This window comes from Mixophyes fleayi, chromosome 2, assembly GCF_038048845.1.
Source record: "Mixophyes fleayi isolate aMixFle1 chromosome 2, aMixFle1.hap1, whole genome shotgun sequence".
NCBI lineage: Eukaryota > Metazoa > Chordata > Amphibia > Anura > Limnodynastidae > Mixophyes > Mixophyes fleayi.
Window position 1 is genome coordinate 335,787,319 of NC_134403.1, and position 72,089 is coordinate 335,859,407.

A 72,089-nucleotide genomic window follows, 5' to 3' on the forward strand; every position below is an offset into this window, starting at 1 on the left:
CATCCTGGTTGTCGGACCCTCTGCAGTATTCTGCGTAGCACAACATCAGGAAATCTGCTGTTAGTTGAAGACGCTGCTTCCCAAGAGAATACCGAATGTTCAGTTCTGGTAATGTAATATAATATACATTTATGAAAGCTCTTAATAGCTTTTTCACATAAGGCAACTTGTATTGTACTTTTAGCTCTGGTTTACTTAATGAAGGTGGTTGTTCTCTGAAGTCAACCAGCAGTGGAAAGTTCTAAAATAGACTTTCAGAGATGCCAAAAATAGACTGCTACACTGAAAGCTTTTCAGCTGGAGACTTTGCTACAATGGAGACTAGTGCTATCCTTCTGGCCTTCACTAATATTTATGTTGCTATATTTGCCCTTTTCTGCTTTAAACTTTTAATCAAAGTGTCCTTGGCTCTGCTCACTCATTTTTACATTGTTCGAGGCAACCGAAAAGAAGCTGCCAGGATAGCAGAGGAGATCTATGGAATAGCTCAAGGTAAAATGTGTGTTTATATTTAGCACAATATATCAAGATGTTTTTTAAATTAACTGATTATTTGAAGCCTTGCAGTACACATCCCGATGTGTTTCCAAATTCAGTCTAGACGTGTATATATTGATAATATTGAGCACTATATCATACAGAATATGTTAATAACTGAAAGCAACACTAGCTGTTTTTCTTAGGGGTTCACTCTCAATTCATCAACAATATGTGACGTAGCCCTGGGCTGTGGTAGTGGCACGTACACCAAGATGTCACATCCCGGGTGATCTTGTTTCATAATAGAATCTTTGAAACAAGTCACCATTCCATGGCTTCTGCTGTAAACAGACCCTTTTTAATGATACTCCTGCATTTACTATTGCAGAAAGTGCAGTTCCCCTTTAAATAAATATACCAGTCAACAACATACTGCCTCCATTGCTTCTGGCTGGAAGAAACTAAAAATGTTACTATAACCACAGTTTTCCTGACTGGAAAAAAAGTGACAATTGGGTGACATCCTGGATACACTCATACTACACCACATCTGGTAATGACGCTAGTATTATTCCCAGGCGGCACCTTGGACCTATGTACACCATTTTGTAAGTCCTGTATGTTTGTATGTTGGAATGTATGCTACATTAACACCACAAAAGTCATTTTTATAGTATAGATTTACAGTTTGAGTTAATCACTTAATAAACAGAGAGTTCTTGTCCATTTATGACCACTTTTTATGTTTTGGAGGTGTCATTGTCAGTAGGAATAACATCTCTTTTAAGAGAGGGATGGGATTTAGTTTTGGTAACATGTTTGAATTAATATCATTTGTATGAGTTTTATATAGGGAAAAATGGGTTCGAATAAATATACTTTTCCTTGGTCCTCCACAAAACTACTTTTAGACCATTAGTGGCGCATTGCACTAATTGGCTTGTACACCCACATGTAATCAGCTAGTGTAAGTATACCACAGATGTGTAGGTTGCGCAAGCTTTGATGGAGTTATTGGGCCAGAAACCAAGGTATACATTCTTATTTTTGGATTGGATTTTCTCTTTTTAAACTACAGGGTGGTCCATAAGTGTAGAAAGACCCTTTTAAAATGGAAATGTGTAAGGAAATATAAATCTAGTGTCTGCACATATGATCTGGGTGTGGTGGAAAACTTTTTAGGCTATGGGGCCAGTATGGCGGCCATCTTGGATACAACTCTAATTTTTTATTTTTTTATTAAAAGGATGTTTCCACACTTATGAACCACCCTGTACGTTGTGACTACATGTGGATTAAATTTATCACTTAGTAAGAGTAAGGGGGTAGTAAAGGCAGGAGAGGGAGGGGAAAAACTGGGATGAATTTGCCTTTCTAGTAGGTGTGGGACCATATGCATTCTGTGTGTATGACACTCATGCAAAATATGTAATTGTTACACAGATTAGGTGGCATAATTTTTGTAGGCTGAAAAACTTTTTTTTTTTTATGTTACTTTAATAATTTTTTGTGGCGGTGGGAAGATTTTAGACCAGCGAGACCTGTTCCATGCTGGCTTTGCATCTGGCAGTCACATAGGGAAATGCTTATGTTGGAAACGTAAATGCACTTATTTCTGCTATTAAGTTTGCACTTTTGACCACTCCTTAATTAGTTACAACCTTTGAATTTTTCTACTAAAATACCGAATAACTGTGTAAAAGTAAGAGGGTATCAGGCTGAGATATGTTTTTTTCTGATAAGCTTCTGATAATGTACATACAATATATATTCGCGAAAGTTATTAATACCTATTTTATGTAAGCCCAGTTTGTATATACAGGTGTGCTGTTCCTTTAAGTAGAGCTGCTTCTGGTGGTGCTGAGGAACATGTGATGTTGTGTTGCTGTCAGTCTGAGCCTCCAGTTGCTCTATTAATGTCCACACACCGACCTGGCTCTCCATGTAAACACAGAAGCCTCAAAAAGGCAGGAATTGTCCGGAATAACGTCGTTATCCTGGGCATTAAGATATGCTCTTTATGGTAATCACATCTGTCACACGTTCCAGGGAGGTATGACCTTAAATCTTCTATTTATGCTTCTGTATAGCAGTTTAACAGCAACTCAGGCTGGGTGTTTCATTTTTTTTTATATATATATTTATGATCAGACTTTTTTGTCCCAGATCAGTAATATTTTTTTCACCAAAACAGTGAAACATTCTGTCTTGCAGTTTCAGATTTACTCCTTGCAATATTAACTATTTTAGCATTTTTCACAATATTCACTTTAGCTCTGTATAACATTTGTTTCAAGCTTTTTTGAAGTTTTAGAAAATACATTGACAGTTACATAACAAAAAGTTATTTTGAGCCTCTGTATATGTTACATAAATCCACTAGCATTACACACAAGGTACCGCTCTGTTCCAATGCAAATATGTTATAGGTGATTTAATTTTATTACAATTATTATCTTTGTATTTATAAAGTTTTGGCATGTTACACAATGATGGACTTGTATGCTGAGTTGATCTTGACATGATTCAAACAATTTACATACAATCATACTTGCCAACTCTCCCTGAATGTCAGGCAGACTCCCTGCAGTAGGGGTGATCTCCCTCACTTCCTGAAGAGTCTAGCATTCTCCCTGATGCTGAGCCAGTACAAGACATGATTGGTTTTGCCATCTGTGGCATGATGACACAGTTCGAAAATTGTGTCCTATGTCCATGTATTGATGCTTATGGAGGTGGCCATTTTCATGGAGACCAAGATTTAATCAAAAAATGACGGGTAAGTCAATATGACTTCAGTAATGGAGACAGAAATGTAAAAGACACTTCAGTCTCTAGAGATTCATTAGCTGCTTTTCTTTAACGCATAGTTGCCTACTCTCCCGGAATGTCTAGGACACTCCCGCATTTCTGGGAGGGCTCCCGGGAGAGCAGGGCAACCTCCCGGTTCTCACCCCTGCAATAGATAAGTGGCCGGGGAGGAGGCTTAATGACGCAAATATTCTCATCTTAGCCCTGCCCCCTGCTGTAATTGGCCAAAATTGTGACAATCGTTTAGGGGGCGGGGCCAAAATAATGCAAATCATCAAGCCCCGCCCACCTCCCCCGGAATCTCCCTGAAGTCAACAAGGAAAAGTTGGCAAGTATGCATACAATGACATGAAACAAAGTCCTGATGAGCTTATATCTTACAGGTGTGGGGAACATGGAAGTTAGTAGAATAACAGTTTGTGGGGAAAATGGCTATTTTATGGGCACCATTATCAACTTCCAGTAATAATTATGCCCACAGAAAGAGTTTGGACAATGTAACCTTATTTGCTCCATGTAGACCTGTTCATGGCTTTTCATTTTATTAAATAATTGTACAATTAATAGACCAAATAGCTTGCATTATACAAACTTGCAGATTGGTTTTTAAAATTGATGCAAAATAAGTTTCAGGCACCATTTCTTGGACTACAAATAGTCAACACAGGTGAGCAGAAAACAGGATGAAAACATTTTTAATTGTTCAATGTTTTGAATGTCAAATAACCTCTGACCTTTCCTGTATTATCCTGGTAGACAAAGCATTGCGAGTTGTGTGATCAATAAAGACACTCTTCTAAGTAGATCTATTTTCTTTGTAAAACTTATCGCAAAGTAACCCCAAGGTCTTCTGTCCATATGAGCAATGTGTAATCTGCATGATGAAACACTTGTTCTGAAAACAATAGCGCTTTGACTCCAGGACATTAGTCGGCCTTGTAGTCTTCACATAGAGGTAAATGTCTTTGGTTTTCGGGGAATGGTTGCAACTTTTGCAGAAAGTCCTCTAGGATCTCATAGTATAATAATAAAAATAGATGGTGTTTGACCAGCAGTCCAGGAGCCATGTCCCAGAGGGCAAAGTGTGTCTTACGTTACAAACTTAAATGGATTCATAACAAATTTATTCAGGCCGTTGTGAGTTTTTTGAAAATAATGATACAATGACTGTATACATAACTCAGAATAATGCACTAGATTGCGACGAATACAATTAGTACTCTATTGGATTCTGACCCGCAGGGAGCTGAAAACCTGGTGGGCATGACTTTATGACAGTGCATAGAGGGTCACGTCACTATTTTGCTATGGGCCTGGACATTTATATTTATATTCCTGTCTCCAACACTGTATTTCACCATGGTCCAAGCAGACACTGCATCGCGTGTTTAAATACCACGTAAATGGAACTAATGTTGCTTATATTAGTTTTTGTAGTAAAAAAAAACCCATTGCGTACCAAGTGAGCAGAGTGCACCCTGCATACAAGGTGCACTCTGCTCCACATGCCACACATGCTCCTGGGCATAGATGGCCAGACCCGGGCATAGATGGCACACTCCCAGAACCACTTTCATCCATTATACACACTAATGTAAGTATTTGTATATGATTTGTTTGCACATATAAGACACATGATGCCATATTAAGCACAAGGATGTTATTACTACTATTGTATATATTTATTTGTAAAAAAAAATGTTTTCATTTTGCTGCCCTCAACGCTTGCTGCTTCATTATTGTCATTCTGCCCAACTTACCTGTGTTTCAGAGTGTAATGTAGTGTTTATCTATTGTTCGTGGTTTGCAGGCTCTTGGGCAGACCGGTCTCCACTACATGATGCCGCATTTCACGGACGACTTCTTTCTCTAAAAACTCTAATTGCTCAGGTACGACTGATCAGATATATGGGCTGAAGGAATAACCACTGACCTGGGCTATGCAGGTCACATCTATAAGCCCAGCTACAAATGCCAACTGTACAGTCAAAAGTGATATGTTATATAGCACACATAGTACAATATTCTTGTACATATATAGTTAAAGATTGTGTGGTACCAGAGGGCATTCTCACATGATACCACATCAGAATTTTGGTTATAAATGAACACAAAGCACAACTTAAAAGCTCAACAAAACACTAACACACATACTCATATACTGGTGCAGCATATTAATCTTCCCAATGACGGAGGATAACATCATTTTCATTTACAAGGAGAGTAGAAACTGGATTCAAAAATATAAAAAGTTTATTTCGCCAATCGGCAAGAACAAGGAATTGCACCATTCATGTGGTCAGATTTGCTCTGACGTTTTCACAAAGAACATAGACTTTTGTCACAGTAACTCTGTGTCGTTCATACGTCATGAATATATCAAAAGACTAAAAACAGGTATGGCTTTCACTGTAGATGGCAGTAGAGCCATATCTAACATATACTGTAGATATTGTAATATGGAAAATATGTAGAGATGGAAGGTCATGGCTTCATTATAATGAGAAAAGCAACAATTATCAAGAAGAGTTTCAGTGCTAGCCACCGCCAAGCAATTAAAAATAAACCAGACACCTGCAAGCTGACTGATATCTCAAATCATTGAGACCATCTGTTACTCAGAACAGAAGCATATACAGCATTTTGGTAAGAGAACAAATTCACAATGTACAAATATTTCTATATTATGTAAAAATGAAAAGTATCTAACGCTGGTGAGTGGTATTATATAGTGATACAAAACAGGGAACATGTTGTACCAGTGCTGATCCTCTGCGTACAATACTCTCCATACTTTGATTTGGGTGCCAAATAAAGTAAAATGTTATTAGGCACCAGTTGCCATATGTGTTGTTCATTTGAGTGTATCAGGATACTCCATTATGGGGATATATCTAGTAGGAAATTGTGTTAAGAATACCAAGAACAGATAGGAACTGTAAGAATTTGTGACTGGAATGTAGAACACATTTTTTGTTATTCTATATTATGTTTGTCTGGATAGGAAATAGAACTAACAATATTTTTGTATTTTCACTGTAGGGATTTAATGTGAACATTTTGACAATAGACAGAATATCTCCTCTTCATGAAGCATGCCTAGGCGGGCATGTGTCTTGTGCCAAGGTTTTACTGGAAAACAGAGCTCATGTGAGTGTGGTCATCATGTCGTTAGTCTTACTAAGGTAACACACCTCAGGCATTTATAAGTGTGTAATACCAACAATCCTCAGTAGATGGCAGCAAAGCAAATATTTAACTTACCTGTGATTAGAGATGGGCAGGTCTGGTTCCCCGAGAACCGAACCCGCCCGAACTTTGGATATCCGAGTACCGAGCTGAGCAGCTCGGTACTCTCCCGCCCGTTCCGAATCCAAATCGATGCCGAACGTCATCGTGACATCGGCGGATCTCGTGGCTCGGTTCTCGCGATACTTCAACATTATAAATACACGCCTCCACAGCAATCCATCGCCATTTGACAGAGGGAGAGAGCAGGGTGTAGTCACAGGCTGATTAGAGCAGGGACAGAGAATACAATATTCTTATTCCAATTGCTGTAACAAAAATCGCTAGAGAAGAGAGGAGGATAGAGGTTTATTTTATTTTTGTAATATTTGGCACTCCCCAGTGCTTTTGGGGTGTCCTCCATAATTGTGCATAAATATTTCTGGATGTCAAAAGTCATATCTGTCAGCAGTATCTACCAAGTAATTGTTAGCACTCCTCAGTGCTTTTGGGGTGTCCTTCCTAATTGTGCATAAATATTTCTGGATGTCAAAAGTCATATCTGTCAGCAGTATCTACCAAATAATTTTTAGCACTCCCCAGTGCTTTGCGCTCAGAATGGATTCAAAGCAGTCCACATATGATCAGAATGAGCAACCAGGTTCTGTCACCAGTCCTGATGTTAGTGTTCCCAGTACGTCATCTGGCCTAGGCGATGTCAAACAACAGAGTGTTTCCAAATCAGTGCAAAAAACAAAAACCCCCAAAAAATTTACTGTGTTGAAGCGAAAAAAAAGTGTTACTGAGCAAAAGTTAAGTGGCGATAAAATTTTTTTTGCCAACATGCCATTCTACACACGCAGTGGCAAAGAGAGAATGAGGCCTTCACCTTTGGCTATTAGTGGCAGATCCAAAAATGTTACCGACCCTACAAGTGGTGCACAACTACTGTTACGCGTCAAAGCCGAGCTGCAAGATAACAGTAAGGCATTGGAGAATGTTTGCTCTGAATCAGAAATGACACCGATCCCTGTGGAGAGTCCATCCAACAGTGGTATGTCTAATTGTGAGCATTCTGTTAGTGTACCCATAAAGAAGGGCCCTTTCAGCAGTTCTGCTGATGTGTACCTGAACAGCCCGAGTGTAGCCGCTGATACACAAATTGAGGATGCCACTTTGGAAATAGAAGAGAATGAGGGGGAGATTTATGGAGGTGACGAGGGCGCTAATGAGGATGTTGATGATTATGATGCAGACAGATACCAAATTGCCTTTCTCAATTTCTATTTATATTCTAGATTATACAACGGCTGAATAGTTTTCTATTTTATTCCTAGTGGAGAGGGGATCTGATGCAGACAGATACCAAACTGCCTTTGTCCATTTCTTTGTATATTCATATTTCTAGTTCTACAATCTATGCAGGCTGCTTTTTTTTATATTCAACTACAAGTGGAGGGCGGGGGGGGGGGGGGCTTAGATAGCCACCAAAGTACCGTGGTCCATTTAATTCTACTTTCTAGCTCCACAGTCTGTGCAGGCTGCTTTTTTAATATTCAACTACAAGTGTAGGGTCTAATATACACCCAAAGATGATGGCTACATTGCCAATAATCAAAGATGGAGGAGGTAGACAACCAGGTTTGACTGTATAATTTGCAGACAAGTGTTCGCATTAAGGACGGCCTACCAGGGATTCAACTGTTTTTTCATAATTTATTAGCTTTAGAATTACCTCACTTATCTAAGAAACTGGTGGAGCACTAAATTAGGTTATTTTAGACCCCAAAAATTGTATTTTTTTCAAAAATAGCAAAACAAAACCAAAACACGCAAGGGCGGTTTTGCAAAACCAAAACACAAAGGTAATCCAGATCCAAAACCGAATACAAAACCAAAACACGGGGGTCAGTGACCATCTCTACCTGTGATAGACAATGTCATGGCACATCTCCAGGTTTTGTACATTTCCTTGATTTGTCAGAGATTATGATGGATACAGAAAGAGCTCAGCCTGTTACCAGTCCTTATGGCCTGAACTAATATGTGGTGTACAGACTTTAGCAGCACTTCCTCCTGTACTCACCTCTGCATCTGTCATTTAACAGTCCATTCTCCAGTCATTAACAACCAGGAAAACACAATGGGCCTGAGTCATTAAGGAAAGTAAGGCAAAATAAAAGAGTAAATGTTCTCCGGGACAAACCATGTTACAATGCAAGGGGTGCAAATTAGTTTATTGTTTTGCACATAAGAAAAATACAGGACGTTTTTTTCATATAGCACACAAATACTTTATAGCTTTATTTTTATACTGAAATTTAAAGTTGATTTAGTACTAACTATTAATCTACCATCATATTTTAAATTTACTTCCCCCTCCAATGCAACATGGTTTTGCCCAAGTGCATAGTTACTCCTTTTTGATGATTTGCTCTCCTTAATGAGTACAGAGAGTGGGGAAGTGTAATGATAATGCTGATTGAAGGGACTGTAATGAGCTTTCTTAGTACAGTTCACCGCTTGCTGTAATGATTTAGCTTTCTGAAGGGTGTTGATTTCAGTACAGCAGGAATTGTGGGTTTTGCTTCTCAGGTAGAGGATTGTTTTATTAAACACATTTGCCTCCTGTCCTTCATTAAATAAAATGAATATAAAAAAAAGTAGTTTCTATGTAGCCCCCAAGGACTGTGCTGTTCTACATATGAGCCGTTTCCCACATAGAAAACATGGAGCGCACCTTGCAACCTCAGGCAGCTGTAGTTAGATCCACTCCTTCTATACATAACCCTGATTCCACATTTTTCCTCTCCAGGTGAATATTGTGACCGTTAATGGAATTACTCCCCTGTGTAATGCCTGCAGCAGTGGGAGTGTTGCCTGTGTTAGTATGTTATTGGATTATGGCGCTAACCCAGAACTGGAAAATCAACTTGTCTTTCCTCTGCATGAAGCAGTTGTAAGAGGTAACATAATCTTCTTCTCAGGTATTGACAAAGAGCAAGTACAATTGCTTACCTTGTTAAAATATCAGGTTACCATTATACTTTACAGTAATGTGGTCTCGTATTAAGGTAATTATGTCCTTGTTTTCCATAATGGATATGAATATACCAGGCTGCATTATTGATCTAAATCATATACCCAAAATAACTGAACTGTTTATAGGCAACTAATATTATCCTGCATGCAATCGGTACCAACCTTTTACCTGTAAACCAACATATTTAAAATATTTTTAAATGGCATAAAGGCGAATTTATGAAGCTGTAACTTTTCAGTCCCACAGTGCAAATTATTTTTTTATGCCAGTGTCCTAATTTTCGGTGAACAATCCCTTTTTTCCAGGATCTGCTTGACAAGTTGGTCGTGTCTGTGGGGCAAGTTTAAATGATCTGATTGGAGCATCCGGATGCGGACTAGCTACACGTATACTCTTGGAGGTAAATGTATCAAGCTGTGAGTTTCCAGTGGGTTTGAGAAGTGGAGATGTTGCCTATAGCAACCAATCACATTTATTTAGTACATTCTACAAGATGATAGCTAGAATCTTATTGGTTGCTAAAGACAACATCCCCACTTTTTAAACCCGCCAGAAACTCACTGCTTGATACATTTACCGCTTGGCTTCCATACTCCTCAGATTACACCCACATGAGAAAACATTTTTATTATGCTGAACAAGATATTTAAATGAAGGAGTAGAAAGGGGATAGGTTGTTATATGTAACGTCCACAAATACTCTATATGGGAAAAGTTTGTAAATGTACATTTCCAGCTGGACCCACAATCCCCTAAAAGTAGGAGCAGACTGATTCAGTTTCAGTTTTTAAACCCACCACTATACAGATCGCCATCCCGGTTTTTACAATGATCAAAATACAAACAGCCAGATTTACTAAGCTACGGTTTCCCAAAACAGAGGAAAACTGTCAGCAAAACAGTCAAAGCAAATGAGGTGGTTGTGAGAGGTGAGATATCTCAAACCAGTGGGGTTTCAGCTATCTTGTCTGGCAGCGTGAAAAATAAATAAATAATGCAAGACAGCTTAACTTGCTTTGTGACTGTATCATACAGCCCACTAAGCACATTTTACCTTTACACTCTGGTTGGACCAATATGCAGTGTGTTCCACGTAACCTCATGTATCAAACTCCTATTGTCCTTTAGATTGTAAGCTTGCAAGCAGTGCCTCCTTACCTCGCTGTCTGTATTACCCAGTATTGCTTTATTAATGTGTTTCTTCCCAATTGTAAAGCGCTACGGAATATGCTGGCACAATATAAATAAATGTTTATATTGATGATGATGAACAGTCCTCCCTTCCCTTACAGCACAAGGCCGTGCAACTTAACATATGTCCCGGTCTTCTGGGGATGCACAGTAGCATTGGCCCCCTCCTGGTACCCCTTACCGGGGGGTAACAAGGAAAATGCTGGAAAAAAAAGTGCCCCCTTTTTCTTGAATATTACATCTACTGTGCCCCGTTCCAAGTCATGTCGTAAATGAGTTAGGCCCATCTACTGAGTAAACAGACAGCCAATCAGGAATAGTCTCTCATTGTGAATAATGAGAGGGGTCAGTAGGTGTTTATCAAGTTGTAGAGGACACAGAGATTCATGATAGTGGTCCTAGCTATCAGATTTTGTGATTGCACTGACAGGCCAATATTGGATCTGTCCTAATACAGCCAGTCCTTGCTAAATGGCCAGGTCTGTCAAATTTGTATGGATCTATTGGAAAGTGATCCTGTTGCTTGGCATTGGGGTTGATCGGAAGGGTCAGTCTGTGCATGGCCAGTTGTACAGGGTGTGCTGTTGAGCTACTTTCTACAATATTATTGTTCCATTATATTATGATAATCATGTCTTTATTACACTGTTTCAACTTCTGTCCAATGAGTGTGAATTTTGAAGTTTAGCCCCAAGTGTATTTGGTAAGTATGTACCCCACAGTTCCTATTGAATTGATAGGCTGCCTTCTCATGATTATTGGTCCATCCCACAAAATGGCTGCCTCCACTATGTGTAAGTGGTGAGTGCACTTTACATTTTATTTTGGATAAAAGGTCCCTCTATGACACGTATTAGCCCTATATTGTTGGTAGAGATTTTGTACAGTTTTCTTCTCTTTCAGTGTGGAGCGATGTGACCATTGTCTTCTATCTCCCAGGTCACAGGGAATGTGCAGAAATGTTAATAGCATTCGGAGCAGAGATTGACAAAGAGCTTCAGAACACCGGTACACCGCTTTATTTAGCCTGTGCTCACCAAAGAACAGATTGCGTCAAGAGACTCCTTGAATTAGGTAATCTTAAAGTTGTGTCCATGAGCAAAACATAGACCATCATTGTCACCATCTAAATCGTACTTTGTATTAGGTACATTTATATATTATTTATATCTTACATTTAATCTGTTGGTGATAGCGCTAATTTTATATAAACCAGGGTTTTTTCAGCGTGGTAGTTAACAAGAATAATTAGCCATTTATTTTGTTCTTCAAGAATGTCCTGAATTTCTTTCTCTGTGAGCTGTAACAACCAATCAGATGCTGCCGTTGAGGCACAAAGTGCTCCTCTTCAACTCACTCCTTGATGAAAGCTGTTAACACCACTTAGGTGTTCTATTTTTATGCGATTTTGCTCCATAGGGCGGTGATTGCTAACGAATTCCATACTTATTTCAGAATAATTATATTGGTGGGGGTCAGTCCACTGGGACCCTCGACTGCGGATAATGCTGCTGAAGAGTTGAAGCAGAGGAGTGATCTAATACATTGGCTGAAGAGACAATTGTCGTCTGATTGAATGACTATGCACTGTCCAGTAAGGAGCCAGCTGTCATTTTGAACAAGTGCAACCAATATCTCCTCTCCTTCGGCCTTTCAGTATCAAGCCCAGTATCTCTCCAACCCAAGGACCCTAGTAAAACTGAGTAGAAGGACAGCGATTTTGGCGATACAATGACGTGTCCATGGGAGAGATCCCCACCAAAGTACTATGGGCTACATCACATCACAGGAAGGGGTTCTTTACAGTAAGGGCAGTCAAGATATGGAATTCACTGCCAGGGAAGGTTGTAATGGCAGATTCAATAGATATGTTTAAGAAAGGGTTAGACAAATTTTTAGCGGAAAAGTGTATCCAGGGATACGACCGTTAATTAAAATGAAGGATAGTAGTGGATATAGGGTAAAAATAGAACTGCAATATTGAGTCTGGGGGTATTTTCACAATTGAAACAGATTGGCGGTTGCTTACTCTGGATCAATTTCAAATATAAGTGCAGGATCTCAGGAGATCCAAAATAGGTTGAACTTGATGGACAGGTGTCATTTTTCAACCTCATCAACTATGTTACTATATTACTATGTTACTATATTACTATGTTACTATATTACTATGTTACTATATTACTATGTTACATTTTTGCTCTCTGCACCACATTATTAAATAAACATTATTGTTTTTATTGTAGGTGCAAATGTAAATCATGGTAAACACCGGGACACTCCCCTCCATGCCGCAGCTAGGAAATCAAGTGAGGACATTGTCAAGCTGCTAATTGATTATGGGGCCATTGTCAAGTATAAAAACATGGAAGGCAAATACCCCATTGACCTCTCACCACCCAGGAGTGCCGTGGAGCGAGCCCTTCTGGTTGCAGAAGGTATTGACTTATAATAAAACAATGGACATTGTTGCATGGGCCCTGTGTTTACAAAATGTATCGCATCAATACATTTCTCCGTTATGTTTGTGTACTTGCATTAAGTCAACTTTTTAACATTGTAATTTATTACTTTGTTATAATTTATAGAGTAATCTAACAGAATTACAGCAGGTATTTAATGTGGATTCTTTACAGAAAAGGTCTTGCATGTCTACCCAGAAATATATCCTGATATAAACTCCATTAATCCAGTGATGTTATTCAAAGAACAGATTTGTTGGACAACAATTTTTTTTAAAACCATATATTATAACAAAACTGTCTCTCTGTTTGCACCAATTCAGGCGCCCATTTGCCATGCTCCCATGCGCACCTGTACCTATACAAATGCACCCAGATAGTTGCTTAATTTATAGATGCTTCTACTAAGGCGCATGTCATAAGGCAGGGACACACGTTCGGGTGTGTGTCTGTGATGTGCTCAGCTCCTTAATCATGCTCTGCTTGTCCTCCCCTGTGCAACAGGTTCTGTGTTGCTAGTAGTTTCAGCATTATTCTGTTATATATATCCTGACTCACATACGGTGTCCTGACCTTGCATGTTCTGACGATGTTTCCCTGTTTGTGACCCCGACCTCGGTCTCGTTTACTGTTTATCAACATGTGCTCTTTGGCGCGTTACCGACTTTTGTCTCTGTACCTGCCAACCTCAACCACAACCTTTTTTTTACCATCCTTTGGTTAGTCAGTTTCTGCCTAGGGAAATTATGCTGGGGGCCGTGACCTGTGGTTTCTCATTGCAAACTCTTATTTCTTTGTGGGGGTTCCCATTAGATTCCATGCTCCAGGTAGCTAGTGGCATGGCATGTCTGTACAGCCCCCTGCCAGTCCTATGTCACCCTCTGTGTTGTTGAAAGCCCACTTCCTTTTTAAAGCTCTGTGCTGACCATACCACTTAGATAAATGGTGTACAACCCCTTTAATCGGCCTGCGTCATTTTGCAATCTGTGGGCAATTCATTTAAATTACATCAACAGAGCAAATAGTATAACAGCAGCTAAATTTATTCATGCAGTAAAATAAGCATAGAAATAAAGTTCTTAGAAATAAAAGTGGAAAAAAAATCTTCTATGTTAAGATTATGTTACCTATTAGAAAAGTATTTCCTTAACTTTGTGTTGTTTCTTTTATAGGTCCTGCTACTTTGGCTCAGTTATGTCGCCTTAGTATTCGAAAGTCGTTGGGATCTTCCTGTCTTCAAGTGGTGCCCAGGCTCCAATTACCGAACAGATTAATACAGTTTCTGTTGTACCGATAGATTTTCCTAACAGATCATACACCAGTATGAACTTATTTGTGATCAAGGCACACTCAGAAACTAATGTTATGTTTGAAGCCATTGAAATTCATTTTAGAATTCGAGTGAATATAAAAAAACAGCTTTAACAGTGTGTTATACAAAAGTTTTTCCATTTTTATTTTTTTTATTAAAATAACATATTTGAACGGACATGTCAGTACAAAGCAATCTATACAAAATATTTATTTTTACATGCCCTTAGAGGTATCAGGCAATTACCAAAATAATTAAAATATTAAAAACCTTACTCACATTTTTACTTTTGCCAATGTGTGTTCGTGTATCGCCCCAATACTGCAAAATACTGCCTAAAGCATTTGTGCGGAAGAGCTTCCAAAATCAGAGTGAGGGCATGCACTTGAGTGAGGGCATGCACTTGAGTGAGGGCATGCACTTGAGTGAGGGCATGCACTTGAGTGAGGGCATGCACTTGAGTGAGGGCATGCACTTGAGTGAGGGCATGCACTTGTGTATGTGCACAGCGACCCAAACAGGCACATTTATGTAAACATTAGATGCTTTGACCTAAAGATAAACGTTTGACTTCAGTGCCAACTGTTTCTAAAAAGCTTGTGCAAGTTGCCAAAGTGTAACGATGATACAGCAGTAGATTACTATGAAAGATGGGCCAGGAAGGAATAGGGTTGCGCTCAATATGTACCAGTCCTTTGTAGTCAATTATTCATACTGATAATTATGATTTCCGCAGTGCTCTTCTGACGTGGATGTGGAATAGGTGCACAGCTCAGCTCACACTTTCTTGTTTCTGGCTTCATATCCTTTACCTTCTTCTATTTCACTACATATTTCAAAATTCCCGTAGCTGCTGGAAAAATGAGGGTCAGAACCCACAAAGTGCTGCCCATAGCAGCATTCTCAGATCTCCATGTGATAACATGGCAGAACACATGTACACACATGGAGGGCTGGCTGCCAAGAAGAATTTCAGGCCCTGGTATGGCATATTCTTGGGACCCCTTCCATAGCTGCATGGCAACACCAGGTTGGTGGTGCCTCCCACTACAGAGGCAGGCCCCCAGGCTGGCATGGATCCTGGTACTATGTATCTGCCCCCCCCCCCCTCACCCTATAGGCGACCTGGTACACGTGCTGTGCCTAAGCTCTATGTTTTCACTATTCCGACTAGCAACAGGGATGACCTGGAATCCATGGTTCCGGTAGAGATGATGGCAGAGATGAACACTAAGGTCTCCGGCACACGGAGGCAGGGGGGGGCATATGTACCGTGAGCCAGTCCATAGTGGGCTACCGTGGTCTGGGTAACTGTGCTACAGGCATTTATTTTCCTTTAAAATGTTCCTAAAGGGCTGCTGAGCTGAGTCCCGCCCCCCCAGGCTAAAGTTTGCCAGCCCTTCCCTGCCAGCACACCATACTTCCTACCATCTCTGGCTGTAAATTTAGGCAAAATTAGATCACACCCAGACCCAGTCCCCAAATGCCTTCCTAATTAACAAATGACACTTCCATTTCTGGTCAGGCCATGCCGATTTTACAATAAACCAACCTTTTTTTGACCAGTGGAAAATCAGGACTGCTGGTAGGCATGGCACCCTAGGTGAGAAACAATTACCAAATTTAGCGTGTGATAAAAAAGTAGGGATAACAACAAACCTTTTTTGCACGTTTTGTATAAAATCCACCATACCATCCTTGGCCCTTTTAATAAAGGGAATGCATTAATATGTAACAACAGAAAAAAAATAAGTTATGGAATATTGCAACATTTACCAAAAGCTTTATAGTAATACAAATTATGGTAATAGACAACATTTCAAGGGAGAATTCCATCTTGGATCAAGCAATATTTCATAGTTTGGTCTCAACTAATGGTCACCACTGTCAGAAACCCGTCTACTATATAGAACTGCTGACACACAACTATACAAATATCATATTGTGAAGGTACATTTGGTGGAAAAATGTATTTAAAATCTAACTTCACGTAAAAAATGTAGATTTATCGCACCATTTTTTTTAAAAAAAATTGCAACATGTTTCTGGATTTGGAGTTTTTTTTTTTTTTTTTTACAATAAAATTGTGAAAAAACAATCAAGTTTACTGTTCCATTTCTATATTAGCTGTCAGTTTACTAACATAGACTCTAGTCCATAGTTGTGTAATTATACGCAATGTTTCCTGTTGCATATACAGAATGCCCTGAGCTAAAACCACAACTGCATTTTGTAATATTGTTAAAACAGATTGCATTTAAATAAACATTTTAACAATAAATGTTAAATATTTTTCATAATAGCACATTTCTTTGTTTCATTTCAAACTGTAAAATAAAAAATATTGTCATCTCTATAATACAAACGGTCGACACTAAGTCCGGCTTTTACCAGTCAGTTTGGTGGATAAAAATCAGAGCAATGAAAATTATAGCAGATGAAGACAGAGATAGCCAGGAAAACAAACACAAAGACAGGTGAGGCTTTAATTTCCTTTGGTCTCTCGTTGTGTAGCAGCTGCCTCCTGTACCGTCCTTAGGGCCCAAGCTGTACAGAGGTCACAAGAGAATATGGGGGTATAAATTACTAAAGTATATAAGGTGGAGGTAACTGAGGAGTTAAACTAGAACCTCCTTACAGAGACGTCATTTATCATTGCCTCTAAAAACTTATCAGAAAGTGAGAAATGAGAAGTTAGCATAGAGCACGGTTTCCCAAACCCAGTCCTCAGGGCTCCCTAACAGTGCAGGTTTTCCGGATCACATGTGACATAATTAGGACCACCTGTGGATCTGTTACAATGTATCACTCAGTAATGAATACACCTGTGCTCCAGCAAGGAGATATGGAAAACATTCACTGTTAGGGAGCCCTAAGGACTGGGTTTGGGAAACCCTGGCATAGAGTATTACAGACCAGTATGCTGTATATTGGCATAGGAACAATACAGCTTTGCATTGAAAGGCATTGTATAATGACACATGGAACACCAAGAACTTTGGTCAGGAATGTGTTTACCACGTAGGAAAACTAGACATATTCCAAGGTAGCGCTATGCTTAGGGTGCCATAACATGTGTTTATATCGGGTTTATTAATATTCTTCCCTTTCCTATTTTTTACTACTACTTTATGAACAAGCTATTTTTTTCAGTAAAAATAATGGAGGATGACATGTTTTAATGAATTCTTAGACACAAACCGTTACAGAAGTCCATGTGGTAATGATCCAGGGAAGCAGATTCTCAGCTAGTTTGGATGTTTTGTGTAAGTTTTATAATAATGATCGGTTGCACTGAGTTAACAAACCCCCCCTCCCCCCCCCCCAATAACTGATCAAATATTGTAAACGCTGTGACTGCACTGTAAAACCCAGCCAGATTCTAGAACGTATTTAAAGATTAGGAAAGTCATTATAAGCAGCATCTGTAAATATAGCGGGTTCTCTCATTTTACTGTAAAGCTAGTACATAAATCCACATGTAATTGCTGCTAGGTAATGAGCGCTGACATTGGCATCCTGAACCAAATCTATTGATGTTCGTGTAATTGGGTGTGTGCAGTTGTCATACAGTCATGGTATATAATGTAGGGCTTGTAACATTACCTGTGTTAATCTGCTACAGGGTGGGGACTTCACTAAAACACTGCACTGTTCTCTATTTATTTTATATATTAAAAAGAGATCAATGAGTTGTATATTTATCATGCAATAGTAATGGAGCACATGTTTATTTTGCATTCCCATCGCGGACAACTAGCTGCAGGAATAAGTAGAAGGGAAATCCTTATAATCCATCTTCCTTTCCTGCTTTATGGTCCACTCTTATCAGCATCTTTTATAATTAGCATTTGTCATACATAGGCAAACCGAGGAGGGGGGGTCCTAGTGCCTGGAAACCCCCATCCAAGCCTGAGGCACTGTATAATTGAGGTGGCTGGACCCTGCTCCAGCTTCACATGGCTCTGCTGGAAAAGGGAGAGCTGCGTTCACCTAACAGTAGTGCATGCAACATTGCACATGTATATTATGGGGATAGGAAGAGTTGGAGAGCAGCCAAGCACTGTCTAAATTTTTTTTAGCCACACCCCTATGCATGCTGGTCACGCCCACTGGCGGCGTGGTGTGGAAACCCCCTCTACAAATCCTGCGTTTGCCTCTGTCATAATATTACAGATTAAATTCAGTAGCTGCCAACATTACTCAATACACACACAGGCGATAATTAAGAGTCGCATAGGTCTACAAAACTGAACCCACACAAATATGCATGGAAGCAAGATAAATATATCCGCCTATATTTAGAGTTATGCCATGTTTAGACGCATCTCAACTGTTAATATGGACTTAAACAACCCTCTGGTTAGTACTTTGTGAGGACACAAAAATTATGACTACAAAATAGGAATTGGATGTAACTCTAATCCTCGGGGGGATGGGCAGGGGCGCACGCAGAGGAGAAACCCCCCCTCTGCTAAAAAGTGCCCTACATAGCGGCACTGTACTATACAGCAGCCGCGGCGCTGTCAGAGAAGCGTCCGCAGCGGTGCTGTATACAATACAGCACCGCCGCGGATGCTTCTTTGACAGCGCCGCGGCTGCTGTATAGTACAGTGCTGCCGAAACGGAGCTGCTGCGCCTGTGCGGGCACAGGGGCGTCAGCTCTCTTGCTTTTTTTCCTGTTTGGGGTGGAGGGGAAACCCTCCCTTACAAATCCTCTGTGCGCCCTTGATAGGGTTGAATTTTGTCCGCATTCACTTACTGTACTACATTTGCATGGGACCACCTCTGTACAACCTTTCAAAGTGCAGGGGGACATGTTAGGTATGTGCACTATATTACTAATGTAAGTGCAACACATTTTACGTAAAATGCTAAATTTATGCCTAATCCTGCTTTATATGATAGGCAAGCCTGTCCTTAGTGGAGAACAGCTCTAAAATGAATCCAAAAACCTATTGGTTGTAATATTTATCTATTGGCGGTATCAGTAATCACCAGTAGGATAAAGGAGATAATGCAGAGCGTCTGAGCATAGCACAGTGACAGTGTTTCCTTTGTGTGTACTACTGTTATAGTAGTGTCACAAGTTTTGCCTCTACATACCATGTATGCAGTAGCTGAAAATAGTCCAGCACTAAGGGGTCTATTTATAACCCATCGCATATTGCTTATGCTAATTATCATTTTTTTATCGCAATGATAAGAAATGAATAAATGTGTCAATTTCATAAAATATATTATTTGGGACAGCGTCTCAGATAGACAGTCCCGGGAATAAGCTATAGTACAGGTTCTTATGGCCCTGCACAATTTGTGCTGGGGAGGAGCATGAAGCCTGGGGGGAGGGGTGACAAAAGATCCCTCTCCTGCGATTCTCTCCCCATAGAATAGGTTGGGGTCAAGCCAGAACAGTAACTGGGCAAGAAACAAAAACTTTCAATTATAACCAGATTAGCTTAAAATATTTATAAACTGAGCCCCCCTTCAGTATTGTGCTTTAGGTAGTCCATCCTATCGCATAGTCCTATTTACAACTCTGGTCAAGCTCCAAATTTCAGAGTTTAATAAATAAGGTATTTTCGCAGTCCCCATATATACCTATGGGGACTACATTTGCAATTGAAGAAGGTGGGACCCTGCTGCGATCCTCTAATAATAAATAGTTTCTTTACTTAAAAATTTGATAACCCTGAAAAAGCAGTTTTTGGGGATTTAAACCTCTTCTTATGTTCATAATTAGGCTCCTATATGATCATGCTCATGTGGTTTGTTAATGATCGAGTGTGTTAAATCGTGATATACATTGACACAGAATATCGAGTACCGTGTGTCAACATTCAAAAACGGCACAGTTCAACTTTAATTGCTCTTTTTGCTATTTTTAGTTCTTGTTCTTATTCTGTATAAGTTTTATTAACACCTTTAGGGGTGTATTCAATTGTTAGCGAGATTTTATTTTTCCCCGCCATGTTAAAAAAAAAAAAAAAATCTCCCGTGGGGTTTTGCCGGCAATAGCGACCGTTTTGAATTAGCGCAGCGGGAAAACTCGTGCAATTCAATTGAAAAAGAGGGAATGCTGCCCCGCGCGTTAAAATTTGTGTTCGCGAGATTTTAGGGGAGTGAAGGGGAGTTTTAACGCTGTCATGTATAACACAAAAGAAAGGTTTTGCATACATTTCCATACATTAGATTGCATTACACATTGATACACATTGATAATATCTACATTACAGTATTACTTTATTTAGCATATTTTTTTATTGAACTATTATTTACCATACAATCATCTATATCATGTCAAAACACATTAATTTGTGCCAAATTAATGTGTGTACCAACACATTCATATTTGTACCAAAAACATACATAAATATAATTATTGATTTTATTTATTTATTTTTTTATGTTTTTTTTATTTCAATATTTTTTAACAAGAAAATCAACTTACACAAGTTAGGCGTTAGTGATAAACATAAGTTTAACTTTTTTTCAACATTTTTACATGATTTCAAATACTTTTCAGAGGTTTTTTATTTTTAACACACCCCAAGGAGGTGCGAGATGAAACAGCATATTTGCCTGTTTTACCCGCCGCGTTAAAATACAATTGAAAAGCTTTTAACGCGGCTGCCTCTCGCACACTCTATACTTTCATTAGACCTTTAACTGAACCGCGAGAGGACCGTTTGATGAAAAAAAAAGGTAGTGTTAAAAATGAAATTGAATTGCGGGTAAAGTTAACCCGCTCGAAAATGATAAAAAACAGCGTTAAAATTACTTAACACGGTCAAAAAAACCAACTCACTGACAATTGAATACCCCCCTTAGTTGTATTAAAGTCATATCCTGTTGGGAATTCTAGTATTCCATGTCCCCATGCGTATGATAGATGTCTAATGTGCTGCTTAGCAGACACATATAAAGGCCCATTAGCACAAATACTTCTATGAATAGTAGGCTCGTACAGGCATTCACTATGAATCCAAGTTGGAAGTGAACAGAAGCAAATTGTGCAAGGTCTGTCATCCGTTATCTGTAAACATCCATATATACTGGATCTGCTCTATATATCACTCATGGTTTTTTTTAGGTGCTTGTGGTACAATGGATCATGGGCGCATAAATATTGCCCATACTACCCACTTTTGAAGGCAGCTGTCCAGGAGGGGCGTCCGTCGAAGGGGCGTGGTCATGCGTGGTGCACCGTTAGGCTCAGCCGCTGTCAATCTTATGTCATTTCGGCCAATCGCAGCAGGGGGCGGATCCACAATGCCGTGTTTAGCCCCGCCCCTACCCCTCTTCAACAGCGGAGACTCACAAAAATTCGGGAGTCTGCCAGACATTCCGGGAGAGTAGGCAACTATGATAGCGCCCTATGTACCTACCCTAAACTGTAATTTAATATTGTCAATCTCAGGGATTTTTGTGCCTTCATTTAATATAATTAAGTGTCACACAAAAACTGCACTGCCGTTATTAGTGTTCATATATTTATATTAGATTTCAGAGCCAACATTTAGCATACATTTATTATGTATGTAAACAGTAATGTGCATTAAAATAAAATTGTACACCTTTATAAACACTTTATAATAACTTAAGTGCTGGTCTTCACATAGTATACATTGGTATGTCCTAATATGTAGATTTGTAACCAATCAACAAAATAATGGAGCTTTTCACAAATACATGAATGTCATTTTTGCACAGGAGTTACGCAGCTCTCTATAGCATTGCAGTTTAGTGTCTGTGTTGCTGAAGTGAGCACCAGTGTCTTCATTAGTATTTATATATTTATATGTAGATTAATATAAATTATTTATATTACCATATGAACATCCAAAGATATTCTATTATTCACACACATCAGACAATAAGTTGCTGGAAACTCATGCACAATTATTTTAAAACCTTCCAACGATTTGCCTATTCCTGTTTGTAACTCTATATTTCTGGGAGTTGCCCTGATGGCAGATAATTGCTATCTTTTGTTAAGCAGCAATGTGACACCAGCTTTCTTTAAACTTCCTGTATACCTCAGGCATGTTTCTGAAGTTAGAGTTCTGTGTTGTGTTCCCTCCCTGTCTTTCTCACACTTTTTTTTGGGCAAATATATTTTTTTATTTTGCATTGAAACCAAGTACATGCCTGTTGTATCCTCCAGATGATTGACAGTGGTTTTTAAAAGCACGTGACATCAGTGCAGATTTTTGTGTGTGTGAACTGGATAGTTTGCATTTCCATGAAGTTTGGGACTGATTGAAAGAGAGATGATCTTCTTATTGCTGAATGCACGGTCTCGGGTTACACAGGTATTACACAGCTCTGCACAGGTCTGTGATCTCCCCACAGAACTCCACGACTTCCCACTAGTTTAATACGTCACTTGTGTAACCAGGCACTCAGATTCTCTGTGGAATTTCTATGTTCTAATGCAGGATGGAGCCTGGTGGAGCAGATAGGAGCGGTGGGCATTTGCAGGACTTCAGTGGTCAGTCACCACTAACACACGCCTCAAATCCATTGATGAGTGGTGAGTATTGTATCTCTGCTGTGAACTATGGGGCTAAATGCAGATTTGTATCTCAGTGTCACATATGATGATACCACCAGCTTTATTTTTTTGAGCAAAGTGAATCAATCTTTTGTGTGATCTATTATTGCTCATTATTTATAAAACACCATCATTTAAAGACAACTGTAGTAACACTGAAAAACTAAAAGCAGCTTCATTAGAGCAAAATATTATTTTTGGGTCAGCGTTTAATATCTCAAGAGGAAAGAAGGTATTAATGAGTCTTATGTAAACTCCTTTAGCCTCACAGCATAGAATCTGAATAGAAAGTTTGCTGCTGTAAGATTTTGTAGTTATGTTTATTTTTATTTTAAAAATGATAAAGGACCCTTTATGGCACATACAGCGTTTTATATAGAAGTTTTTAAGACACAGCACTGATCATTTTATTTGGCCGCAGATTTGCTGAAGCGTTAAGAGTCGCTATGATTAAGATGACACGTTCACTAATGTGTCATGTTGAAGGCTGGGTAGTGTTTAAGTCACTGATACTGTACTATACACTAGACTGTAATCTCTTTATGGACTATGGCGCTCCCTTCCCTTTGTTTCACATCTGCATTTGTTGTCTTCTTTAATATAAATAATTATTATTAATAATAATAATATATCGCTGTTTGATTAATGCTATGTATTCCCCTCTGTCCGCACTGCGGTGTGTGAATATCCGTGGCAATAATAATTATACGCATACACCAAATTAAAGAAGTTTCTATAAACTAGTTAGTGCACAATAGTTTAAGCTTCCGGTTATTTGTTTATGTCTCTATGTAATTCTATATTTATAGGTGTTGGCATAATGGCAGATAAATGCACTAGTTTGTTTTTGTGATTGTTGCTTATACTTCCTGTTTATACACCTCAGGCATTTTTTTTACATTAAGTTGCCTGACTGGATTACTGTGTTCCAACCACTTGTTCCCTTTCTCACACTTTTCTCTCTAAATATATATCTTTTGTATTTTTTTTCTTGAAACACATTACATGCCCGTTATATTCTCCAATTGATTGGTCGTGGTGTTTAAATAAAAGCATATAATGTCGCTTAATGTGTGTAAACTGCTCAGTTTGACTGTATTTCTATGAAATTTGGGACTGATTGAAGAAGAGATTATTTTATTACCGCTGAAGTATATTCTGGGAGCATTTACCGATATGCAAATTCTCTTTAACTACAATAAATAAAATCTCACCTTGCATCATTTCAGAATCCGGGTTTGTCTCTGGTTGCTGTTCTACTCTATGGGCTAGATTTACTAAACTGCGGGTTTGAAAAAGAGAAGATGTTGCCTGTAGCAACCAATCAGATTCTAGCTGTCATTTATTTAGTACATTCTACAAAATGACAGCTAGCATCTGATTGGTTGCTATAGGCAACATCTCCACTTTTTCAAACCACAGTTTAGTAAATATACCCCTATGTTTGTGTGTTGAAAACCCTTTAAAAGAGGACCAAATAACTTTTCCATTGTCTTACATCCACACTTACTGTAATCTTCCTTTTGTGTCCAGGGATTATTCTCACAATGCATGCACCCTACATTTACCCACAATCTCAGAGACTGATTTCTTTAGTAACTGCCCACTGTGTATTCCATGTATCAGGCTAGATTGCAATATGATGTTTCTTATGAAAATAAGAAATGAATGTAGGAGATCATCATATATCAAATTTGGCCCAAATCTCAATTCCCATTAGGTTTTCAGATCTTTCTCTGTCTCTGCCTTGTTAGTTATGATGCTGGTGTGAACAGTATACATGTTTGGTGTTTTAGTATTTGCAGCTAAACCTACAGTATACAGTGGTGAACATTAATAGCCACAGGCTTTGTCATCTCTTGGCTCTGAGTGGAGATTTGGTTTTAGAAAACCTGTTTAAATCATACTTGGTGACTTTTCAAAACTCTCCTCCAGGAGATCCCGGAGGAGAGGTCATGTGACAGGAGGTTGGAGGGGGCATGGCAATGCTATGGCATCACCTTAGCCCCGCCCCATGCTAGAAAATGCGAAAATTCATGGCATTTCATAGCAGGGGCGGGACTTAATGATGCAAAATCGCATCATTAATCCTGCCTCCATCACTTCTGAGAAGGATGCCTACTCTTCCGATATTCTGGAAAGGTTCCCTGAAATTCGTGAGCTTCCAGGAAATTCCTGGAGAGTAGGCAAGTATTGTTATATCAACAAATGTACACTTACCTATTATATATGTGAGCACAGGAAGCCAACGCTACTAACCAGTGGTGGAACTGCAGTTAGATCATCCCATGCAGTGGCAATGGGGTCCAACGTCGAGGGGGCCCAGTGACGTAGGTCCAGCCACTACGGAGAACCTAACTCTGCTCTTCTTATTATGCACAAGGTCAGCACATGCGTGGTGATGTTTTGTTTGGCCTTTCTCAGGCCCCACACATGCTGGGAAGAGCAGAGTGGTTTGCCGGTCCCCCAACCCAAATTTTGCAATGGAGCCCAGCAATTGAGTGTTACACATATGCTACAAAATTTATTAAAACTTTACCTACTGCTATGTTACATTGAATTATTTTACTGCAAATGGGGATAGATTAGATCAGATATTAGACTTGTACAAATGCAGTAAGTAAATATATCCATGTATGACTTTATGGAAATTACCAACATTGGGGAACACATATAGTACATTGGAATAAAGAAGCCCAGTGTCAGGCGCCGTCCCCGTACTGGCAGGAAGTGCCAGGGACGAACGCCTTCATGCTCTGCCCCTTTGCTAGGCAACGAGAGGCGCCTATGCCCGGCGGTCGCCTACGCATGCGCTAAGTCGTGGCATCCTCGTCAACAGGACACTTGGCACTGCATCCTATCAGCGGTCAGCTGATTCTGACCGCCGACCCCACTGCCACCAATGAGAGGCTATCACTGTCTATTTATGGGAGGTTCTGGCACCCTCCTGGTGCCAGAGTATCAAGGTCCTCCTTCGCTCCAGCACCTATATCTATATTCCAGCATCCTGACTGTCCCTTTGGCTTTTGATCCAGTTCTCCTGACTTTGCTCTTGGAAACTCCTTTTGGCATACTTTAGAACTCCTGGTTTCACCTCGGCTATCCCAGCTGCGGCTGCTGTACAGTACAGTGCCGCTATGTAGGGGCACTGTTTAGCGCTCGTTCTTCGTGGAGGGGAGGGGTTTATGGAGAACCAGAAACCCCCCTGCCTGCGCCCCTGACAAGGGATTGCAAGTGATTGATACGTGCCGCTCAAAATACTGTTCCAATACTTAATACCTAACTTATAAATAAATAGAACTTTAGATACCAATTCAATTCTCAGTCATGTTCAGACGTTACGCCAATGAATGCAATTGCACGCGATTCATGTCTGTACACAAGTGACACGATGGTCTATGGCTTGAGAGGCATAACGGGAGAGGGAAGAGGCGGATGACCGTAGGCCATGCACAGTAAGGGCATATGGACACAGATGTGGGTGATTCAAGTCTTGGGTGTCTTGTAAGTACGTCTGGTTTCAGCCGTATCACTTGCACCAACTACAGGGCAGGTGATAAGTGGTGTAAGTGCTGACTGCTCGTGATTACTGATAGGACATTGTCTTTGTATGAAAAGCTACACATATGCATGCTATAAGCTAGCACAGAACATGTGAATGCAAAGAAGGTCGACTTTATAAACTCATTGTATGTACAGTATGTTTTAAAAGCATCTTGATTTTTGTATTAAATGTAAAAATATTTTTTTAAAAATCCATATTTTTATTAATGTTTATACTACTTTTTTTTATAATTACATTTTTTTATATGTGTGCTGATACTACAGTCTGTTGTGTGTATTTACATACGACAAGTAACGATTAGGCAGAGTGTGCCAACACCCACATTTAAATGGTAACGTATCTTTGGATACATTTTGGATTTGAATACCTTCGGAACTACTCACAAATTCCGCACTCTTTTTTTTTTTTAAAAACGCAACTTGCATGAATCCGTCCCTTAATAACAAAATTATGTTTCGGTTTTGGGATTACAGCTTTAATTAAAATAGGTTTAGTGTCAGAGTTGCAAACCCTTACAATATTTTTTTTATTAAACAATATTCTGCAAATTTACAGACATCCACCAGTTTCTGCAGATCTGTTTTAACGTAACATGTAAATTCATATCGAAATGTAGAATTTGTAATATATAATTTAATAATTGTACTAAAATGTGTTTTGTTTTGTTTTTTCTTACTATCTGACATCTTTGCTAGCCGTTGGTAAATTTACAAATGGTCTATAACCATGTTTTGTATGAGCATGTCTGTGAGCAATTTCACACTACTGTGAGCAATATAGATTCTCCCAAACATTTAGCAAATGCTAATAAACAAATAACTAATAACCCTTATGTGTAATAATGTATGATTGTACTGAATTGTGGAACTATTATATTAATATCCTTATGCTTTACAAGAACAACCCTTACTTTATGCTATTGGGTATATTCCACCTAGTATAGAAAGGAGAAAGGTTGCTTTCATAAAAGTATTAAAGCCAAATTCTGAGCAGTTTGTACTGTAACTTCTGGCCAAAAACACCTCTGGGACAGCAAACATTCTAGAACTTCTGCAGTGGCTCATCCAACAGGAAATCATCTGATCATCAAGCGTTCTATGAGTGACAGTAGAGAACAGTTATTTTAGCCAGAGCTCGGCACTTTGGACTCTGTTCTGGAGCCATCTGCACTTTTCATTAACTTGAAAACTGGAGTTATGACCAGATATTTTCAGGTCAGTGAACTGGATCAAAATAGTGCATGTGACCGTAATGTGACAAATGATTGCCTTTTTAACTTCTTCAGTTAAATTATTTTGTCAGTGTATTAAAATGCAAGAAGATGTTCTGAAAGAATTTATCCCTATAAGCTGCATTGATTTTTGGAATGTTGTGAAGTATAGATTATGCAGTTTTTGTATTGATAATGATTTTGTGTCGGTTATGAATCACCTAGTATCATTAACTGATAAGTGTTGTTATACACAATGCTCCTTCTGCAAAATAATGCCACTCCAACTCCTACTTTCACCAAGATCTATCTAGTACAATTCGCAGGAAGATCTAAACAAGTCAGAAAACAAACTAGGTCGGTACATAACAAGAAGGGAGGGCTGCGATATATAAGGAATCTTATAGTTCATATGGGATTGATCTTTAAGTATAATTTTGTTGTCTGGTTGATGGGGAGGGCAGGTATGAAAAGAAGAGGTGGACTTGACGCCAATCAGATTATCCAGTGAGCAGGGCAGTCATACTTGCCTACTTTTTGGGACCTGGGTGCAGTGATGCGAACAGGGCCATCTTTTCCATTGGCCACGGACAAGGGGGCCCCATAGGCAGGTCTCTTAATTAGAATAAATAATCCTGAAAAAAACAAAACCTGCAAAAAAACCCTTCAAGGGTCACTGAGCAAGTACATCTATCTATCTATCTATCTATATATATCTATATCTGTATCTCTATATATCTATATCTAAATATATATATATAGGGGCCCGGTGCACTGCTTTGCCCGGAGGCCCATAATGTTGTTAAGATGGCCCTGGATGCGAATGGTGTCATCTTGGCCCCACCCCCTGCAAATTGCAGCAGTGGAGGGTGTGACAATTCGCGTCATCCCTAGTGAAGTGTTTGGGAGCTGGAAGTCTGCCCCTCTCTTCAGGAGAGTGGGCAGTATGACAGCAATGTGTATGAGTACACAGATTGCATCATCACACTCCTGCCCACTTTGTTCACTGAAGTGGGCATGGCTTGATGACATTATATGTATCATCACAACATGTACCCTTATCCCCTGGCCGGCAGATAGTCTTGCAACATTGTGAGAGCCTCTGGGACATTGCGGGAGAGCAGACAACTATGATTTCAATAATGTCTGTAATAAAACATTTTTTTTTTTGAGAAAATAAGAATGCAATAAAACTAATAACAAGTGTGTTTTTATTATATTGATCCTCAAAAATATATTTTTAAGGACCTTTTGTTAATCACAGCAGCAGTTTTAGGAGGGCCAATTACTAATATGCTTCACATTGGGCCAAAATCAGTGGATGAAGTGGGCTAGTATAAGGTGGTATGCGCTACCGCCACCTCTTCTACTGCTTTGATTGTAAAGCTATAAAATTCCGTTCACCTACATTTTCCATACCGCCGCTTGTAAATTTCTACTTCGTCCACTGTCCAAAACTGCAAAATATTCTGTCTGTATAAGCGTTGACATGCTTATCCAGCAGTATTAGCCAGGGCAAAGAGCATGGCAGCATCACCCACAGTGAAAAGTATGTGACTAATGAGGTGGAAAAAATGTTTTTTCTTTCACAAAAAGCTTGTATTTTCTTTGCCACATTTTAACATAATTGTGCTGAAATCTATGTACACAAGAGTACTGATCTGTTGGCTCTTGGGCAGGCCTGAACATGTTACGCAACAGTAAGCTTAAAATAGCGGGCATTCTCTGACACAAAAAGCATGTCTTATATTCTACTACAATCATAGCAATTATGGGTTATCTTTACCAGTTTTACCTGCCAATGCCTTTGTTTGTAATAGTCTGCAAACTATTATTGAATAATACATCCAGTTTTAAACAGTTGTATAAATATGAAAACAAATCTTCCAAGTTGCATTCACTGAGAGTTTATTATGTCTTTAAGAGGTAATTTTAGTATGAAGCTGACTCCTGTGGCAGCATACTGCAATGGAAGGTAGGACTCTGACAACGGCGGACATGATTGGACATGAGCTGTGACTAACCAGTCTCTTTGACCTAGCATGTCCTGAAGGGACTGACTTAGTACTAGCAGGTGGTCTTACCCCTTTAATAGACATTCACTCTGTCCCTCTTTTTACCTGTGAGTAAACAATTACTCCTTCATTGCACTTCGAAAATGATTTAACCTCCAATGTATTTTGAAAGCATCATGGTGTTTGAATGGAAAGAGTCAGATAGAAATGTGCGGTCTGATGCTTGATACTAAACGTGCTGACAGCATGGCGGCTTAGTGGTTAGCACTTCTGCCTCACAGCGCTGGGGTCATGATTTCAATTCCCAACTATGGCCTTATCTGTGTGGAGTTTGTATGTTTTCCCCGTGTTTGCGTGGGTTTCCTCCGGGTGCTCCGGTTTCCTCTCGCACTCTAAAAACATACTTGTAGGTTAGTTGGCTGCTCTCAAAATTGACCCTAGTCTGCCTCTGCCCCTGTCTGTGTGTGTGTAGAGAATTTAGACTGTAAGCTCCAATGGGGCAGGGACTGATGTGAATGAGTTCTCTGTACAGTGCTGCGGAATCAGTGGCGCTATATAAATAAATGGTGATGATGATGATGATGCTGACTGTATCCAATCAATCACTTACAATATTTAAGCATCTGCCGATGATGCATTTACATCAGGGAAAGTGCTTGAAGAATGGCTGAAATAGGTATCTCTCATTCGTTACCATCACTTCCGCCTATTCACTTATAGATAACTGGGTAGAGCCCACGTGCTGCGCTCACTACATCCATTTTTAAATGTCCTCCCTTTCTACATGGGCATTGCCCTCTGCTATATTAATGGTGCAGATATTATATGTTTGCTTTTACATAGAACCCCACTGGCCTTAGGCAGGTGCTGACAACAAAGTATAGAAAAGAACACACAATGAAATATCAGTATTTCAGAGTAGAAAGCCTGGTGTAGGACGGTATTATTGTTATTGTTGTCCGCTCCTTGTAATTGTTCCTGGTAGATAACTGTGATCCATATGTGTGTTTGGTCATCAGCCAAATACACTCATTTGGGCACCATTGGATGCCATTGTTCAGAACGATTAACAAGTAACTGGATCTATCCAATTTTACTACATATTTACTAAACATTCAGTGAGCTGGCCAAACAACTTATCACCAGCTTTAGACTTGCACTAAAACTTGTTCTAACAGGTAAAAGCTTGGGTCTAGTGCAGGTTTGGAACTTGGAATAATGGTACAGTTAAGATTAGAATGTTAAGGTTGAGGTTAGTATTCTTTTTCATAAATTTATCCTCTTCATCACCATCATTAAGATTTATTTACATAGCGCCAGCAAATTGTGTAGCGCTTTATAATTGGGAACATGCAGTAATAAAACAATACTTGGTACTACATACAGTGAGGTAAGAAGGCCCTGCCCGCAAGCTTACAATTTAGAACTTGTATTTATGTTATGGCTATGTAAATGCATACTTGTCAACTCTCCCTGAAAGTCTGGGAGATTCCCGAAATTCGGGTCAGTCTCCCGGGTTCCCGCAAGAGTTGGCATTTCTCCCGCATCTCGGAATTCACAGAGAATCACGTCGGTCAGTGATGGGTAAACTTTTTCAGGAGCGGGCCAAATAAAAAAGAAAAACTTTAGGCGGGCCAATATAATTTATTAAAAAACTCATATATCGAAATATATAATGCAAATTTTTTGAATGGGACGGGAGGGTGTTATATAGCAGTGTTACCTCTATGAGTACAGCGATCGTACAGACATAGGACTTATTTCAGCAGGTTGTTGCAGATCCGTCTTTCTGGTGAGCCACTAACTGACAACACAGCGGCCAATCGAAATCCGCCTTAGTATATGGCCCAGCCCATCTCTTCTCACGTGACGTTCAGCCATTAGGGGGCGGGCAGGTGTTTGAGTGATTGACATACAAAGTGTCCTTTTAGGAAGGAGGATGAAGTGTAATGGAGGAAATGGCTGGGAAGGCATAAAAATGAAGGTTCTGACACACAGGGTCGGCCCTAATAATTTTATGCATATTTTAATGAAATTTTTTAAAATATTGGCGGGCCGGATAGAACCTCTAAGTGGGCCGGATCTGGCCCGCGGGCCGTAGTTTGCCCATCACTGCAGTAGGTTATTACATTATTTTCAGATGAACAATGGTATGAGCATGAATTAAATATTGCATGAAATCTGCAACATTTCAGTGGACTCTTCTGATACACAGATGTTTATTGAACCCCTTGTAGATGGTTTATCTTATGACAAACTATGAAAATACAACAAGCAAAAATGTTCTTTGCACACTACAAAGGAATTCTCACTGGGAATAACCTAATGTAGAGCACAAGCTTTAATAGGTAATATTAAATCATATAATCCCAAACTACCAGTCATGGATAGACCTGTACTGTTTCAACGTATTTGTAGTAAGGTGTATATTTTCAAAGACTAAATTTCAACATTATTTTAAGCAACCTGTGTATTATTTAGGGTGTAACTGAAATGTCCACTCGTTTGTTATTTAAATTAAATTCAATAATAAATAAGTTTTCTCCTGCTTTACAGCAAAATGGGTTAACTCTTTTGCAACATTTTGGCAGCGAATGTTCTTCCTGGTTGTCTGGCACTCTCTATTGTATTGAATAAGGAAGGATATGAGGGAATGTGAGATTTCAGTTTATTACAAGTTAATAACAATACATTGAAAAATGTATTTTCAATTAAGGGACAGAAATAAATCTAAAAGGTATGGACTTCCCTTGTAAGCACTTAAGCAGTGATTGTATCCCTGTCTATGTATGTACTTAGATCCAGGGTCTATTCTAAGCTGTATGCGACCCACTGTGAACAGAAGAATAAATGTTAATTTCCCTTTATATAAAACTAATGTAAGTAGTTAAGGAATATTAAGTCATTTAGGGGACCACCTGCTATAGTGGGAATGCCCTCTTAATGTGAATTTTCCACCTCTTAAAATAATTTTGATATTTTATTCTACAACATGAAAAGGGTAATTTACAAAAGTCCAAACAAAGCGCAAATTCTCTTTTGTGATGTCACACACATACTTTTTTACATCGTGGGTTTATGGACCAAGATGATGGTGTTGCAAAAGTTTCCCCTATCTGATTGGAAGAGTTTGGAGGGTCGGGGGTATTCCTTGTAAAGTGTTGATTAGGTGTGAGATTGCACCTAAATGTACATTAAAATGGAAAATCTAGATTTCATTTTGCGGAATTGGGATTGTAAATCAGATAAAGGGGTAAAGAGGGCATACTTACATTTAAACAGACTCAGTTGTTCCTTCTCAGGTAAAAATCAGCTTCATCTTGTACTTTCAATGCAATTTTCACCTTCTAGGTCCACTCTATGGCGCATATTTATGTAGCACCGCAAAATATGAAAAAGATAGTTTTCAATCCTTATCGCATAGATAAGAATTGAACTATCTTTCATATTTATCAAAAAAACGTCAGCAGGAACAGCAGTCACGTTAAACTGCTGTCCCTGTGAAGTTTATCACTTACCTTTTCTCTTCCACTTTGGTGCGAAGAGAATGGTCTCTGCGTCATTTCTATGAAAATCCTAGTGCGCATGCGCTGACCGATACTATCGGGCATGCGCACAGAGAGCTATGTCCCACTGCCAGTGTATCATGTGACAGGGAGGGATCACATGATCCCTCCACACATGCGCTGTTCAGCTCAGCTCTTCGGAGCAGAGCTGTCTTCAGTGAAAATTTTCAATGATGTTAATGTACGCCAGCTTCAGCTTAATTTCGGCTATTGATAAATAGCGTTACTGAGCACTCCCCCATACCCTGTTATGGGGACTGTTCAGTAAAAACAAAGACAGATGCAAAGTGATATCTGCTGCGATGCAGTGATCATAAATAAGAATTTTGCAGTTAATGCCCGAAAGATTTAAGTGACAATTTATGTTTGATAAATAGGCCCCTATATGGGAAAGCCAAATACTGCCAGGTAAATATGGCAGCAAGGAATCTATTCCTCATTGACAGCAATGAGATTCTGGAGCACAGAAGTGAACACAAGTCAATGGTGTCTCCTTCATATGGATCCATTGGCATATACAGAGTATTCTGGTCAAACCCTTATACTTATTTGCAATTAACCATTGTACATGCAGATAGCACTGGCCATTGGATTTACCATATCCTGTAGTGAGCCCTGAGTGTGCCCGTTGGCATCCCTGATACAAGGGAAAACAGGAAAGAAACTTTACTTTGACTGTTACAACTACACACATATCATGCTAGTGTGTATAACATATGTTAGATATATGTACTATATTCACCTTGATTCGGCAGTGGTTTTCTATGGGCCCGTTTCATTGATCCCTTCATGCTCCAGGTCTAATAATAATCTAATGATTTAATCTTTTACATATATAAACTAGCAGAGAGCCACAAATACTGAAAACATAATTTTTGGGTTCTAGACAATTGTTTGACTGTTGAAAGAAAACCGGTTATCGTGTTGTTATGTCGCGACAACGTGACAAAGCTTATTTTCTAAATAGCAGTTTTGGTCTATTTGCCAAATAATTTGATAATATATAAAAACTGCTACACATTACAAATCGGACCCACACAACGCCGGGTGACCCTGCTTGTAATCTATACAGTATGTATTGTATTTTCATGTTGTATCCTCCCATGTAAGGTGTACCAGGGTAGTACAGGGTCAGGTGGTGATGAATAATGCAGTATTTTGAACCTAGGTCTCACTCTGCATATTTTTCTATTTATACAGACTTTGTTTCGGACTGGACTCTAGTACACGAAGCATCGATACATGGACGCCAGGTTACCTTAAATAAATTAATTAACCAGGTAATCAGAGATAAGCCTAATTCTGTCATGTTTCACCATGTATCATTAGTAAAAAGAAGCATTTTGTGTTGTTGGTGTTTAGACAGTTTTTGCACATTGTGTACCTGATTCATGTTCAGACACAACTTGTACACAACTTTTGTTTTAAAAATAGAGCATGGAACGTGTGCGTAGTTCAATCCAAAAGTATCTTAAGACACGTTTCCATCTCAATCTTGGTGTAAGTACATTCTGCCTAAACGCTACTTGCTGTATAAGCATCTGTTCACTAAAGGTCACATCAGAATACAGAAAACAAAATTATTATACAACAAATGAACAACTCTTAAAAGTATAATCATTAATAAAAATATGTATATATATATATATATATATATATATATATATATATATATAAATCAAGATGATTTTAATGTGTACTGTACATACAACGCCTTTATATAGTCAGTCATCCTTGCATGCCCATGTTCTGTGCTATATAGTGACGCACATACGTATAGTTTGTAATACAAAGACTATGCTGTTACAGTCATCACTATCAGCCGCCACTTACACCTGCCCTGTAGCTGATACGGCGTTGTTACGAGAAGCCCAAGTCTTGAACGGTATCGGAGCGCCCTCACTGTACGTGGTCTACGTTCATGCATCCCATCCCTCTTCTGTTCTGTCTCTCAAGTCGTAGGCAGTCGGAAGTGTCACTTGCGTTCAGACAGGCATTGCATGAAATTGCGTTCATTGTTGTAAGGTCCATTTCTGAGCAAGCGTAGAGCTATTTCAAATAAGATACATCTGAACATGAATCGGGACCTGTATATTGTGTGTGTATATTGTTATGTAACACTTTTACGTTCCATTATATAAAAGGAAAAGCCTAAATATTTCCTTATGGTAACTCTTCAATAGAATTAGAATGTCTTGTATATTTTGGGGCAAATTCAATTCTTAAAATATCCGCGCGAGATGCCTCTGGAACGGCCGCAAGACACCTTTCGCGGACATTTGTTTTTAGATACGTAATGCTCATTTTTGCTTGTGCCCCATAGAGGTGGGAGCACAAATGAGCGTTACTTTTACCGTAGCATCTGTAAAAATGCGTGTCCGCGATGCTCTTAGGAACATTGCGGACAATTGAATCTGCCCCTTTAGCTTGAAGTTGTTAAAACATACGTATATTATATACGATATATTCATTGTGTATATATATATATATATATATATATATATATATATATTAAATTGTATTTATGTAAGAATATTTGATACTGTGTAAGAAATAGTTGAGATGGAAGCGCCAAGGTTGGCCTCCTGCTTTTTGAATGATTTTCAGCATTGTTAGCTAGATTACATTTTTCAGTCTCAGACAGACTGAGCTAATATTGGAGTGAGGGAAGTAAATAATATTTAACATATATTAAATGGTCTGATTGTATTAGTAGCTTATTTTTTAAATTGGTATAATTTTGTGTTGTGTCTGTTGCAGATGTCTATGCCTTGTAATACTTAATATTGTTTTTTTATAACTGTTTGTTTTTTGTACTTCTTGTTCCCAAGGGATATAGTGTAAATCTCATTACAGCGGATCAGGTGACTCCTCTCCATGAAGCGTGCCTGGGGGGTCATCCTGGCTGTGTCACAGAACTGTTGAAACATGGAGCTCAGGTACTAATTAATTCCACACACTTTTATATATTTTAACATTAGGTTGTGATACTTACAGTGGTACTATACTGCTTTGTGTTATAGGACCACACCTGACCCATTGTTGATGTGTGATAATAGTGTTTCTTTCCTGTTATTTGCCATTTAGAGTAACCTGAAGTTATAATAACAATGCCTTTAGCTCTAGTTACATATTTCAACCCCTGTTTATTTCATTTGGGAAATGTGAGAGAAGCTGAGATGATATATTAGGCTCGTCCTTTGGAGGGTTTCCTCTCCCCCTCTTGGGGCTCATGTGTGCATGTGCAGACATCTTGTTTTTCCGAGGCCAATCGGCTCAGTGCAGGTGCAGCTTACTCCTCCTACCCCCTAGGGGACACATCTGTAAAGATGGATCCATCACACATGATAGGAGGGGGGCGGGGGGGGGGCAGGTTGGAGCTATTTAAGCTTTCTGCCGACTGTTGACACTGCACAGGGGAGAATGGGTGGTACCTCCATGGGGCCCTTAACAGCTGCTGCCAATGCTACCCCAATAGTTACTGCCTTCCCACCAATCAGATACTTGGGAAAATGATTCCCGCTATTTCACACATATCCAATAGTTTTTTGGTTTCTAATACTTTGTCTGGTTCATACAGTTTCATAAACACATTGCATCATTCTCCACCACAGATATCACTCCGTTCTTCCTTAGCAAAGCTTGCTACACTGCAGGAAACAAGATCCACCAGACATTGTTTTGTTGTTTCAGTTTATATAGCTGTTAAGTATACTGATCCTGTGTGGTGTGCGGTTATTGATGAGTGGCAATATGTAATGGTTGTATGTACTGTACTGCTGGTAAGAGGTAGGTGGGTGGAGACTTCAAAGGTAAGTAGGGAGACTACACATTTAGGAAGAGATATATTGTGGGATAGAGGCTTATCAGTGGGTGATTGTACTCCGGTGCTCAGGAGTGTGCCTACATACAGGGTAACCTGGGGAGTTAGCTCAGAGAGGAAGCTTTTAGGGGGACAGCAGAATAAAGGGAATTAACTTATCAGGACAATTTCTTAAAGTAGAAATATGAATTATTGGTATTTAGATGTAACAATTCTTAAAAATTACATTCCTTTACTAGTTGTTCTCATTTATGTATAGTTCTCCATAGTGTACTTTGTAATTTGTGGTGTTTGCTCTATGCAGCATATCCTAAACCTCTTGCATATGATTGTCCTGAGATACCCGTTGTCAGTGTAAATATTAAAACTATATGATATGAGATGCAAACATATTGTGCTGTTATAGTGTAGGGACTTGTCTGTTAATCTATTACATATAGGAAACCTGATTTTCTACAAATCCTTTTGTACCAGTTCCAAGAAATGTACCGCTGCTAATTAAGCTACTCCCTGAAATCCCCTGAGTTTAATTTAACACAGATTCTACTTGCTCCTCTTTCAGGTCAATATTCCTAACATCGACTGGAAAACGCCAATATTTAATGCCTGTGTCAGTGGCAGTGTATCTTGTGTGAATTTGCTTTTACAGCATGGAGCCAGCCCGCATGCAGTATGTGATGTAGCTTCCCCCATACATGAGGCGTGTAAGAGAGGTAAATAGCACCCTACTCGCTCATTCAGAGCTAAACATTTGACATCCTTTATGTCTGACATGTGAACCCAGTGTTACGGGACAAAATAAAATGTAATGCGCAGAATAAGATGAGAGTACATACAAAAAAAATTGTTTGTGTGCTGTTCATTAAAAGAAGACAGTATACAAAGTCATATTTACCCTAGTGTGGTGTTACCAACATTTGTCACAACCTGATCTAGCATAAACCACACTAACAGATAAGTACCGCACTTGTCCTTCTACTAAGATGGGCATGGTGTATACAGGCCATCATTGTCTGTGACACTTATATATGTGTATATCATGCAGTCCCATACATGTATGTGCCCATTGAATGGATGTTTAAAAATAAAATGGTATTACCTCTATATTGGTATTCAGATTTAGTTCAAGGTACGTTCAAAACCATTTATGAGGATTTAAATAGTGCATTTAGTACATCTCTAATACGGTTGTATGCAAAGTCATATTGCCTAGTTCATTGAATTATCTAAGAAGTTAATACAACCTCTGCAGAGTATAAACCGCTCATCCACTCCAGTCACCAGGCACCATGTCTGTGTAGTTGGATGAAGCACACGGGGGGACAGGTTCAGCATGATGTCGGGTCAGTGGATACAAGTGGAGAAGCAGGTGGATAACCCCGGGGTCCCCTGGAGCTGCCTGTGAGAAGTTGGTCACGGCGCAGCGAGCGGAGGTTAACATATACCTTACATGGCGGAGCTTTTAAATTAATGAAACTCTGGTCTGTAAATTGGAATTATTACCATATCCACAGTAGCAAACGTTTCAAACTAGTACCTGTAGTTAGGGGACTACCAGTATACAATGTGAAAAATAATTGTTTATATGAAGAATTCTGCATACTGTAGAACTGAAAATACCATGATGCAGCTAGACAAGGTTGTCCTCATTCTGGGCACTGGTGACTTTGTTGAGAAGATTACAGGACATTTGCTACAAGTAAAAAAGAAAACTGTGTCAAAGTGAGGTGTAGTGAAAGCAGCAATTGGTATATGGCCATAGTACCTGTCCAATCAGGTGGGACCTTCACTGCATAAGTCACACTGATACACAGGTGTACATTGCCCTGCAGTCCCCTACCATTTGCTTTGTTTTTAAATCAAGCATTAGTCAAAGTATACCATGCTTGGATAAGTCAGTACATTTTTGGAGCAACTTTTGGAACAAAGTTCTGCAAGGAAGAGTAGGAGCAGGAATAGAAAGAATCTTAGCTGGCTGCAAGAAATGTTTGGAAGCTGTGATTTCTGCCAAAGGAGGTATAACTAAGAACTGACTGATAGGTGCCCACACGTTTACATACAACTGTAAATATACAGTATGTGCATATATATAGGGATCTGCACAGCGGTGTGTGATGAAGAGGACCCGAACACTATTATTGCACAGGGACATCTGCTGTCTATAAACAGTCGCCAACTGTCCCTAAATTCCAGGGATGACCCCAGGTTTAAAGATTCATTCCTGGAAGTGTCCCATGTGCCCTGTATATTTAATTCAATTCTTAGGGGAAAATTCAATTCAGCGAGAAGTGTCTTGCGGGCATTCCGGAGACACTTCATGTGTATATTTTTACTGAGCATGTAAAATGAAAACAAATGACATTATAGACAGATTTAGTAAAATGTTATGCTGGGCATTGTAGTGCATGAAGGTTTGTCGAGTCAGTACAGAATAGGATGTACTTAGATGAACCTGCTCAGCAGCAAATTATTTTAAAATGTTGGTAATTGCAGTCTATGTCTGACTCTGATAGGAATACATTCTGATTTAAGAAGACTATTAATGTAAATCATTAACAGTGGAAACAGTTTTTTTGCTCCTTTTAGCTCACTTGACCTTAAACGTAATAGTTGCTTTGTATGGATATCACAGCGGGGGTTTTCTTAATAAGTTAACTTTCTGTTGTAAATTATAAGTCCTAGAGGCGGTTACTGGTGATTTATATTTTTTCTCTTGTTCTACCTCTCATGAATATCTTAATTTATTTTGGCCAGTAGAGTGATAAGATGAGGTCAATGTCCCCAGCTGGACAGCTTGGATTGTGCCACCAGCGTATTCTTTGTTATTGCGACCTTGGCGATGCTGAGTCTCTTCTTTTATTAGAAATCATAACCTTGACATTGTATAAATTCCACACGTTGCTACATTACATGAGAAACCAGCAGCTCCGGCAATAATACTACATGTTCCACTGAACGGCTATGTTTCTATAATTGCACAGCTCCTTTACCAGAGACCTAGAACTAGGAAAGCGATAGAAGCGCGACAAAAAGGGCAACTAATTGCTGATACAGCCGATATTCGGAGGGATGGTATTAAAGCAATGTCTGTGCAGTCTCTGCATACAGTCAGTAATAATTTAAATTATAGTTCTCTTTCTGTTATCTTCTATATAAGAGTGCCAAATACGTGATGGCTTTCATAACTGATAAATAGAAAACCAGGACAGCTGTGGGGTGTAAACTGTGAGTTTCGAGCAGGTTTGAAAAGTGGAGATGTTGCCTATAGCAACCAATCAGATTCTAACTGTCATTTTGTAGAATGTACTAAATAAATGATCACTAGAATCTGATTGGTTGCTATAGGCAACATCTCCACTCTTTAAACCTGCTGGAAACTCACAGTTTGATAAATTTACCCCTAAATCTCCAACACCTAGGAATAGAGAGTTTCTGGTCTACACTAGCTCACATGACCTGATCCTTTCTCAGTGATCCATTGTTTAACCCTATTGATTGAAGTGTAAATCGTTCTTACTCAATTCCAAACAAGTATTTCTAAAGAGATCCCTGCTGTGTTTTCCATAGTGAAATGTTGAAAGTATTACCAAGATAGTAGCGAGAACCTAATTTTCATTATGTGACCAATTTTCTGAATTTGCTAAATCTGTAAATCCATGAATCAATTTGTCAGTTGTCTAGTAAAATTAACATTTTCTACAGAAGCTTTTCAGTGGGAAATTTATAAGACAAACATCTTTTTATCAAATTTAGAAAAACTATATTAAAATAATTTGAAACAGACACTTGATAAGTTACATAAAATTTTGCCTAATGTTTCTAAATTTTGTTGTAGGAACTGTAGCAAGGTTGTTTGATTTACTATACTGAACACTTAGGGGTATATTTACTAAACGGCGGGTTTGAAAAAGTGGAGATGTTGCCTATAGCAACCAATCATATTCTAGCTATCATTTATTTAGTGCATTCTACAAAATGAAAGCTAGAATCTGTTTGGTTGCTATAGGCAACATCTCCACTTCTTCAAACCCGCAGTTTAGTAAATCTAGCCCTTAGTCCCTTTACTTTCCACCTCTCCATTGTGACTGTACTATTGAGTTATTGTTATCGCCATGTGTATTCCATTGGTGCTCCCTGATGTACTTATACGATAACATGTAGCTCATTCCCCTCCAATTGTTGTCTCCCTTTCCTCCTTTCTTATCCATGTGCTTGTTTCCTGTTTTCGTTATTACCTTGCAAAACTATTCAATACAAATTTATAATTAAAAAAAACAATTTGAAGCCACGCATACTGCAGCATTTATTTGAGAGAAAAAGAGGTATTTATAAGACAGACGAATTAGGGGTATATGTTGCCTATAGCAACCAATCAGATTATAGCTGTCATTTTGTAGACTGTATTAAATAAATGATAGCTAGGATCTGATTGGTTGCTATAGGAAGCATCTCCATTTTTTCAAACCCGCAGTTTTAGTAAATATATCCTTTAGTGTTACAGTTAATATAATGTATATTAAAATAATATGAGCCACAGATGTTGCATTGAGTGCAAATTATGATTTTAGTAGACACTTTTATTTCCCAGTTCATAGAAAGATATTAAGATAATATGAACCACTCCCACTGTTTTATTTATTTGCGTGAAAAAGAGACATAACATTTTATAAAGTATTTTAAAAGAGTTTGAACCACAACTATGTGATGTTTATCTGAGAGAAAATAAGGTGTTTATAAGACAGGCCATTTTGCTGGACAAGTACTATAAACTTTATATGGATAAATTGAACCACACTTGCTGCAAAATTTATTTGCGTGAACAAAGATGTTTCATAGTCTGAGTAAACTAAAACTATATAAAATATACTCAGGCAACGTGTACTGAGTATATTGTGTTTGTTATTTAATACACATTATTCACAATTATTACGTATTAAGCTGGCAAATCTTGACCAGGAAGAGAACTTGGATTATTTTTTCAAAAACAGTAATAATGAGATTTTCAGTTGAGTATACAAGAATATAAACACTGAATAATTAGCTTGATGAGGTAAATTATGGGGCCGTCTATTTTTATTTGTTTTTAGAATTGTCAATAATTGTGAGTGTTCATTTACTTGTATATTTTGTATTTCCTCACCAGTTTTCTTTTTACCACAGTTGATTCTCCAATTATCCCTTTCTTGCTCTATTGTGATATTAAGAGTTTGTATAAGCACTATTTGACACCCCCACCCACACACGTTGTGGTAGATGCTTATTGAAGAACAAGGGTATATCTAAAATGCCCACTTTGCTGTAAGACTTGCAACTCGACTACAATGTTATTTTAGTGAGAAAACACAAATTTCTGTGGCAAGTAGAATACAGTTTAATAATCTACCTCCCCCATCCTACATTGTACTATTTCCAAAATGTCAAACTAGCAGTAAAGTGTAATATATGAATATTTTTCAGCTCGCAGACCACCGGGGGTATATTTACTAAACTGCAGGATTGAAAAAGTGGAGATGTTGCCTATAGCAACCAATCAGATTCTAGCTGCCATTTTGTAGAACGCACTAAATAAATGATAACTAGAATCTGATTGGTTGCTATAGACAACATCTCCAAACATCTCCAAACCCACAGTTTAGTAAATCTAGCCCCTTATTTTTTCAGCTCGCAGAACCACCTAGTGTTTACATACTGTGCAATCTGTTATGTATTGAAATAAATTTCGGACATCTGACTTTTTAGGCCATACAGAGTGTGTGGAGTCTCTTTCAAATGCCGGAGTCAGTGTACAGCAATCTATCAAGCACCTGGGTTCTCCGCTATATGTTGCCTGTGAGAATGATAAGATGGACACTGCTAAAAGACTGCTTGAACTAGGTGAGAGATTGAATTCTTATTTATTATAATATCAGTTAGTCTACTAGGCTCCACCAGTGATCGGGACTATTGATAGACGTGTACCTGAAGAAAACCCAGAAATGTTTATGTACACTTGTTATGTTTACACAACTCTAGCTAAATTGAGGAATCACAGTCATGCAGGAATATATTAGATATATTTATTGCTGCTTTAATAATCGTCTTGCAGTCTTGTTTAAAAATAGAAACGTATATTCCGTATATTTCATAGAGGGGGGAATCAATTGCCAGTGATGTGGCGAGCGGACATCGCACTGCGCACATTCCCGGTGTTTATGGTAAAAATGAGCAGAGATTTTACAGAAATCTCCGCCGCAAAGTTTCTCACGGACATTCCGGAGGCACTTTATGGCTAATTGAATTCCCCCCATAGCGTGAATGCATATAGCACTTATGGCACCGTGCCTAGTGATCCATAAGTGCTGCAAGTTTTTATTTTTGTTTTGTTTTTAAAATGAAGCATCTCTTGAAAAATATTTATTTTCTTGGAAATTCCAGGCACCATAACCCTCAGACCACCATGCTTTGTAAGTTGTTCCTTTCCTAACAAATGTGCTTTTAATACATCTGCTACCTACTGTAACCCAGTATAGATATTAGGGGTTTTAGAACAGTTAGAAACCAACTAGAGACAGGTAATGAAATTCCTGGTATCATGCTGTGCAAGCAATTTATGTCAATGTCTAGTTGTTTTTTTCTGTATTTTGTTCTGTAAACTCTGGTTTGTAGATTTATGGAAATAAATACTTAGGGGGGGGGGAATTCAATTCCCCACGTTGTTCTAAAGAACAATGCGGGGGGCGCATAATTACCGTTAGTATGGTTTCTGCTCGTGGCTCAGGGAGCAACGAGCAAAAATCAGCGTTGAATTTACTGCAGCAATTACCGTACGGTAATTGTGCACACCCCGCGTTGCTTTTTAGAATTGAATTCTCCCTTTTAATATTGAGCAAGTTGGCCAGCTAGACTAAATAATTTTATGGACAATTTAAATAAAATATAAATGTAACTAAGTTTTAGTTTTAAATGGAGTTAGCAGAGATCAATAAAATGACAAAATCTTAGGTATCCGACCAAACCCACCCGCCCCCAAAACCTCTGAGCCAGAGTGTCCACTGCAGCAGTTTGAGAAAAGCCTTTTTCCCAGCGGGAGAGAGGATCTCCTGCTCGGAGAGGTAGAGACATCGCGGGAAACGCTGCACCAGAGGGAGGGCAGGTAATAAGGTTTTGTTACTTGATTCATCTCTCCGGATTCTACCAAAAAACACTTTTTTTTTTTAGCCTGGGGTTATCCTTGAAGGTTGAGCCAGGGTCGGCGCTACCATTAGGTGAGCCTAGGGGGTTGTCTTGGGTGCCAATGGATAGGGAGTGCCCAAAACACATAATGTCATTCATTCAGTGTTTTTAATGCCTCCTCAGTGTCACCACATGGAACGCCGGCTACTGACATGACGGAGAAGCATCTTCTTACACGGGAGCCTGTGGTTGCTTCTCCTCCATGTCAGTGTTACGCTGGGAGTGTGGTGTTTGGCTATGATGTCGCAGAGTGAATTCTGCCCCCAACTTCCGGCTGCTAAGATAAGATAAGGGGGTGGGGTTCACAATGGGGTAGGGGATGAGGGTCCTAGGACGCAACCAAAATGTAACAATGAACCCCGAGGTAAACTCCCAGAATGTAATCTAGTTCCCAGCCCTAAAAAGGTTAAGAATGCCATCATTATAACATACCTTACTTGATCTCATTAGAGCAGGATGGTAGTGAAACTCGGAGTAAATAGGCTAAACTAAGTGAAGCCTCATCTCCAAAGGTGCTTTATAGGTGACAGGTCATTGTGTGATTAGCTTCTGTCAGGTTGCAATCTCAGGAATGTGCTCATTGACGACTTATTTTTATTTATTGCAGTGCGTAAATAAGGGATGCCATAATTTTTTCATTCTTTCAATATTTTTATGTATTGGAATGGTTAATTGGAGATAAAATTTCTATATTACTTACATTTCGCAGTAATTTGCTGGAAGCCACATGGAACTCGATTTAATGAGGCAGAATCAGACACCTTCTATCTTCATAGTACCAGGTTACTTCAAAAGACCCCAGTTTTAGGGCAACTAACATGAGCCTTAAATTTCTCTCTGCCAGGCAACTGAGCCCAGCATAGCAGTCCCCTGTCTAGGATTGGCTCTTGGCAGATATAACACACCGTTAGGCTCAGCCCAGTATATTAAACACTCTAGCCCAAGTCTATGAAAACCAGTGGCTGCTTGAGAAAATAGTAATTATTTAGCTATAGGCTGTCAGTACTCTCATAAGGAGTTCCCTGCTTACTAATATCAGAACATTAGCCTCATTGTGGGCGTCAACATAAATAAGGTGTGACAACATCTGCATTTAATATACATTAGTGCAGAGGTGTTCAAGTTCAGTCTTCAAGGGCTACCAACAGGTCATCTTTTCAGGATTTCTTTAATCATGCACAGGTGAGTTAATCTATTTGGCTGGTTCAGTTATTATCACACCTGTTTCTTTAGACAGAAATAGTCAGAAATCCTGAAAACATGAAGTGTTGGTAGCCCTTGAGGACTGAGTTTGGACACCTCTGCATTAGCGGACGAAGCGGAAACTTAGAAGTGGAGGTATGGAAAATGTAAGTGAATGGAGTGCTACAGTTGCAGTAGTAGGGGAGGTGGCGGTATGGCATACCAGAGTGTATCGGTTCACTTTGACTACTGATATACATTGAATGTAATGTTATAAATCCAATATTTTGAAAGCACTGGTGAAGAATCACAATTAATATGCTGTAGGCAGCACATGCTCTATATACTGTATAATAAAGGATGTTTGCAGAATGGTTTTTAAGTCATGTGGGGAAAAATAAGTGATTCTCCCTATATTTTTCCTTTATCAACAATGCCGACAATAACTCCCTATCCAACCTTCCCCTGTTCTATTATTAAAAATATTAATTATGTGAACAGTTTTAATCAACGTTTTAATATAATCTATATTTTTGTCACTAGGTGCTAGTGCAAATATTGGTAAAGATCTGGACTCCCCGTTACATGCTGCCACAAGAAATGGCAATATCGGGCTGGTGAACCTGCTTATTGACTATGGCGGAAGCACGCAGTCTAAGAACGCAGATGGAGAGCGGCCTTCAGAAATGGTACCATCTAATGGCGCATTGTACCAGCTCTTTCTAAAAAGAGAAGGTAGAAGTGAATCACAAAATTCACAAGAACTTTGCAGTTGGGTTGATATATTATATTATAGGCTATATCAGAGAATACATTTTCAAGAGAATAATCATTTTTGGGCCTACTAAATCACCCCTCTCTGTCCTTAAATATTTTCCATTTTGGAGCAGATCTGGGCCATATGTAATTTTTAGGTACCGCATATAACACAGCTCTATTCTGAGCAGAGCGGACCTGAGAGGTGAAGGAGGATTTCAGCACAGGGAGAAGAGGATCCAGTGGTACAACAGGCTGCATGGTAATGAGTATTATCATTACAATGTGTGTGTGCTCTTACATACGCACTGACTTCTCCACTGGCCTCTGCCGTAAGAGATCCATTTGTTTCTGTTAGTAAAACACACATTAATCTATGGGAACATTATAATGTACGTGCTACTATCATGGTGGTCTGTCCATAGGTATTCATGTTCATGGTCTAAACCATTGTCACAATACCCCAATATATTTTTCACTACTGGCCTCTTTAGTCCTTATGTATTATAGGAAAAATTTGAAACACCCAACTCTAAATGAGCCCCATAACGAGAGAATTATTCAAACCGTACCTCCCACTCCCCCATTTTTCACGTGACCTCACATAAATAAGTTACTGGCCTTTGTCAGTATCACATATCTATCTGACACTCTCTGCCAAAGGGTTAGGTGGTCAATAAAATCAGGGAGTGGATGGTTCTGGTGATTAAAGTCCACATTCAGATGATTCTATTGTTCAGGCAAATGTGCTTAAGCCAAAGTGGATGGATATATGTGGATGTATTATTCTTCCTATAATTGTTTTATATATTGTATTGGTGCATGGTAATTTCTTTATATAGGTGTTTATTTTACTCTCAGAATATCGAGCAGAGTAAATGTTCATTTTGAAAAAGATTGTCTTAGTAGCCCTGTAACAAAGTTTAGCATTGCTGAAGAAATGTAATACAGAATATGGGATTTTAGTGTATGGAAATATATGTGGAAAATATATATTGTAGGGATGTTTATGCAATGTGTGTATATTGGTAAACTACATTTATTATTATATTTCTATCTTGTTATCTTGGTACTTTAATATTTTTGGGTTATATTTAGTTATTTCTTTTGTTTGTGTTGAGTTTTACTTTATATAAAATAACATATTTTAACCTGGCTAAATACAGTCCAATACTTCCATTTGCTACAATCACCAGGTGACAGGGTCAATGTTTAATTTGGCCTCACATATAGTGGTCATATTGGACAATATGTGGCTATGACCGCACACACTGGCTAATAGCGTGATGTCCGGTCATCTTCTGACCAGATTTGTCAACGTGTACATTTGAGATCAATGAGATTATTTTCACACATCATAGTAATTTTCATGCCACATATGCTGCATTATTGCAACATGTGTGTTCAGCATTAGTCAAATAACTTTATAAAATAGGGATTTATTCCACATGCCCAATCTATCAAATGTATGGAAAGGTGCACTATTGCGGTAACTAAATTTACAAAACACAGGACAAGAATGCAGGAGCACACTTCAGATTCAAAAGACATTTGTTTATTGGCTGGGTAATATTGCTTTATATTATAATATCTGAAATAAAATAAAAAATAACACTCTGTGAATGCCCATCTACCACAAGAAGAAGACCTCATTCAGATGGGTACCTACACTAACATGTCTCTCTGTTGCATGTGGCCTACAGGTTTTAGATAATGATAGTAGGACGTAGCTAAAAGCTGTCGCAGCCTTTGAATTGTTAACAAAAAATAAAAACTGCATTAGATGACTATGAAACAATGCCATGCAATATACAGCCACAATCCCATACAAAGTAATGTAAACTGTAATAGATCAATATTTTTATTGCTGTGGTTGAAAATTTCATGCCAGATGCTTTTATGTTGGGTCAGAGTTCTTAGTAAGTTTACACCATTAATGTTTATGAAATTCTCTTCCCAGGGCCACTGACTTTGAAGCAGATGTGTCGCCTCTCTATTAGGAATTGTTTTGGACAAAAACAACATCACAGAATATGTCAACTGCTGCTTCCGGATACTTTAAAGCAATTTCTATTACATAGATAAAGCAATATCTATATTTAGTATGTGTGGGGGTTTTTAGTGCATAGATTGTATAATAAGAATTATGTCCTGGAAATTACTTGATCGATTTTATGAATTATTGAGCAATTGTATTTTAAATATACTTTGAAAACTACATGTGGTTAATGTGTGCCTTTATTGGCTGTTTATTTTAATGCAATTACTCTTTATTTTATTACTTACTTTTTCAAAATTATCTTGAGAAAACTAATGTATGCATTTGTCGTAATAAGATTACACATATAATGATAAAAAAGGCTTAACATAAATGAATAATATTAACTTGGTTGATCATAATAGCGAGTGGTTATCTGTTAGTAGTAAATACTATGGGCCTCATTAAGGATCTTAACTTAAGAAACTTCTTATTTCAGTCTCCTGGACAAAACCATGTTACAATGCAAGGCGTGCAAATTAGCATTCTGTTTTGCACATAAGTTAAATACTGAGTGTTTTTTCATGCAGCACACAAATACTTGATAACTTATTTGTACACTGAAATTTAAAGTTGATATTTGTGTGCTACATGAAAAAAAACCCAGTCAGTATTTAACTTATGTGCAAAACCGAATACTAATTTGCACGCCTTGCATTATAACATGGTTTTGTCCAGGAGACTGAAATAAGAAGTTTCTTCAGTTAAGATCCTTAATGAATCAGGCCCTATATGATTAATGGAACTATTTGACAGCTAGGTGCCCAGTATGTTTCTAAGCAATTTGTGAATACAAAGATTATAATTCAGTATTGTCAATTGTTAAATCCCTCTATTGAAAGTTGAAAGTTTGCATCGGCATGTTTGTGAATCTCCTCTATCTTCTCACATGTGAACTTTTTATGTATTCCTTTTATCTGTCTAACTACCTGAAATGTCTGTATCCCATATTAGAGCTTTAGAAATTGAGTGAACTATAATGCTTTCATCATTCTTAGCAATACTATTTTGTAGTATTATGTTCACCTTCAGGTCATATGTAAATACTTCAAAGACAGAAACTTTTCATTGACCAACTTCGATAATGAAACTGGTATATGTCATTCAAGTATTCAAGAAAGACCACATGGGTTGCTCGATCAATCTATCTATCTACAAAGCTATCAATCTAGCCATCTATATATCTATCAATCTAGCTATCGACATAGCAATATGGGTCTATAGCTAGGACACTACATGGATCCTTTCCCTTCACCACCTGTGACATATTCATGCCAACTGAACCATTTCATTCAGGGCGAGTAAGTTGCAGTGGAGTAGGGCATGCCACGTGTTTCCATCTTGAAGCTGAGCTCCTCCCAGATATTATTTTGTGAATAGTTGTGTCACGAACAAGAAAATCAGAAAGCCTCACCTGCTGGTATCTGCGCTGCTTCGTAAGGAGGCGCGGAGTCTAACCACGCCCCAGGTTTTCACCAGGGAACTCCGCAAGGAGTTTTGGACTGAGCCGCTGGGACATGTCGGTCGCGGCCCTCCCAGGAAGCTACCAGGTCTGGTGAACAATTGTAGTCGACAATCCGGGGTCAAAACCGAGCAGGCAACAAGGTACAGAGGAATCAGGCAGAAGAGTAGTCAGGGAGCCAGGGTCAACGCCAGGAGATCCAAACAGAAACCAAGGAGAATCCGGACAGTGTGGTCAGGCAGGCAGAGGTCAAAATCTAGAAAGACTAACTAATGTATATATAGCAAACAGCAGCCAAGAGACAGACTTGGAAGACTAGATACTCTGGCACCCTAGTGATGCCAGAGTCTAGTTTAAATAGTGGTGCACTCTGTATCATTGGTGGGAGTGGAGGTCGGCAGTCAGCTGGTCTGACTGCCGACGGGAAGTGCGGCTTAGCGTCTCCGTTGCCTAGTATGCGCCCGAACTTCCTGCCTTGGCCGGAAGTGACTTCCCGTTGCCAGGCAACAGGGAGAGCGGCTGGGGAGAGGGCGTCCGTCCACAGCACCAGGTGAGAATGCGGGACGGCGCCTGATAAGTTGAGAGCAGTGAGTTTTTCCAGTGTTGGGAAACTTTACGCAAAGCTCATTGTGAAATGAGTTAAATATATTGTTTAAGGTAGAAACACCCTTAGCCACCCAGTGGGAAAGATTACGGTTGGGGATTAACTTTACTACAGCATTGAGGGATACATTTCTGGTAGGAAACGACATGCACACATTTTTTTCAATAGTTCTATCCCAGAACACCACTGAGTCTGTTAGAGTGGAAAGGCTGTCAATGTATGGTCTCCAAGCTTTAGGGATCCATAATAAATCTGCAATGGGAAAACCAGCGTTAAGTGTCTTCTCTAGGTCTACCCATGGTTTCTGGTGAGGTGGGAGAGACCAGTCTCTCAGTTGTGATAAAAGACAGTCCTTGTGATATTTGACAAGGTTTAGTAGAGCAAGGCTTCCCAGGTTTTTGAGAAGAAGTAAGTGAGTTCTGTGTACAGTGCTGCGGAATTAGAGTCATTCGTATGTGCCATACATGGGGGTTTATTTTTCAAAATGTAGGTGCTCATGATGGCATGAAGCTTGTCTAAGAAATTTTTCGGGATAAGAGGGGGTAATGTACGGAAAAAATAAATCATCTTAGGTAGTAGCATTAGCTTGTAAGCTGCTATTCTACCCAACCAGAAGATCTCGTAGGAAATCCATGACTTGGAAAGGTTAGTGAGTTGTAAAAACAGTGCAGAAAAATTTACTTGCAGGATGTTATTCAGTTTGTAGGCGATTTTCATGCTTAGATAGGGTAAGGCAGAAGCCTTCCATGAGTAGGTAAACTTGTTTCTAACAAGCAAAGTAACACGTTTCCTCTGCGCTCCTATAGATTGGAGATAGGGTTGGGAATGCGGCCTAAATCCCGTGGGAAATACCTAAATAATTTCCCAAAAGGGCAAAATCGTATAGAAGTGGAAATGGGATAAGGTGCAGATGGGACGGGTTTCGAATAACAGGTACCTCAATACCAATCAGTGCCTCAAAATACTGTTATATCAAGCTCAATTATGCAATATGTGAGCAAAAAATACAAAACTATAAAAAACATGCAAACACAGAGTGTATAATGAACGATGGTAATGTTCACAATATCAGCGTATTTAGTCCCAATATTTGAGTACTGCCGATTATATACTTCAATCTTCTCAATACTAAGCAGTCCCTAAGGTACTGGTTTGTCAGCTTAAATAAACGATTTAGCTAGACAAATCGATTTGTAAAAATATATATATCATAAATGGTAATAGTCACAATGTCAGCGTTATGGATCCCAGTGTTCCAGTACTGTAATCATTTCAATATGATTAATAGTGTTTCAAAACCACCATCAGAAATGTCTTCTTTGATATTCAAAACTTCCCCTCCAGTGATTCATATGTGGGAGATAAGAAGACAAGAACGATTCTCCAATGGTGTAATAATCCAATCACAATGTTTAATACCATACAGATATAAAATCCACTTACATTTTGCAAGGGAAAACAGGTCTCATAAAGGTTTCTTTAAACACGCAGTCAAAATTTTCCTCGCTACTCCGTCCCGCAGTGAGATTCTGACTGACTTCCGGGTTGTGTTGTCACAGCGACCAAACTCGAGCTCCCATTGGAACCCTACGCGTTTCGTCATAGAGACTTCGTCAGGGGTATTACACCATTGGAGAATCGTTCTTGTCTTCTTATCTCCCACATATGAATCACTGGAGGGGAAGTTTTGAATATCAAAGAAGACATTTCTGATGGTGGTTTTGAAACACTATTAATCATATTGAAATGATTACAGTACTGGAACACTGGGATCCATAACGCTGACATTGTGACTATTACCATTTATGATATATATATTTTTACAAATCGATTTGTCTAGCTAAATCGTTTATTTAAGCTGACAATCCAGTACCTTAGGGACTGCTTAGTATTGAGAAGATTGAAGTATATAATCGGCAGTACTCAAATATTGGGACTAAATACGCTGATATTGTGAACATTACCATCGTTCATTATACACTCTGTGTTTGCATGTTTTTTATAGTTTTGTATTTTTTGCTCACATATTGCATAATTGAGCTTGATATAACAGTATTTTGAGACACTGATTGGTATTGAGGTACCTGTTATTCAAAACCAGTCCCATCTGCGCCTTATCCCATTTCCACTTCTAAACTTGTTTCTAAGACTACCACTAGGGAAGTTAATCAGGAGGGCATAAGATTTGGATGTAAAGGGAGGCCCTGCTATATTGTTGGGTATCTCATGTAGGAATATCAGCGAGGTCTCTTGGTTAGAAATTAAAAGCAGCCCATCATCAGCAAATAATACATAGCTTATGCAAAATATTTTTCAAGGCACCACCTTTAAAAGTTTGAAAAAATCTGATCTTCTCAGCTAATGATTCAATTGGTAAGATAAAGATATGGGGGGAAAGGGGGCACACCTACCTTTAACCATTAATAATTTTAAATTGTTCCAAAAGGAAACTGTTATTATACACCCTAGCAGAGGGACCTTCATATAGAGCGAGGATTACATTCAAGATATTGTCTTGGAACCCAAACTGGATCAGGACGTCTCATATAATTACAATGTACCCTGTCAAACTCCTTTTCTGCATTGAGAGAAAGCACCAACAGCTCCTCCTGGTTTTCATTTACTTGTTAAATTATATGTACAACCCTTCTCGTATTGTCGGACCCCTAACATCCTGTGACAAAACTCATATGATCCAGGTGTATCGAGTTTGGCATAATTGAGTTAACTCTGTTTGCTATAAGTTTAGCATGTATCTTTATATTAGTGTCGAATAATGCTATAAGGCTGTATTTTTTTCAGTCTGAAGGGTCTTTTTCCAGTTTGGGTATGATTACAATTTGTGATTCTAACATTTCTACCAGGAAGCTCCCCTTCTCAGTGTCTGCGTTGTACAGTTGTTCAAGGATCGGGGTCTATTCTGTTTTAAAAGTGGTAGTGAAACTATTGATGTAATTGTCAGGGCCAGAAGCATTATCTATTTGGAGATTTTTAATAACTGCTGCAATCTCAGAGTGACACCAAGGGACATTGAGAGTTAGTCTAATGTCTTGTATCTATTGTATCAGTGGCACAAGGCTGATGGATATCCTTGCTATCATTCAGATTATATAGGTAGGTATAGTATTTAGCAAAATATAAGATATATTTCTTGGATTTTAAAACTTTTAACCCATAATATCATTCAATTTTTAACTTGTTGTCCTCTCAATTTACTGGCTAGTTGTCTACCAGCTCTATTTTCAGCCACATAGAATTTCTTGCAAAGTCTATTAAGTGCGGTTTGAGTGCAAGTCATGAGAAGTTTTTGTAGTTGGTTTTGTATAAGAGAGTTTGCTCTCAAGTAATATATAGGGGCGAGCTTTATTCCAAGCTGACAAGACAGAAAGTTTGTCTTCTAAGCGGTATATTTACTAAACTGCGGGTTTGAAAAACCTGAAGTTTAGTAAATATACCTCTAAGTCTTTTTGGAATAGTTACTCCTTGTCACGGTTCAAATACAAAGTGCAGCTCAGGAGCCAAGAATGAGGTAAAAACACACAAAGTTTATTGCTGGAATAACAATCTGATGGTGTAATACTGAATATACAGGAAAATGCAGGAATAAATACTGGGTAGATGGCTGATATAGGTAAGTGGTAATATGGAGAGATCCCAGATAGCAGGTAGGCAGTGATATGGAGAGATCCAGGCAGCATGAAACCACAAGTACAGCAGAGGGATGGGACAACAATAACCAGCAATGACTGCTGGGAGAGACAGGTTTAAGAAGGAACACACCCAGGTGCAAGAAATAATTACAGGGCAGGTTAACCCCTGATACAACCAAGTAAGGCACAATAGCAACACCTCTGGTGATCAGAGGTACTGCTGCAACATATAAAATGAACACAAATACTGCACAGTACAAAACAAACAAGGGCTGCAGGATGCAAGCAGCATTCAAAAGGGAGATGTTGCAAAGCTGACGGAGACGGACCGTGACCCTCCTCTCATGACTGGAGTGTCTTCCAGGTGATTTGTTTGTGTAAACAAGAGCAGGGCTTTTTTTGAGAGCTGTTTCGGCTTCCAATGAAGATAACAAACAGTTGGGAAGATGCCAAGGACTGGGAGGAGCAGAGGCCTGTATGTGTTTCCGGGTCCACATCAGCGGAACATTGGCCTACCACGTTACTGGAAGTATTTTGATTTTTAAGGTACACTGTAGAGTCCCTTTATCTGAAAGTATGAGATCAAAATGTGAATAAGAATTATGAACCGAGGAGAAATATGTATAACCTCTCTCCTCTGGAGCATTAATCCTCCATATGTCGTACAGACTACACTCTGTCAGGAGTTTCCCAAATTCTATTGAGGGACCTGTAAGATCTGAGACTGAAGGTGAGTTGTGTGCAGAAGATCTACAATATTAAAAACTCCCAAAATAATCAGGCATTCTACTTTATGCCTATCAATGATATCTAATGTTTCCTTTAGGAACGGGATCTGTCTAGAATTAGGACCATAGATCTACGGTATACTAGTTACTACTGTCTTCTCCATAGTACCTATAATAATCAAGTATCTGCCATTTTTATTCTCTTTTTTGGACTTGAATGTGAAAGGGCATTTTGAGCTGACTAAAATGGCCACCCCATTGAATTTAAGCGGGCCATCCACTGCATAACAAGTGGAATAATGATTGTCTTTAAAGAGAGGAAGGGCTTTAGCAGAAAAGTGAGTCTCCTGAATTGCAACAATGTCGGCTTTGTATTTGTGGAAAGACTAGAGGGCTAGCCTTCTTTTGTTGGGGGAGTTTATGCCCAGAAAATTTAAAGTAAGGAGTTTTACTATCCAAACTAAATATATTGGGGGCAAAGGATAAAGAGGTGCTATGTTACAAGTGTGAGAGTTGGCCGTCGAGAATTAAAAGTTTGGTTACCTATTGTGATATGTTCGAAGGAGAGGGGGGAGGTGGGAAGAAAATGTGGGAAACATTAAAGGGTAGGGAAACTGAAATAACCCAATACATTGGGTCAGAGTATTTTCCAGACAAGGAGGGGTCCAGCAAAATGTGTAATTCGAGTGTATGGCTTAAATACAGAGAGCTGCCATCCATGTACATTTAACAATGTATATCAACCAATTTATATTGTTGTGAGTAAATGTAGCTATGTGGCAGTGACAGGGGTAAGCTAAGTGCCTGGAACGTCAATGCAAAAAAAAAACCATGAAAGGGTCACATAGATGCAGAACATCTTCATGGACAAGTGCTAAATGGTCAAAGGGGAGAAAGGAAAATTTGCAGTTCTGTTACTATGTGCAGGTAAACAAGTCCAAGAAGGAGCCTGAAATGTAGTAAGAACATAAGCAAAAGGTGATCTTACACATACTATCAGATAAATATAAGACATAGTCAAAGTGAAAAATATGTCTTAACCTGGCTCAGAAAGGGGTTGTAGTGAGACTATAACTAGTTTAGCAAACTTTAAGTAACATGAGAAAACATTAAAACATTTTAAAGTAAAGGCTTTAGATGAGGTAAAGAAAAGTCTAGACATATGACATGTCTGAACAAACCAAACTTAAGAATCGGACTAGTGGAACCATATCAATGAAAGCTGGTCCACCTATAAATAGAGTCACCACTTGTGTAAGTATCCTGTCCCTCCAGATAAAAAATTGTAAGGACTGCTGAGAAGCATTATCGTGGAGTCAGTCTTTTTCCAATCTTGACCGTCCATTATGAATATGGGCCCGAGGTTTAGGATTGGTCTCCTGAGTGACAATGTTCCAGTCCTTTAAGAGCTTAATTTCTTATTTCACTCTGGAGATCACGTGTGCAGTTGTTTTTTTGAATCAAAAACTTAACAAAGAAGCCCCCTCTATATAGGATCTCATTGTCCCTGAGGGTTTGACAATAGTAGCTGGAGAGAAATCCGAAAACAGCTGAAAGTCTTGGAGAGCCTCTGCATTCTCAGAGAATATCTTCCTTAATGTGAAAGAAGTGCATTCTCTGCAGTGTGTCTCTGGGTGCAGCTTCAAGACCTGATCTTGGACTCTGGAGCCTGTGGATGTGATCTATGAGTAGCACCTGGTCTGTAGCTTTAAATAAAATTTAGTGAAATAGCTCAGTTGTGAAAGAAGATATGCATTGTGGACGTGTCCTGTAATCACTTGGACCTTCATGTTATTCCTCCTAGACCCATCTTCCTGATACTCTATTTTATCTTTTAGGGAATTTACTTCATTTTCCAGCTGCTCATGAGCTATGATAAGATAATTTTGGGAAACTAACAGTTCCTCCATTTTGCCTTCAATATGGCTGGTTCTGTCACTTAATTCTGAAACTTCCATCTTGATCTCTCGTAGTGAAGAAGAAGAACACATATCAGGGAGTAATTATAGTAAACATATTGAATCATTTTAAGGGTAAGAGGACCATCGGGGTCTGCAGAAAGAAGAGGGTCTTTGTGAGGGAGGGGAGGTAGAAAATCTACTGTGGTACTGACTTAGACTTCCCTAGGTGTATCCGAATCCTTGCAGGGCCAGATTCACTTGAAGACATTTGCAGTTTAAAGAATTTTACTGGTGGGGCAGGTTTGTTTGGCATAAGCTTTTTGGGGGCCATACTGGCAGTTAAGCAGAGGTGAGTACTGATGAAGGTTGACTCTTCCAGACAAACTGAGTGCTGAAGGTTAAATAATATTATGCTAGTAGTAAAGCATGGATAGATTGAACTGGGTGTGTCACAGCAACACGCCAAAACAGGAATAATTTCAGTACATGGATGGACAACTTCTATAAGTCTTAACGATGAGTCATCTCCAGCGAGATCAGAGGGGTTGTATTCCTAGTCACATATTCCAGAAGAGATTGTAACAGCTTGCTTACAGGTAAAGATGCTTCAGGTTACATAGGATGCCGAGGACCTCTAGTGGTAAGCTGAAGGGATTACAATCAGTATGTGCCTGCTTTTATAAGGGCTGATAGGTGGATTTGACAAACCCTCTTGTAGGCTAATGAAAGTCTTATGAAAGTCTGTATCCCCGCATCAAATTAGTATGGCAGAAATGATGATGCTTGTTAACCCTATTGCTTTTGAATAGTGTTATTGATGCCCAGTACTGTCTGCAGTAACTCAGATGGTTAACAAAGGGAGTTTGCAATAGAATAGTACAGGGATCCTAGATTATAACGTATAGTTCAAGTCAAAGTGGAGGGGAGTGTGCAATTGATCTGAACACCTGTAATGGTGTTTCTCACACAACCATGACTGTCAGTTGATAGCACTGCTCCCTCTGTACACTTGGAACCCCTGAGCTGCACTGTGTCCAGGGAGTAGTACTCTGTTTGTAGCAGGTCAGGAACACATGCACTGATAGCACCAAGTGAATGCAGCCCCTGCAGGATCTCAGGCAGGGAATGTATGCTGCTGGGGCAGGAGTGTCAGTCAAAGTAGGTTTACCTTGGCTAGCAGGGTTTTCAACCCAGATATGGGCTCCTCTTTTTGCCCTTGGTGTGAGTGGAAGGCAGGGCTGGGTTGAGAGGCTATTAGGGATGGAAAGACCCATATATATATATATATATATATATATATATATATATATATATATATATATATAAAAAAGGCAGCTCTCTGCTGGAGCCCAGTAGAAACATGGCAACAAAACAAAATGGCTGCCAAGCCACACCCCTTGCTTTTACTTGTTCAATAATTACCAGAAGTCTGCACATGTTTGTGTACATCTACATATGTGCAAAACTGATATTTTTAATTATAAGCATTCCTCTATGGCAGATTTAAATGTTAAGAGTTATACACTTTTCCTTACAAAGCCTACTTCTGGGACTGTATTTACCAAAATGTGTAATATTTTATGTGGCCTTTATTTGGCATAGCACTTGAAAATGTGATTCTGGACTTAATCTGTTGATTAACCCAATTTTAAGACTCCCGAAATCCGGGTAGGTCTCCCGCACCACCCCCCAGACAGTAAGCAAGTCTCCCACATCCCACAAGAAGTTAGTCAAAATAACGCAATTCATGGCAAATCGCGTCATTTTGACCCCGCCCCCGCAACAAAATGACATTTTCGTCGCGGTGGACGGGGCCAAAATGACGCAATTCACTGCGTCCCACCCACCTGTCCGGGATCTCCCGGGTTTCATCATGTGAATGTAGGCAAGTAGGATGTACAGTAAGGGCATGCCAACCTCGAGCGAATGAAGAAGCATCCGATTCAAGCTTTGGGCCTTGTTTAATACGGACATACATATGGCAGATTGTATTGTACTCCTTACTGTACATTGCCTATATGCATTCGCCCAAACCCTTCACTGTTCAGCCCCTGAAATCATAGTTTGTAGTAAGGGTTCTTTGCTCTCGAAGATTAATTGGATGTTGCTGGGTTAACTGCCATATGATCTGGTTCTGGGCAGTTGCAGAGAGATTTTACACAAAATACTGCACGTATAGGCCTTTACGTTCCTTAATGAGATAAATTCTGAATATAAAGAAACAAACATAGCAATTAAATTTATATTTGTTCCAATTTTTTAAATTTAGACAACATGTCCACATGTATAAATAATATTTACTAAATAACCTGTCTGGATTTGGTAAAATGCACAAAGGATAGAATAGAATTTAAGTTTATTTTATTGACAGGAACTTACTTCTGTTGTTTGGAGTTGTCAGATATTTGGCGCTTTGTAGTCTTTGCCTTCTACTCGCACAGATGCCTCTTCTTGGATATAGAAGACCAGTTGGTATTTGGCTATCTCTTGAGTGCATTTTCATGTGTGTCTGCAATTTTCCTCATTAGGAATTGAACTTTTCTGAATCATAACTAAATAATCATATCAATGATAAGTAGTGCTAAGTAGAAGGTTTCATACACTAGTAACAAATTTATTGTTCAGTCAGTATTAAAATGGGTTTTTATTACAATTCACGTAGTCCTTGTCATATCTCTAATCTACAGCAGATGGCAGTATAGTCTCACTGTCTTTTTCAAAGCAAATTATCCGACAATTACAGTACTCAAGCAAATTATCAGACAAGGAAATACTTTTGTTGCTGTGCTCTAGCATAGTCAATGTGAACAATGGACCTGATTCATAAAGGAAAGTAAAGCACAAAATTGAGTAACTTTGAATCTTGGCAAAACCATTTTAAAATGCAAGAGGTGCAAATCAGTTTATTATTTTGCACATAAGTTAAATACTGGCTGTTTTTCCATGTAGGATGCAAATACTTGATAGCTTAATTTTTACACTGACATTAAAACTTGATCTAGGACATGCTCTACCCCAGTTATAAAACTGTCCTCACATTTTAAATTGACCTTCCCTCCAATACAACATGGTTTTACCAAGATTCAAAGTTACTCTTTTTTTTTGCTTTACTTTCTTTAATGAATCAGGCCCAAAATATATTTTTTTTCAGCAAGTGATGCAAATGACATTTGCAGGTCAATATTACCATGGGCGTGCTAATTATCTGCATTATATCTTAAACAATGGTTGTAATGATCATACACACTTTGTATAACATTAAGTATGTAGACTTAATTTAATTTTTTTATGGGCATATAAAGTATAAATCTTGCCAAATCTAAACGTTCTTCTAAAACAGAAGCATTGTAGTAATTGTCTATTGACTGCATCACTCCCGCTTCTTTCTTTTTATAGCTATCAGATGTAGATAATTATTGGGATACTGGGATATACAACTAGCTGAGCTTAATCGATGTTTGCATTTAAAGCAGCAGTTAATTTGTAACGCGGCTGAGACTTTAAACCCAAGGGCAGAATTCACACTAAGGTGTATTGACAGTTTGCAGTGAAGTCACATCATCTGAAGACCTCATAGTGCATGAGCAATGTAGCAAGGAAGATAGGATAATTGCCTGTTTGAGTTTGTTAGGGTGGTAACTGCTGTTAGGAGGACAAAGTCATGTTAGTATACAGAACCCCAGGCATCAGGAACTTTAACACTTGTTTATACAAATGGTTTAAGGAGGAAGGCTTAGTATTTATCGGTCATAAGAGCAGTGTTTGCAGGGATATAGCTTTGTTTAAAAAGATATCTTGCATCCTGGTATCAAAGTAACACGTTTGTTTTGAGGAGTGTAGAGTTTTCTTTAATGGTTATTTAAACTACGGGGCGGACAAATATAGTAGATTCTTCTGCTCCCATAAAAAGGATAAAAAGTCATACTGAGCAACCTTGCATTGGCCGGGTCCGGGAGATCCTGGAGGGCAGGAGGGGTGTATGGGCGGAGGGGGCGGGGCTGCGCGATTCACATTTTGGCCCTGCCCTCAGTGACGTAATGCCTGTTTTGGGTCTTTTCACAGTGTAAAACCCCAAACAAGCATTACATCACTGAGGACGGGGCCAAAATGACGGAAATCGCGCAGCCCCGCCCCCTCCGCCCGTACATTTCGGCACTAATTTTATATAAGTGTCCAGATACGGGAGAATTACCAGCTCTCCCGGGAGTCCATGAGACCAACCCGAATTTCGGGAGTCTCCCGGACATTCCGGGAGAGTTGGCAAGTATGTAAAAAGTACATTGGTAATAGTATCAGTATGAAGTAAAGCTGTATGGCTTTAAATGTTATGTGCACTAATATTCACAATGTGGGAAATAATATATACTATACTATACTATACTGACTTCAATCAAGATATTAGTAGCACAAGACCTCAGCTTGAGGCCCTATCCTCAAAAAAGTCATGTATAAAACATACTTGCCTACTTTCGGCAAGTTCTGTCTGGGAGAGGGGCGTGACTGGAGGGCGGGAGGGGGCATGGCGCAGCTATATGTGTCATTTTGGCCCCGTCCTCGCGACGGAAATGCCGTTTTGTCATGGGGCGGGGCCAAAATGACGCGATTCACTGCAAATCACATCATTTTGGGAAGGCAGTTGCGGGATGCAGGCGACTTGCCTGCTCTCCCGGGAGTCCGTGAGACCGACCCGAATTTCGGGAGTCTCCCGGACATTCCGGGAGAGTTGACAAGTATGGTATAAAATAAAAATAATTCAGAGACAAGCTGCTAAAAGGTGCATAGAATAGAACAAAACTTACCAGGATAGACTGCAAGAGTTGAACATGTAGGGCCTAAGTCATTAAGGAGAGCCAAGCAAAAAAAGGAGTATCTTTGCACTTGGGCAAAACCATGTTGCATTGGAGGAAGTAAATTTAAAATGCGGGGACAGATTTATATTTGGGGTAGGGCATGTTCTAGATCAACTTTAAGTATAAGTATACAAATAATACTATGAAGTATTTGTGTATGACATGAAAAAGCAGCCACTATTTTCCTTACATGCAATATAATAAATTAATTTGCACCCCTTGTATTGTAACATTTTTTGTCCAGGATCAAATTTGCACTTTTTTTTGCTTTGCAATCCTTAGTGACTCAGATCTGTACATCGTAAAAATGGAGAAGGGACAGAGGCGATATGAAAAGCGCAAACATATTGAAAGTATTAATAGAGTTCAGGAATGCAGTATTTTTAAAAAAAAAAAAAAAAGTCTATAACAAGAGAACGCCGTCTGAAATTGAAGTAAAATTGGAAAGTACAGAAATAGTGACAGATGCATGGACTGGTGGGAATTCATACAGTAAAATAATTTATGAATTGACATAACAAATATATTGCTATTGTTAAGACTCAGATAGAAAATATGTAGAAACAGAAACAATAATGCAACAGAAACAATAATGCAGATACCCTCCTCTCCCACAACAACCCTGCAAATCAAACACATGCAACACAAGGGCAGACTAGATGGACCTCTAGGTGATTTTCTTACTTTGTGGACCATGTTCATGAAAAGATCCATAGCACAGTCACACAGAACACACACAGCAGGCTTGGGATAAGAACCCCTTTCACCTAAGGCCGTGTTAGGAAACCTGTCTCTCTCTAGCTGTTGTTGAGCTGCTATTTCCAGTACTATTTGCAAATAAGACTGTTGGATAACAACATTGTTAATTTGTGATTCGCTAAATGACTGAACTACTTATTAACTCACCCGCACCTTTTGCTTGAGAAACTTTGTGTTCTATTTAGGATATCCCAGGTGATATTTCCATGTGTGTAGTACAATACAGGTGAGATGCCTTAGAATGATCATACTGAAATGACACATAGCATTAATAACCTCATTCTTGGAGTTAAAACTGACCCTTGGTAAGTCATTATTTTACAGTGACATGATATTTATATAAAGCAGAGGTAACCTTATTTTTTGTTTTTTGATGGACCATCACTACTTATAACACATTCTAATAGATTAAGCATACCCTTCCCTTTAATTTATAGTATCAATATGCACACTTCATAATCATATACTTTACTTATCGATACAGACAATAGGTTTGCGTTCCCAATGTAAATAGGCCATTAATTAAATTTAACTCTTTTATATGTTTCCATATATAATTTAACATGCAAGAATCATCCTTCTTGCAAACAGTAATCCGGTAATATAAACTGAATTAAATCAATAGAGTATCAATCTTTATTTACTGGAAGCGGCTCTCCCCTTTCTGTACTAATCCGGTCAGCAGCAATGGCTCCTGAGTCCTTCTTCCAGCTTTTCTGGGTGGCAGGACGGCAGCTCCTCCTCCAGGTGCGGATCTTCTTGTACCACGTCATTGCCGGCTACAACATAACCACAGGTGCAGAAAGCCGTGTCTTTGCTCTCTGTACAGGGCCACTGCTGGCATGTCTGGCGCCCCCCTGCAAAAAATTAATTTGCACCCTCCTCGTTTAAAGTTATTTGTTCATTTAATAATGCTTTGCTTCTTTCAACACAAACCATATAATACACTTTACGGAAGAGAGTAATACAAATAAATACATTAAACAGCAAACATTTCTATATATTTATTTTTAGGAGTCCTGCATGCACGTCCCCACCCCTCTCCCTCTCCAAATTTTTTTCAGCTTGAGGTACCCTTAGTGTCTCAGTAATTTTTTCAACGCACCCCTACGCCAAAATGAAAACATACAAGGTAGAAAAGAGAGGGCCGTCTCCTCATTAATACACTTCTCCTTCATCAAACTGTGCCCCTTCATCATCACCACGCTGTGCCTCCTTATGATCATAATGTGCTCCTTCATCATCACATTCTGCCCCTTTATCATCACAACACTGATCCCCCTTATGATCACACTGCGCTCTCCATACTGCTTTTCCCCCTTCATTACACTGTGCCATGCTGCTTTTCCCCCCTTCATCACACTGTGCCAATGCCGCTTTCCCCTTCATCAAACTGTGCCATGCTGCTTTTCCCCCCTTCACCTGGCCCCCCTTCATCACACTGTGCCATGCCGCTTTCCCCCTTCATCAAACTGTGCCACGCTGCTTTTTCCTCCTTCACCTGGCCCCCCTTCACCATACTGTGTCATGCTGCTCTACCCCCCTTCTCCTGGCCCCCTTCAATCGCACTGTGCCATGCTGCTTTCCCTCCTTCACCTGGCCCCCTTCAATCACACTGTGCCATGCTGCTTCCCCCTCCTTCTTCTGGCCCCCTTCAATCACACTGTGCCATCCTGCTTCCTCCTCTTCTCCTGGCCCCCTTCAATCACACTGTGCCATGCTGCTTCCTCCTCTTCTCCTGGCCCCCTTCAATCACACTGTGCCATCCTGCTTCCTCCTCTTCTCCTGGCCCCCTTCAATCACACTGTGCCATGCTGCTTTCCCTCCTTCACCTGGCCCTCTTCAATCACACTGTGCCATGCTGCTTCCCCCTCCTTCTCCTGGCCCTCTTCAGTCACACTGTGCCATGCTGCTTCCCCCCCCTTCTCCTGGCCCCCTTCAATCACACTGTGCCATGCTGCTTCCCCCTCCTTCTCCTGGCCCTCTTCAGTCACACTGTGCCATGCTGCTTCCCCCTCCTTCTCCTGGCCCCCTTCAGTCACACTGTGCCATGCTGCTTCCCCCTCCTTTTCCTGGCCCTCTTCAGTCACACTGTGCCATGCTGCCCCCCCCCTTCTCCTGGCCCCTTCAATCACACTGTGCCATGCTGCTTTCCCTCCTTCACCTGGCCCTCTTCAATCACACTGTGCCTTGCTGCTTCCCCCTCCTTCTCCTGGCCCCCTTCAATCACACTGTGCCATGCTGCTTCCCCCTCCTTCTCCTGGCCCCCTTCAATAACACTGTGCCATGCTGCTTCCCCCCCTTCACCTGGCCCTCTTCAGTCACACTGTGCCATGCTGCTTTCCCTCCTTCACCTGGCCCTCTTCAGTCACACTGTGCCATGCTGATTCCCCCCCTTCTCCTGGCCCCTTCAATCACACTGTGCCATGCTGCTTTCCCTCCTTCACCTGGCCCTCTTCAGTCACACTGTGCCATGCTGCTTCCCCCCCTTCTTCTGGCCCCCTTCAATCACACTGTGCCATGCTGCTTCCCCCCCCCTTCTTCTGGCCCCCTTCAATCACACTGTGCTATCCTGCTTCCTCCTCTTCTCCTGGCCCCCTTCAATCACACTGTGCCATGCTGCTTTCCCTCCTTCACCTGGCCCTCTTCAGTCACACTGTACCATCCTGCTTCCTCCTCTTCTCCTGGCCCCCTTCAATCACACTGTGCCATGCTGCTTCCCCCTCCTTCTCCTGGCCCTCTTCAGTCACACTGTGCCATGCTGCTCCCCCCCCCCCTTCTCCTGGCCCCCTTCAATCACACTGTGCCATGCTGCTTCCCCCTCCTTCTCCTGGCCCCCTTCAATCACACTGTGCCATGCTGCTTCCCCCCCTTCTCCTGGCCCCCTTCAATCACACTGTGCCATGCTGCTTCCCCCTCCTTCTCCTGGCCCCCTTCAATCACACTGTGCCATGCTGCTTCCCCCTCCTTCTCCTGGCCCTCTTCAGTCACACTGTGCCATGCTGCTTCCCCCTCCTTCTCCTGGCCCCCTTCAATCACACTGTGCCATGCTGCTTTCCCTCCTTCTCCTGGCCCTCTTCAGTCACACTGTGCCATGCTGCTTCCCCCCCCTTCTCCTGGCCCCCTTCAATCACACTGTGCCATGCTGCTTCCCCCTCCTTCTCCTGGCCCCCTTCAATCACACTGTGCCATGCTGCTTCCCCCTCCTTCTCCTGGCCCCCTTCAATCACACTGTGCCATGCTGCTTTCCCTCCTTCACCTGGCCCTCTTCAATCACACTGTGCCATGCTGCTTCCCCCCCCTTCTTCTGGCCCCCTTCAATCACACTGTGCCATGCTGCTCCCCCCCTTCTCCTGGCCCCCTTCAATCACACTGTGCCATCCTGCTTCCTCCTCTTCTCCTGGCCCCCTTCAATCACACTGTGCCATGCTGCTTTCCCTCCTTCACCTGGCCCTCTTCAATCACACTGTGCCATGCTGCTTCCCCCTCCTTCACCTGGCCCTCTTCAGTCACACTGTGCCATGCTGCTTCCCCCCCTTCTCCTGGCCCCCTTCAATCACACTGTGCCATGCTGCTTCCCCCCCCTTCTCCTGGCCCCCTTCAATCACACTGTGCCATGCTGCTTTCCCCTCCTTCTCCTGGCCCCCTTCAATAACACTATGCCATGCTGCTTCCCCCCCCTTCTCCTGGCCCCCTTCAATCACACTGTGCCATGCTGCTTTCCCTCCTTCACCTGGCCCTCTTCAATCACACTGTGCCATGCTGCTTCCCCCTCCTTCACCTGGCCCTCTTCAGTCACACTGTGCCATGCTGCTTCCCCCCTTCTCCTGGCCCCCTTCAATCACACTGTGCCATGCTGCTTCCCCCCCCTTCTCCTGGCCCCCTTCAATCACACTGTGCCATGCTGCTTTCCCCTCCTTCTCCTGGCCCCCTTCAATAACACTGTGCCATGCTGCTTCCCCCTCCTTCTCCTGGCCCCCTTCAATCACACTGTGCCATGCTGCTTTCCCTCCTTCACCTGGCCCTCTTCAGTCACACTGTGCCATGCTGCTTTCCCTCCTTCACCTGGCCCTCTTCTGTCACACTGTGCCATGCTGCTTCCCCCCCTTCTTCTGGCCCCCTTCAATCACACTGTGCCATGCTGCTTCCCCCTCCTTCACCTGGCCCTCTTCAGTCACACTGTGCCATGCTGCTTCCCCCCCTTCTCCTGGCCCCCTTCAATCACACTGTGCCATGCTGCTTCCCCCCCCTTCTCCTGGCCCCCTTCAATCACACTGTGCCATGCTGCTTTCCCCTCCTTCTCCTGGCCCCCTTCAATAACACTGTGCCATGCTGCTTCCCCCCCCTTCTCCTGGCCCCCTTCAATCACACTGTGCCATGCTGCTTTCCCTCCTTCACCTGGCCCTCTTCAATCACACTGTGCCATGCTGCTTCCCCCTCCTTCACCTGGCCCTCTTCAGTCACACTGTGCCATGCTGCTTCCCCCCCTTCTCCTGGCCCCCTTCAATCACACTGTGCCATGCTGCTTCCCCCCCCTTCTCCTGGCCCCCTTCAATCACACTGTGCCATGCTGCTTTCCCCTCCTTCTCCTGGCCCCCTTCAATAACACTGTGCCATGCTGCTTCCCCCTCCTTCTCCTGGCCCCCTTCAATCACACTGTGCCATGCTGCTTTCCCTCCTTCACCTGGCCCTCTTCAGTCACACTGTGCCATGCTGCTTTCCCTCCTTCACCTGGCCCTCTTCTGTCACACTGTGCCATGCTGCTTCCCCCCCTTCTTCTGGCCCCCTTCAATCACACTGAGCTATGCTGCTTCCCCCTCCTTCTCCTGGCCCCCTTCAATCACACTGTGCCATGCTGCTTCCCCCCCTTCTCCTGGCCCCCTTCAATCACACTGTGCCATGCTGCTTCCCCCCCCTTCTCCTGGCCCCCTTCAATCACACTGTGCCATGCTGCTTTCCCCTCCTTCTCCTGGCCCCCTTCAATAACACTGTGCCATGCTGCTTCCCCCTCCTTCTCCTGGCCCCCTTCAATCACACTGTGCCATGCTGCTTTCCCTCCTTCACCTGGCCCTCTTCAGTCACACTGTGCCATGCTGCTTCCCCCCCTTCTCCTGGCCCCCTTCAATCACACTGTGCCATGCTGCTTCCCCCCTTCTTCTGGCCCCCTTCAATCACACTGTGCTATGCTGCTTCCCCCTCCTTCTCCTGGCCCCCTTCAATCACACTGTGCCATGCTGCTTCCCCTTCCTTCTCCTGGCCCCCTTCAATCACACTGTGTCATGCTGCTTTCCCTCCTTCACCTGGCCCCCTTCAATCACACTGTGCCATGCTGCTTTCCCTCCTTCACCTGGCCCCCTTCAATCACACTGTGCCATGCTGCTTCCCCCTCCTTCTCCTGGCCCTCTTCAGTCACACTGTGCCATGCTGCTTCCCCCTCTTGCCTCCTTTCCTTAACTTACCTTTATATTGGCTTCTTTCTTCTCTTCTTTTCTCTACTTGTCTTCTTCCTTGCTGGCTCCTCTCTGCGCCGCTCCTAACTGAATTTGTTGACATTCAGTGCGAACTGAGCAGGGAGGAGGGAGGAGTGGCTCCGACGCCGCTATCACGTGAGTATTTTTTTTACATCTTTTTTAAAATACCTTGCTGCGCCCCCACTAATGAAGAGGGTGGAGCCATCAGGCGAAGGGCCCACCGTGGAATACCGCAGCGCCCAAGCGGCCAGTCTAACCCTATGTGTAAGCATAGGTTTGTCAATTATACAGGAATCATTGCAAAAGCTCAAGTTTCCCATTGTATGTCTGCAAAAATCTCCCCCTTAACTAGAACTGCTGCTCACCATCAAGTTAAAATCTGCAAAATTCTCTAGACCAGTAGGTAACATTGTTAAATGTCAACAATTTAATCCAAGTTTTTTTAAAAAAATATCTTCTTTAATATGAAGAGATATTATGCTTCATTATGTATAGTTCACAATAATCAATAAACTAATACTAATGCTGCGTTGGACCCTTAATGAAATGATGTATTGTTGCCATATACTGAGATATAACATTTTCTGAAAACAAAATCATAATACAACAATATTAGAAGTATAAAATACATATCCTGTTCTCCGATGAAGGTCAAAGCAAATGTCAGCAGTAAGCCAAGATTACCGTGAACTATGCAGTCAAATTGCTTGGTGCCATAAAGATGGAAAAGTACTGAGTCTATTTAGCTAGTGCTCATCTGAGATTGGAGAGATATAGTTCAGTTATTTGTTGGAAATTGCAAACTTTATTACCTATTTCAACATACCCTATTAGTGGTGTGTAATTGGCGATGAAATTTACCCTGCAATCTTAGTTTCTTTTTCACCAAGTGGAGTAGCCAGGAGCAGGCACATTAGAATGGAAATGTTGTTTGCTGCAGGAAAATTAAGTCTTCACATCTGATAAACCTGTACCTTCACAGCAGAGAATTCCTCTGGCATTTTGCCTGTCTATATCAATATGCTATCACTGAATAAAGAATACTGGATGACGTCTCCTGCTGAGTGTAGCAATTCATCTTCTTAGCGGCTCCACTTAAAACGAATATGATCTTCTGTATAATTATATTGAGTATCTCTCGACGTGTTTAACTCACCAAGGCCTCTCGGAAAATCTATTTTAAATCAGGTAACGGAGGAATGTCAAGTCAATTCAGGACTGATGTCAACACTAGTTAATTTCCTACCTACCCTTCACGCCCAGGAGATTGCTACTTACCAGTAGCACTCATGAATATAAGTAATGGTTTGCCCTCTTTACAGCAAAGACAGAACAAAGGTTTGTATCAATCTATCTATCTATCTATCTATCTATCTATCTATCTATCTATCTATCTATCTACCTACCTATCGCTGGCTTTTGGAGGTGCCACTGCACAACGCCCACACTTCACAGCTCCATCTGTAGTGTGAAGTGGAGAAGATAGGGGCAGAATGATGGTGGTGATGATGATGAGGGGGGTGGAATGGAAATAATGATGAAGGGCATATTTTGACATGGGGATCAGGAGGAGATAAGGATAATGAGGGAGACAATAGGATGAAGAAGGGGATTGAGTGGGCAATGGTGAAGCTGAGGGGGGGAAGGGGGGTGACTTGATATGAGGAGTGAGCAGGGGCCTGAGAGGGGGGTGGAGGGTGCGATGAAGAAGAGGATTGGGGTGAAGATTGAAGAGTATAAGGATGTGGATTGAAGGGGATACAATATCTGTAAGAGGGTTGAGCTGAATGTAAATGGGTTGGAGGCTGTCTGCCATTTATTAGTGGACATCATATAAAACCTGTTTGCCAGATCCTGCTTTATGACATATGAATGGTTAAAGGGAGAAAAGTGACTTCTATATAAAGGTCAATTTCTAATAGACTTTGAGAAATCTATAATGTTATCCGGTGTATTTTGCCTTTTCTCATTGTCACACTACTTGTCCCCTCTCATATCTCTCTCTTGGTTGCCCTCTCTGCCCCTTGTCACACATTGTCACCCCTATTATCCTCTCTCATATCTCTCATTGCCATTCCCATTGCCATCCCCTTGTGGCTCATTGCATCCCATTGCCCCTCTCATGCTTCATTGTCATCCTCATACACAGATCCCTCTTTTGCTTCACTGCCCTCCTCCCGACTTACTGGGCCCTTCTGCTGGCTGTCCTACTCCTCTGTACCCTCTGCTCCTGTGCAGCTCACTTTCCCTCGGAGCAGTTTGATTGACATACTATAAGGTTGGCACATGCGCATGGCATTCTGGGGCATCAATCTGATTTCAGTGTATATATAGATATACTTTGGGTAAGAGTAGTGTACAAGGTTGGTCATGTAGTAACAGACATATTCTATTTCAACAATCCGTTAGTCAAGTTATGTTAAGTAGGTGACATTTGCTATGTCTGTATAGATTGTGTTATGATGTCCAATAGTCGGCTCATGTTGGGTTGGTGAAGTGTCCTATGTATGTTTAGAATGTAATAGAATTGTATTATGACCATGTTCAGTGTTCAGGTCATGTTGAGTAGGTATAATGACTGAAAAAAGGACATGCTAAAGTTGCTGAGGGGCTAATAGCAAACATGCTAATGACCATTTAATAACTAGTGCCATTAAACTTATTAATTAATCATTCACAATGGCAGTTTCTAGTTTACACAAGAAGTACTTATCCTTTCCTGTAGTAATTTAATTCTGTATTAAATGCATGTATCACTATATATCATTTAGACATATACCATTGCTGGCATGTCTGAACGCTAGACGTGGGACTTACAATCATACGCACAATGGGCCTGATTCATTAAGGTAAGTAAGGCAAAATAAAGAGTACATTTTCCCCTGGACAAACCATGTCACAATGCAAGGGGTGCAAAGTAGTTTATTATTTTGCATATAAGTTAAATACTGGCTGTTTTCTCATGCAGCACAATGACAAATGAAGCCATAAGCTAAACTACCTTAAACTCAAGTGATGGGGTTAATGTCTGGTGCTCACCCACTCAGGGCTAAGTCCACTGCAGTTCCCAGCCAATAGGATGTCCATGGGAGTGTTTCTAAGGATAGTATATAGCTCTTCCCAAAGCATGCTGGGTCCTCTTCTCTGCTAGAAATTTTTACCCAAATCCTGCCAACAGTTGTCTAGCCATTTGTAGCATTTGTACCACAGTCAGTAGAACCATCTAGGAACCTCATCCATGTTACGCCATTTGAAGCAAGTTCATGGCAAGCTGTTGGGAAAATCAGAAACTTATGCTAAAAAATAACAACAAGCAGTTCAGCATCAGTTATCTCCCTTCTCTCAGCTAGATTCTGGCACCTGCAATCTACACCCGCAAAACCGTCCTCATCAATATCCTTAGTAGCGATCGGAGTTAGTCCTGCATCCAAGTTGCTGAGGCTAGATGGCTCCAACACTATCCAGGATTCCTCAAAATAATTTTTGAGCGCTAGTCCTACTGCTGCTGCTGGGGGTGAATCCTCAATCCCAGCAGACCAAGATGAAGACTACTAGTAGTTTACAACAATTGACTGTTAAACAATCCTTTGCAAACTGAAGTAATATATGAAAGCTGTCATCCAGTCGCAAAGCGGATCACAGACGCCATGGGGACTATGCTAGTATTAGATCTGCGTCCAATATCCACTATTAATGCAGCTGATTTTAGACAGTAATTGAGGTCTTGTGTCCCCATTACCAAATTCCATCACAACACCATTTTACTAGAAATGCTATTTCTCACCTCCTCCAGAAGGTTTGATAAAAAATTTAATTATTGGGCTACAAAATGCCATTCTACCCACTGTACACTTAACCACAGATATGTGGACAAGCGGAACTGGGCAAACTAAAGATTATATGACTGTGACAGCCCATTGGGTTGGTGACTACAATTTCCATGAGGAAGGCCTTTCCCGTCAATTTCATCAAAGTACAGAGACTTCTGTAATGGTGTATTCCAGCGGGAATGAATTAATAATGTGTGAGGATGATGTACACACTAATGAGGGTGAGGATGAGGCTGAGGATGATGACAACAATATCTTGCCACAGTAGAATTCATTAACAGCACTGTTCGCTTAGGTTCCTTAAGGCCATTGTAAGCTTGTTTTGTGGGGGCCCAACCAAACCAAGCACTTCAGCCACAAAAGTCGCACTCCTTGTCACTAAA

At 40.2% G+C, this 72,089-nt stretch overlaps 2 protein-coding genes across 4 annotated transcripts; both read left to right on the top strand.

The window, feature by feature from the left end:
- The first annotated feature begins 292 nt into the window (after positions 1-292).
- Positions 293-14,813, top strand: ASB11 (ankyrin repeat and SOCS box containing 11). Its single transcript, XM_075196988.1, has 7 exons — positions 293-492; positions 5,102-5,181; positions 6,334-6,441; positions 9,335-9,485; positions 11,693-11,827; positions 13,000-13,191; positions 14,388-14,813. The coding sequence occupies exons 1-7, from the start codon at positions 315-317 to the stop codon at positions 14,510-14,512; spliced, it is 969 nt and encodes a 322-aa protein (XP_075053089.1). The 5' UTR covers positions 293-314; the 3' UTR covers positions 14,513-14,813.
- Positions 14,814-22,564: 7,751 nt separating this feature from the next.
- On the top strand, positions 22,565-48,629 carry LOC142139409 (ankyrin repeat and SOCS box protein 9-like). 3 transcript variants are annotated; one of them, XM_075196989.1, is made up of 8 exons: positions 22,565-22,863; positions 22,969-23,063; positions 34,641-34,720; positions 36,272-36,379; positions 37,826-37,976; positions 43,003-43,137; positions 46,201-46,392; positions 48,374-48,629. In XM_075196989.1, the coding sequence occupies exons 1-8, from the start codon at positions 22,820-22,822 to the stop codon at positions 48,496-48,498; spliced, it is 930 nt and encodes a 309-aa protein (XP_075053090.1). In that variant the 5' UTR covers positions 22,565-22,819; the 3' UTR covers positions 48,499-48,629. The 3 variants fall into 3 exon arrangements, with proteins under 3 accessions (XP_075053090.1, XP_075053091.1, XP_075053092.1); XM_075196990.1 differs by having other exon boundaries at positions 22,566-22,842; XM_075196991.1 differs by having other exon boundaries at positions 22,567-22,863; positions 46,201-46,346; positions 48,374-48,461.
- Positions 48,630-72,089: the final 23,460 nt, after the last annotated feature.

What these genes read in the sequence shown, in the direction of transcription:
- ASB11 (XM_075196988.1), top strand. Translation starts at nt 315, where the DNA reads ATGGAGACTAGTGCTATCCTTCTGGCCTTCACTAATATTTATGTTGCT. An exon ending in GCATGAAGCAGTTGTAAGAG is followed by an intron (nt 9,486 to 11,692) that starts GTAACATAATCT and finishes TCTATCTCCCAG; the next exon opens with GTCACAGGGAATGTGCAGAA. An exon ending in CAAGAGACTCCTTGAATTAG is followed by an intron (nt 11,828 to 12,999) that starts GTAATCTTAAAG and finishes TTTTTATTGTAG; the next exon opens with GTGCAAATGTAAATCATGGT.
- LOC142139409 (XM_075196989.1), top strand. Translation starts at nt 22,820, where the DNA reads ATGCACGGTCTCGGGTTACACAGGTATTACACAGCTCTGCACAG. An exon ending in TATTACACAGCTCTGCACAG is followed by an intron (nt 22,864 to 22,968) that starts GTCTGTGATCTC and finishes GTTCTAATGCAG; the next exon opens with GATGGAGCCTGGTGGAGCAG. An exon ending in GCTCTTTCTAAAAAGAGAAG is followed by an intron (nt 46,393 to 48,373) that starts GTAGAAGTGAAT and finishes TTCTCTTCCCAG; the next exon opens with GGCCACTGACTTTGAAGCAG.